Source organism: Apium graveolens, chromosome 7 (assembly GCF_009905375.1).
Source record: "Apium graveolens cultivar Ventura chromosome 7, ASM990537v1, whole genome shotgun sequence".
NCBI lineage: Eukaryota > Viridiplantae > Streptophyta > Magnoliopsida > Apiales > Apiaceae > Apium > Apium graveolens.
This window is the reverse complement of record NC_133653.1, coordinates 38,655,384-38,727,472: the sequence shown is the minus strand read 5'-3', so window position 1 is coordinate 38,727,472 and position 72,089 is coordinate 38,655,384. Positions and strand designations below refer to the sequence as shown.

The window sequence follows — 72,089 nt, the reverse complement described above, 5'->3', positions numbered from 1 at the left end:
ACCGTTACGAATTTTAAGGCGAATCTTTCGCGAGTACTTTACCAACTGCCTAATACACATTACATAATTGTTTTATATTCCAATTAGCCTTTTAAGGGCCTTAATCAAGGTTTCAAAGTAAAGCGCGGGGTAATGGTTCGCTCGCGAAACGCCGTTACTTAAAACGGTCGTTTCTTACAAACCGTACATCAGATCCAAGCGAACCACATACCAAAACGAAGCTTACGACATAATCTAGATAAACATGGCAAAATTCAGAATCTTACAGTGAATTCACGGGTCATGAATCTAAGCACAAAAACAATCTAAGGTAAATCGAGCATTACGACGGCTATATTTACGCGATTCCCAAAATAATTACCACTCTAAATCCTCATCAATTCACTCCCATCCTCCAACAATAAATAACACAACAAATACAACTTAAACCACTGAAAAATCATTCCACACTCCAAGATTTTACCAACTCATTTAATCACTACAAATTCACCATTCAAAATCAAAACAACTTCACAAAAATCACTACTAAGCGGGGATCTAACTATACATTTACCAATTCATCTAAAAACTCAAACAATCAAGCTTAGTACTAAAGGTAAAGAAGTTTTTATACCTTGATTTGTGAGTGAAAATTTTCTAGGGAGCCTTAAAACCTTGATCAATCCTTATACAAGCTTCGATCTCACAAACAATCAAGAAAACACAAAGTTAGATTTTGAAGTTTCTAAAAGTCATATTTAAAGAAATGTATAAATGAAGGTCTTTCCATGATTATTTGGACGGGACTTGTGAACAAGAGTTGTAGGCCATCTCAATACCTTTCCAACGAGTTATAAAACATAATATTTGAGTGAGTATTGAAGGTGATATGGAAGTTTGAAGTTGCTGGTATTATTTTAGCCGAGAGCAAAATGATGAAATGGAAAAAAATGGAAAAGCTTATTTGATTTCCTTGCATAAATATCTTCTCCCTTAATGACATCATCCATCTGCATCACTTTCTTGCCATGTGTCAATCCCTTGTGGTTTGATGATGTCATAATCCTTGGCTTCTTGTACAATCTTGTCTCTTGGTCGCTTATTTGTTTTACGGTTCGCTTAACTCTCGTTCTCGTTAATAGTTTGAGGGATCATATCCGGGATCTTATTACTTGGGCTTCCCTGAACCTTTATTAATATCTTATATTCCTTTAATGATCATCTGCTATAATTCTTAAATAAAAATCATCTTAATCATGTTACCTTATACTCAATTCTTTCGGTATCTGGTGGATTTTCGGGAAAAATCAAAGTGTCCGGATTCGAATTCTGATGACCTTTACATACACTCATTTACTTTATGGAATACTAATACGATCTCAAAATTTCCATAACAGTACTCCTATATAGCGTGGTCTGATAATTTTCCTTAATCAGCATCATCAGCAAAAAGTTCCTATTCATCAGTGTTTCAATAATTCAAAAAATTAGGGTTATTACAGTACGTCAAAAGGTTCTACTCGGTACGTTTAAACTAAAACCGGGTCATAACAGTATTTATCGATCAGATAATTCACCAAAATTCCCGTAATATCACATAATAATTATTTATTGATAAAAACTAATTACACGATATCTCCCGGATATTACAAGACAATTTCAATTTACCGATATCAATAAGATCGGCTTTCAAATAACTTTTTAAAAATAATACATTTAAGTAAATATTTTCAGAAATTAAAAAGGATCGATATAACACTTAACAATTAGCACCTTACCATTTAATAACACCAACTCGTCAAACAGGAATAAAATATCCACCATTTTATTCCTTCTAAATCATAAAAGCGCATATATATATTCAAATAATAATTATAATAATTCTAAAAATAAGAGATATTCCATTAGCGGTATCAAAATTCCTACCTTTGACAGATCTAACTACACACTATGGAAAATGAAAATGTTGTTGTTCATCATGATGGCCAATCCTTTATACATTTAGATCCTTAAGAATGGGCCTTTCACCCCATGGTAAGAGTTGAGGAATCTACAAATGGTGACATGGTCATTCTAGCACATTATGCTCCTAAAGATCCTTCAGAATATAATGAAACTGAAAAAGAAAAAATCTCTTTGGATAGTGGCTTGCAGCTGATCTTAATAGAGTCACTTGACAATGTAATGTACAATAACATTGTCAACTGTGACACAGCCAAACAGATCTGGGAGAAAATATAGATCTTATGTGAAGGAACAGAGGAGGTTAGATCAAACCAAAGGAGGATTCTGGTTTCTCAGTATGAGGGGTTTATGGCTAAATCAAAAGAAGGAATCACTGAAGTTTTTGAAAGGTAAATTGATAAATAACTTGGAGTTACATGATAAATATTATGAAGCTGGGGAGGTTAACCCAAAGTTCCTGCTAGCTCTTCCTGACCATCTTGAACAGAAAATATCAGCTATTAGAGAAGGAAGAGATTTAAGCAGAAGAACTTTGGAAGTTCTATATGGAATTTTAAAAACTAATAAACTTGAAATGCTGCAAAGAAAGTCATTGAAAGCACACCATGGTCATGTTGTTGATGGTTCAAGTGCTTTGATTGTGAATGATAGATAAGAAAGTGAAGATGAGCAAGATGATCAAGTTCCAGCTGTTCAAGATATGGAACAAAAGAACAAAGGACCTCAGAAGCAAGTTGTATTGGAACTGGAGGAAGATGATATTACACCCTTGATGAGCTAGATGAAATGGATCAATCTATGGCTTACTTGGCTAGAAAATTTTCCAACATAAGAGTCAAGAAGCCAAGGTTTTTCAAAAGCAAGGGACAATCTTCTAACAACAATAATTGGAAACCAAAAGCTCAGAACAATTCAGCTAGCAAAGGTGGATACAAAACAGGATCTATGGACAGATCAAAGATTATGTGCTTCAACTGTATTGAGTTGGGTCACTTTGCTACTGAATGCTGAAAGCCCAAAAAGGTGAAAAAGGATAAAGCTTACTTGGATCTGGAAGCAAAATATGAAGCTCTCTTGAAGAAATAGTCTAGTAAAGCCTATATTACAGAAGGAAAGAGTTGGGATGACACTGATAATGATGATGAGGATAAAGAAGTTGGAAACTCTGCACTTATGGCTTTTGAGCATGGTGAAGCATCCACTTCAAAATCAAAGGTACCAACTCTAACCACTATTGATTTAAATGCTAGTCAATATAAGGAGACTGTGGAAAAGATGAGTGTTGAGATGTTTCATATACACATTAGCTTAGTAGCAGCTACTGAGGAAGTCGGTAGGCTAACAAAAGTTAATGAGAAGCTTGAGAGTGAGAAGCAAAAGATGGAGCTTGAGACAGTCAAGCAAGAAAATGAATATCTGAAAAACAAGCTAACATGTGTAAGTGAGATTGAAGCTGTGTTAAGAGAAAATATTGAGAAGAATGAGGTGAAACTGAAATCATTCAGGAATGCATCTTTGTTGGTTGGTCAATACCATGAGAAGAACAAGCCATGTGCTAACATAGCTATTGGTCTTTATATGGTGCTTTGAATAACAACAAGAAAGCTATAGGTGATGAAGGAAAAGCAACAGAAAATGAATAGGTCCTGTCTATGCTGAGAAAGTTTGGTTCACCTATGTTCAAAGCATGTGAAGTAGATTTCAGTAAAGAAGAGTTGAGCATAAAGCAAGAAATTGCTGATGAAGACAATGAGAAGAAAAATGCAGAAACAACTCCAACTTCCAAAGCTGAAAAAAAGCCCATGGTCAACCAAGATTCCAAGACACCTGTCAAGGAAATCAAAACTGAAGATGCAAGAAAGAAGAAGAAGAATAGAAATGGAAAGATTGGAATAAACAAGAGCAACAATTTTGCTTATGTTGCAGATGCTCCAAGAAAATAATGTCAAAAATGTGGATTTGTTAATCACCTAACTCACCTTTGCAAAAAGGCTATTAGTAAGCCAGAAGTGGGAGCATGCAAGTACAATGAAGCAAAAACTGAAGATCCCTACTCACTATGTGACAAGTTTGATTGTATACCTTGCAACATGAAAGTGATGATAAGTTGCCATAAGCTAAAAGTTGATCTCAAGGAAATCAATATTGAGTCTTCAGCTAAAAAGGACAATGCACATCATTCAATGAATTATATTTTTTCTGAATCATCAAACTCTACCTCTATCAAATCTGTTAATAAGAAGATATTACCCAACAGTGCTTGGGTTGCTAAACACACTTAATCTTCATTGTGTGCAGGGCAAAGAGAAGAAAGTCATATGGATCATAGACAGTGGATGCTCAAGACATATGACAGGTGATATGACCCTGCTATCACAGTTTGAGGAGAAGGTTGGCCCATTAGTGACTTTTGGAAACAACAACAAAGGTTTCACAATGGGATATGACAAATTGATTTCTGGAAATATTATCACTGAAGGTGTAGTACTGGTAGCTGGTCTTGAAGTGAATCTTCTCAGTGTCAGCCAATTTATAAACAAAGGTTTCAAGGTTTTATTTAACAAAGAAGAATGCACTTTTATCAGCAAGAAAACTGGTGAAGTTGCTCTGAAAGCAGCAAGGAAAGGAAGCTTATTTATTGCAGACTTGGACTCAACAAATGAGGATGGAATTTGTGGCTTCTACACCAAGGCATCTGTAGAGCAAAGCAAGCAATAGCATAAGAAGCTGTCTCACTTGAATTTCAAGGCAATCAATACTCTTGTCAAAAAGGAGTTAGTGAGAGACATGCCTAATCTGGAGTTTGCTCAAGATGAAGTCTGTGATGCTTTTCAAAAAGGAAAAATGAAAAGATCAAGTCACAAAAGTAAATCTGTGAATTCTATAAGTGCACCTCTACAACTTATTCACATGGATTTATTTGGACCAGTTAATGTCCAGTCAATTTCAAGAAAAAGATATGCACTTGTGATGGTGGATGACTACTCAAGATATACATGGGTAGAATTTATGCACTCTAAAGATGGAACTCCACACATCATAATTGACCATATCAAGAAGATTGAGAAGCAGGTCGAAGATCAGAATTGTGTGAAAAGACTGAGGAGTGACAATGGAACATAATTCAGGAATGCAACCTTAACTGAATTATGCAAAGACAAGGGCTTTGTTCAAAAAATTTCAGCTGCTAGAACACCTCAGCAAAATGGGGTAGTTGAGGGAAAGAATAGAACACTAGTAAAGGCTGCTAGAATAATGCTGCAAGATGCAAAACTGCCAACTAGTTTTTGGAAAGAAGCTGTAAACACTGCATGCTATACTCAAAACAGATATCTCATTAACAAGAATCTTGGCAAGTCACCATACTCAATCTTGTCTAAAAGGAAGCCTAATGTGAAGCATCTTCATGTGTTTGGAAGCAAATACTATGTGTTAAAGGACAACTCTGAATATGTGGGAAAATTTGACTCTAAAGTTTTTGAGAAATTTTTTTTGGGATATTCATTGGAAAGAACTGCATACAAAGTCTATGTGATTGAACAAAAGAAGATCATGGAAAGCATAGATGTTATTTTTTATGATGACAAGTGTCCAGGCTTGGAATGCCTTGATGAAAATAAAGCTGAAGCCCTAAAGTTTGAAAATCTCAACATTGATAGTGATTCTAATGATGAAGTTGAAGTCAACACAAATCACAGAATAAATGAAGAGTCAACTGAACAAGTGAATCATGAGAATGGAAACTCATCTCATAGACCTGAATTTGATAGCACAAACTCAGGGGGAGAAAGAGAGGAAGTTTCTGCAAGTCATACCAATGGTGAAGAAAACACAGAAAACTCAAGTCAACAAACTCACACCAGAAAGTGGGATAGAAGTCACACTAGAGAAGCAATTATTGGTGATCCAACTACTGGAGTGAGGACTAGAAGTGCAACTGTAAATGAATGTCTTCATACATGTTTTCTGTCACAAGTTGAGCTAAAGAAAGCTGAGGAAGCCCTTCTTGATCTTGATTGGATATCTGCAATACAAGAAGAGCTAAATCAGTTTGAAAGGAATAAAGTTTGGAAATTGGTTCCTGCACCAAAGAACATAGGTATTATTGGAACAAAGTGGGTGTTCAGGAACAAGATGGATGAAAATGGAATTGTCACCGGAAACAAAGCAAGGTTGGTTGCAAAAGGCTACTCACAGGAGGACGAAATTGATTATGATGAAACTTTTGCTCCAGTTGCAAGGCTTGAAGCAATAATGATATTTCTTGCATTTGCTGAACATTCAAATTTCAAGGTATATCAAATGGTTGTGAAGAGTGCATTCCTCAATGGTGAGCTGCAAGAAAAGGTTTATGTGCAACAACCACCTGGCTTTAAAGATCCAGAATTTCCAAATTTTGTATACAAGATACTCAAGGCTCTCTATGGATTGAAAGAAGCACCTAGACTTTGGTTTGGTATGATACACTGTTAGAATTTTTAATTAAGCATGGATTCACTAGAGGTACTATTGACAAGACTCTCTTCTACAAGAAGCATAATGATGATATGATCCTAGTTCTAATCTATGTGGATGGTATTATCTTTGGTTCTATAAATGAAAAGCTTTGCCAAAAATTCTTTAAGCTTATGCAGAGTAAATATGAAATGAGTATGATGGGGGAATTAAGTTACTTTATTGGACTTCAAGTTAGTCAAAGAAGTGATGGAATCTTCATCAGCCAAACTAAGTATGTCAAAGATTTATTGAAAAAGTTTGGTATGATTGATTGTTCACCTGCATCTACACCTATGTCTACTGCTACAAAGTTGGATGAAGATAAAAAGGGCAAAAGTGTAGATATCTCAGGCTATAGAGGATTTATTGGATCTTTGCTATACTTAACTGCAAGTAGACTAGACATCATATTTTCAACATGTCTGTGTGCTAGATTTCAAGCAAATCCAAAAGAATCACATTTAATGGCTGTGAAGAGGATTTTAAGATACTTGAAGGGGACTCCAAACTTGGGATTATGGTATCCTAAGGGAACTGGTTTTGAAGCTGTTGGATACACAGATGCAGATTTTGCTGGATGCAGGGTTAACAGGAATATCACTAGTGGAAGCTGTCAGTTTCTTGGACAAAGAATTGTATCCTGGTATAGCAAGAAACAACAATCTGTATCAATTTCCACAGTTGAGGCTGAATACATAGCTGCTGGAAGTTGCTGTGCTCAAGTGCTTTGGATTAGAAATCAGCTAATAGATTATGGCCTAGTTTTACCAAAAATTCCAATTATGTGTGACAATACTAGTGTTATATCTATTTTGGCTAATCCAGTTAATCATTCTAGAACAAAGCACATTGATGTAAGGTACCATTTTATTAGAGAACATGTTGCAAATGGTACCATTGAGCTCATTTTTGTTCCAACAGAAAAATAATTAGATGACATTTTTACTAAACCTTTGGATGAAGCAACTTTCACTAGAATTATAAGTGAAATTGGTATGTTAAATTCTTCATCCTAAGGCAAGAACTCAGCTAATGTTTTGCAGCAGATTAATCTCTAATAAATCAAAATTCATTTGATTAATTGAAAATTAACTGAAATATGAATTATAAATATTTAAGAAATCTCTGCATATTTATTTTTCAAAATTCAAAATTTAGCTTGGAATTTTTCAATTCTAAGAAAACAGTCTAAATGTTGATTTACATTTTCAATATGTAAAATGAGCACAAGGCAGAATCAAAGTGATCAAGAGTATATAGCGAACTGAGTTCTCGATAAGTCTAATTGACTTATCGACAAGTCATTTTAAGACTTCTCGAGTGAGTTCTCGACAAAGTCAATTTTTTGACTTCTCGAGGGACTTCTCAATAAGCTTTATTATGACTTATCGATAAGTCATTGTAGGATTCTCTATAAGTGTTAACTCACAGAGTTCTCTACAAGTACAATATTAGACTTATAAATAACTCAGAACTGAAATAATTTAATTCAATAAATTATTTTGGTAAACTTCTCTTGATAAATTTATTCTATTTTTATTTGGATTTATTCAAATAAATTGGAAATAATTCAGTCCATTTTAAGACAAAATGAGTATTTATTTGACATCTCGATAAGTCAGTTTTAGTTCTCTAAAAGAGTAAATTAAAATGACTTCTCGATATGTAATTCTCTTTCCAAAATGACTTCTCGATAAATAAATTCCAGACGTTTATTTTTGAGTTCTGGACAAGTCATTTGCTTTTACTATAAATACTCAGACATCTCGACATACACATACTTACGCCTTCGAGAAATCTAAGTGATCTAGATTTTTAAATTCCAAACTGATTTTTCTCTCCTTTCAAGCTCCTTCTCTCTCATTTTTCTTACCCATTCCTTCTTACTCAACAACAATGGCACTCAACAATGTTAGAGCTGAAATCCCCAAACAAGGAACCAACTACCTTTCCTTCACTGATGTTAACCAAGCCCCTGATAGTTTCAAGGGGTTTGTTAAATTTTTGTCTGAATATTATCTTGTAGGTGCTTTAACTGCTAACCCAATCCTGTACTTGGATGTCCTGCATGAGTTTTGGACAACAGTTGTAGTAAGGACAGTTATGAATGACAACTCTGTGTCCATGGTTGTGACCTGTTTAATTGGAGGACAATAGTTAGAGTTCAATGAGCAATATGTGAATGCAGCTTTGGGTCTTCCAACTGCAAATCTAGTGGAGGTGCCAACACAGGATAAGCTAGCCGAGTTCATGGATTTTATCAACTATGGGGGAAGGATCAACCTAGCAAGTTTGAACAAAACTAACCTAAGGAAGGAATGGTCTTTTGTGTTTGATTTTATAGTGAGGGCCTTCACCTGCATAAAGACAAGATATGACAACATCTCAAGTGTGGTGCAGAAGCTAGTGTTCTCAATAGCCCACAACAGACACTTGAATGTTGGTCTATTGATCCTAGAAAAACTTGCTAGCAGGATAACAATGCCCATATCTGCAAGAGGTAAGGAAATTTTCTTTTCTAGATTTATTATATCTACTTTAAATCATAAAATATTAGACATACATTTGCTTAATGGTATAGATAGCACACAAGGCAATTGTAAGCAAGTGTCCAAAATTATATTTGGCTTACTTACTACAAAGAACAAGGTAAATGTAAGTCTGAAAATTACTCCATTTATGATGGAGAAGTTTAAGACTTACCCTTACCCCATGCCTGATATGAGATCAAATGCACAATCTAGTACAACTATGGTCCCTGAACCTGTAGAAGTACAAATACAGGACAACCAAGAGGGACCTTCCCAAGCTGAAACCATTTCTTCTATACCACTAGAAGCTAGGAAACCAACCACTTCATCCTCTTAAAAGGGTGAAGTGAGTGGAAAAAGAGAAAGCGGGCAAACCTGAAAATCATGAATAAGAGTGGTGAGGAACAAACACCAACATAGTCACCCTTGGTCTAGAAAATCAAAGAAGGCTAAAAACTTAGAGCTGACCACTCAAGACACCTCTGCATCCTCCCAATAGGATGTAGTTATAACATAGGGATTTAAACAGACTCTAGGGGCATCCTCTTAACAGGGTGTCTGTATTGAAAAGAGCATTAGCCCAAATACACCTTGTATTGAGTCTGCATAAGCATCATTTGAAAAAATTCAAGTGTATGAAAGGAGAAATAAGGAAGGCAGACACAAGGAGAGCACATTCCTTGAAGCTCCCTCATCTATCCAGGGGGAGATGCCAACACTCACATCTTATCAACAAATTCTTATCTCTAAAATTTCTTCTTCCTATATAGCACCTGAATCTAATTCTCAAGTGCAATCCCACTCAAGTGACTTGGTTCAAGAAATCTTGCTCACCAGCAGACACCAAATTTAGACGGTGAGAGGCTACTAGTTGGGTTTGACCTTGATGATACCATCACAAACATGGGGGATTCATCAGTTTTTACTGAAGAAGTCATGGTGATTACAGATGCACCTTCATGTGTAAATCAGCCTTCACATGCTGTTAGGTTTGAGGGTAGTACTCCTAAGGGGGAGCTATCTAAATCCTCTCCAATTCAATTAGAGGTTCCTGTTATAGGAACAACTCCCCTCAAAACCCTAGCTGAAATTGCACTAACAATTGAAGCTAGGAGTACAATTGCCAATGACCTTGCTATGAGAGAGGCAAGAAAATCAAATTCATATGACAGTGCTTTGCAAGAAGCACAAGGGTTTGATGCTGGTGCACATGACAGTAACCCAGCCAAATCCCCTCCAATTCAATTGGAGGTACCTACCATAAGTGAAGAACAATACCCTGTCATAACCACAGAGCAATCTATAAGTCAAACTGTGACTCCTGTCACAGGTGGTTCCGTTACACTATCACCCTCACACCCAACCAATCAACCTTCTACTTCTCAACCTCAACAACCACACCTCATCTGTAAACAACTGGATCTCAACCTACAAATGTAGATGATCTTCTTGTTGAGCAAATTTCTAGACTAGCAAATATTTCACAGCATCTTTACTTTAGATATGAGCAACCAGGATTATCAAGCCATTCTGCTAACATACAATAATGAAGTTGAAAAAAAAGCAGAAAATTGTTAATAAAGCTGAGCAAGATAGAAATGTAGATTCTTGGTTGTCTAAGGACTTTGCTTTGGAGATGGATCAGGTCTTGGCTAGATTTAGAGATGAATGTCACCATTCTGGGGAGCAATGTCAAGATTCCGACTCCACAAGATGTCTATGATGCAATCAATGAAGTATACAAAGCTCAACTCAAGGCTTTTCACCTATTTGGTAAAGCTCTGGAATTAAAGATGATTGGTCATGAGGACAAGATCAGAAAGCTGGTGAGAGAGAAGATGGATGAGATCATACCTTCTCAAGTCTTGATCACTTCTAAATTTCAACATTTTGCTTACCAAATGGCAAGATTTGATCAGACTTCTGTTGAAAAAGATGTCAAGAATCTCAGACAGTCCTTCATTGCTCTGCATGAGGTGGTTCAACAATAAATAACAAGCTCAAATGACACAAAGCTCAAGTTAAATTAACTCCACCAAAGCAGATATGAGCCTTCTGCACTGCTAATGGAGGGTATCAAACAGGCTATGAAGACACCTTTGGACGTTCTATTCCTTCAAGCTCTTAACAACCTGTCTCTACATCTACAAATATCCAAATTCAAGCTCTTCAAGGCCAAGTTTCAACTTTGCAGTCCTCCAATGATCAACTCACATCTTAAGTGGAAGCTCTCACTACACTAGTGCAGAGTTAACAGGCAGACATTCAAGCCTTGGTGAACTCCCACAAGCACTTACAAATGCAAAATTCTGTTGCTTTGGGAGCCATCATGAGAAAGCTCAAAATTCCATTGCCTGACTTCTTGAGTATGTGAGGCTAGAACTACCAACTCCCCTCAGCATGCCTATTCCCAAGACTAAGGGGAGATAGAAGCTAGGATTCAACAATCCAGGGATGCTGTTAAGTCAAAGGAGCCTAGAAAATTGATATCAATAACTCAGCATGGCCAAAGTTCTTCACAAGCTCAACAATTCCAAGATGTGGGAAAAGACAGACTCAACAAGGCTGCAGAAGGACCAAATAGAGATCAAGAATTCAGTGAACTTCTTGCAGTCCTGAGGATGTCTCTTCAAAAGAACTACATCACATATAAAAGAGCATTGGCCAATACCATCAACTCCATTAGGGCAGTGGTTGTGAATGTTGATAACTATTTACAAAAAAGGATTAATGTAAATATTAATGATGGTGGTGTGGACAGATGTCTTCAGGTGTCTCTTTCAAATCTCAGAACTCTAAGAGCAACTGAGCTAGATGTAGTGACTAACAATGTACATGTAGTCATCACAGAGGACACCCAATTGCTTCATGAACTCAAAAAGGCTCAAATAGATGCTTTTCCTGAAGCTTATCTATATCCAAGCAAGGGGTAGCCTATATTTGCTTTCAGACCAAGAAATGCAAGATCTTTAATGTTCTTAAGAACCGTGTTAGAGGGAACATGAGGCTGATTATGACACTTCAATCTAATCTAAAACACAAAAAGAACAAGAAAATTGAAGATGAAGAAATGATCAGAATCCTTGAAAGGTATCTTGTAAATGCTGATAATATGTTGCCAAACTCACATTTTAACTTAAAAGTTGACAAGGATGATGATGAGCAAAAGCATGATGAGCAAAAACCTTCTGGCCCAAATCCAAGTCAATCTTCAAGAGCAACTGGCAGCAATGACAAAAAGCAAGATGAGAAGAAAGGTGATGACAAGAAGAAAGGGGATAAAAGGAGAAGAAAGAAAAGGCAAGATGACTCAGAACCACAAAAACAAACCCTAAAAATCCAAATTAACCAAGCTCAACCCTCTAAGCCCACAAACTCAAATATTAAACCACCTCAAACCTCAAAGACTAAACACTTGTACAAATAAACTGCTAATACCTTTCTAAAAATACCAATCACCTCAAGCCAAACATTTCTCAAGAAAATCTCAAACCTACCTTCTGTTAAGCCATCAACCAAAATTCACTACAAGTCTGTTGGGAGAAAACCAAAGAAAATGCAAGTTACTGAGAGGGCCATCTGGAACTGTTATAATAAAAGTGACTTCCTACCTCTAAACTGGTGCATCTCAGATGAAGACTACTTTCAACAATTAGCTGAAGAAGTGGTCAGAGTTTGGGTTGTAACACTAAGGGAAGTAAGAATCTACTATCAGGATATATCCTTCACATTTCTTGGTAGCAACTTAATGGACACTTTTTCACCCACATAGATCAAAAGAGTGATAAGCTTACTGAAGGATAAGGATACTGCAACTAAGGCATAGAGGTCTGTTTTGGTTGAATGGTTTATAGAATGGGAAGAAAGAAGAGCAAGAAACAAGGCTGAAAGTAAGGAGTGGAAAAGAAAGTATGTTGAGAAGATAGAAATGCACATTCAAAAATCTGAAGATCTCAAGGCAAAAGGGATGAGTAGAGTTACTAAAGATGGACAATTTATGAATGTCAAAGCTGGAAGATTCTCAAGGTTTAGGATTGATTTATTAAGTGGATACTTATTACATGACAAACTCAAACTTGTAGAAACTTTAAGGGGGACACCACTCATAGAGGAACTGGAAATTTTTGTAAACTTAAAGGACCTTATTAGAGAAGAAACATGAGACGAGACATTTGTTTGATGTATGTATTTGTCAAAATTAAGAAATCACCTATTGTATAAATGTTATATTTCTGTCTATTTTATGTAAAGTTTATTTGTCCATTGTAGCTTGGGGTTAGTCTTGTTACCAGGCATGAATTTGTGATAAGCAATCTTCTCATAAATTGGGGAGATGGTTGTGCACGATATTCCTGTACTATAACAAAACTAAGTCAAATTGACAGCCCTAAGTAAGTTGTATAATAATCTAAGTTTGCATTTTATATTGTAACACTTCAGTCTGTAAAAGAGTAAATATATTATACTGGAGTATTTTTCTGTAAACAGTCTCAAGCCTAAGAATAAGCTCTGGAAGAAGATCATGAAGATCATGCCTCAAAGACAAAGTGAAGAAGCTTGGAGTTGAATAAATTTGTTTTGGGAAAAAACATTCTAAGTCAAGAAATCTACAAGTCACAGATTAAGTCTTATAGAGAAGTCATTTGAGAACTCTAGAATGACTTATCGAGAAGTCAAGAAACAGCTTGTAGAGAAGTCTCAGAGATATCGATAAGCCAAAATAAAGACATGAAGATTAGAGATATTGATAAGTTAATTCTACATGCAAAGACATGGAGACCTCGACAAGCTATGTTTATTTGAGAACTCAAAGATCTCGATAAGTCAAGATCATACTCGAGAACTCAGAGATCTCGACAAGACAATTTTACATTCGAGAACTCAGAGACTTCGATAAGTCACAACAACTATAGAGTAATAAGAGATCTCGGTAAGCCATTATACTTATCGAGATGTCGAGTTCTCTATATGACAAACTAGAGATCTCGATGTAAAACTCTAGTACAGAATGCAGACCAGTTAAATATCCAAGATTATCAATCAACAAACAAATCAATCACTGATTTGAAAAGTTTACAAAAGCAGCTTGAAGAGTACAAGATTAAAGGCCAAGATTAACTGACAAAGAAAAGTCACAGACATGCACGATTTGCAAAGATCACTAAGCCAAAAATAAAAAAAATTAGTTAACTTAAAGTAGGGTTTAGTACATGCTATTGCATGTTGTATAAAACATGTGTTTACTGTTCTATAAAGTAAACACTGGATGCTTTATTTTAGGAGTAACAAAATAGATCTAGAAAATCTTGTAACTCTCAAGAGAGAAGCTGAGTTCTTTATCAACAAAGAACCCATAATTTTGTAGCAAGACATACTTGATTTTAATATAAAATTAAGTGAGTTTTGAAAGATAGTGTATTCATGTGCATGTTTCATTATTCTTGTTAAAATATATTATCTATACAGTTAGATTACTTTGTTCACCATGTATAACAGTTCAAAAAGCTTAAAAATAATCCAAAACACATTCACCCCCCACCATGTTGTATTCATAAACCTAAAAAGTGGTATCAGAGCACAATCTGAAAATAAATAGATTAAAGATCGTGGAAGAATGAATACACAGAAGCTTAGTGATATCAAAATTCCTACCGTTGACAGATCTAACTACACACTATGGAAAAAGAAAATATTGTTGTTCATCAGGATTGCCAATCCTTTATACATTCAGATCCTTAAGAATGGGCCTTTTACCCCCATGATAAGAGTTGAAGAATCTACAGATGGTGACATGATCATTCCAGCACATTATGCTCCTAAAGATCCTTCAGAATATAATGAAACTGAAAAAGAAAAAGTCTTTCTGGATAGTGGCTTGCAGCTGATCTTAATAGAGTCACTTGACAATGTAATGTAAAACAACATTGTCAAATGTGACACAACCAAACAGATTTGGGAGAAAATAGAGATCTTATGTAAAGGAACAAAGGAGGTTAGGTCAAACCAAATGAGGATTCTGGTTTCTCAGGATGAGGGGTTTATGGCTAAACCAAAAGAAGGAATCACTAAAGTTTTTGAAAGGTTCAATAAATTGATAAATGACTTGCAGCTACATGATATATATTATGAAGCTGAGGAGGTTAACCTAAAGTTCCTACTAGCTCTTCCTGCCCATCTTGAACAAAAAATATCAGCTATTAGAGAAGGAAGAGATTTAAGCAGAATAACTTTAGAACGTTATGTTCTCTTACTCGTGAGTGTTCTGGCCTTCACGGAACTTGTTTTAGCTGAAAAGCTAATCCTGTTTTAAACTTTATAAGTTTTTCTAATCATGGTGATTAATGTAATCAGCCCTTAGCTAAGACTAATGACTTATGTTTAGTCTCAACCAGGCTATTTTTGGAAGACTGATATGATAAGCGGTATCCTGCATCGCTTTTTTTATTTATTATGTCATCATTTCCTATTTTTTCGATCATTTTTCTCCACCATTTCCTGTGTTCTTTCGAGAGGTACTTGCTAGCGTGAACCAGTCAGAGTTATGACCTGTTGCAGAAGGTAGATTTTTTCCTATAAAAGAAAATGAGAAGTGTTCATTTTGTATTCACACTTTCATTTCTCAACTTCTCAAATTCTCAAACTTTTTACAAGCTCCTAATCCTTCTCAAGCTTTTCAAAGATGTCTCAAGGTCAAGGTCCTAACAAGTCCTTTTTCTTCCAGAAGGAAGCTATACACAAGAAGGCTACTCTTTGCTCTCTGCAAGGTATAGCTCTCATTTCTCCTTTCTCTATTAACCGTTGTTCTAACAGTCTAAAGTGCATGCTGGATGAGAGGGTGGACGAGTACCCAAGTACTGTTCATTTTGATGCGTTCCACCACAAGAGTATGCTCCGTGAAAAGGATGTCGTAGAGATTCAATCGACTTACTCTTGGCCCGATTGTTTAGAGATTCGTAAGGCTAATCCTAGTGAGAGGGCTTGCAATCTCAACCCCCGGAGATTATTTGTGTACAAGGAAGCTCTGAAGTCTGGGCTAAGGTTTCCCCTACACCCCTTTATTCCGAGGCTTCTAGCCAAGCTCAAGATTCATACGTGTCAGCTTTACCCCAACGGGTGGGCTTTTATCATTCTCTTCATAGTGAGGTGCCATGACTTGGGTATCCCCTTAAGTGTAACGATATTTCGAAGCATCTTCATGATGAAAGCTTCTCCTCTGAATAGACCTGGTTGGATCGTGATATAACATAGAGCTCATGTTCCTCATATAGTGAACACAAGTTCTCTTCATGACTCAAACCATAAATGGAATAAGAAGTTTGTGGTCTTAGAATGGAAGGGTGGAGACTGGGGAGCGTATTTTAGACGTGACTTTAGCAGTCTAGTTGACAGTTCTTATTACATCCTTAACCTTTCAGATGCTGAGCTTCATGCCCGTGACCTTCTTATTGATGACGAAGGGAGAACCCCCTATTGGGAGTTCGTAACAGAAACCAAGCTCGTCGAGGCTGGCATTAGCAGCCTTTCTATAGAGGGTATTTATTTTTATTCTACTTCAATTTTGTACAAGTTCATTCTTATATATGTCTTCTGTTCCGCTTGTTGCAGATGTTGGGGCTCTTGATGCTAAGGCCAATAAGAGCGATGTGGTCATGGGAAGGATGGCTCGGGACGCAACCCAGCAGGCCAATCGCGTCCCTAAGATTCATGCTTTCCTTGAAGTGTCTGATTTAGCCAGAAGAGGACCAAAGAATTCGATAAAAGTGCACGATTCCCTTGGGAACCTTCTTGGGGTATCTCCAATAATGACTAGGTGTTCGGTAGTCCGGGTCTAGCCCTCGAGTGGTCGAAGAACTGTGTTACTCCTCCCGACCTTCTGTTTGTCTCCTCTGGGGAGAAACTTCTTGAGGCCGAGATGTTGGGGGCTCATGCCTTGTACTAGATACGCTTTTAACTCGTGTAAAATTTCATTTAAGTGCACTTCTTTTGGGAACTTGTAGAAATTTTGTAGGAATCACCCATTCGGGGAGCCCTGCTCGGCCAAAGGGCTTTGTTTTATGCCGGTCGGCCAAGGCTGGTCGGCCTAGGCCTCGTGCTTGGGGACTCAGCCCTTCAGGCTTAAAATTTTTGTAAATTTTTTCCATGTTCTCCTTGTCAGGCGAACGCTTACTTCACTGGGTCCTCCACTCAGAGCCTAAAGATGATGACTTTGCAGCGTTGCAGACCTCAATAAACAAGATGAAGGTCTCTTTAGATGAGTGGGAGTTCAAAGCCCGTGAAGCAGAGGGCAAGATTGCTGCCTTGAAGAGGAAGTTTTCTAGAGTGGAAGAAAAGAGGAAGAAGGAATACAATGACCTCATGGAATTGTACCACAAATCCTCGTCATTCACCAAGATGATGGACGAGCATGATGATGAGATGCACCCCGTTAACCTTGCTCTTAGTTGGAAGAGGGGAGTCAACGGTACTCAAGGCTTATGTCCGGATGTCGTCGACCCGAGTCTCCTATCTTACCCTTGGTCATTACCTGTTATGGACCCATCCGGGCAGGCCTCCGGGTCTGTGCCTGAGACTCCCCACATATGGCCTTGTTAGATATATTTGATAATGTCATGTCTAATACGATTTATGTTTAGTTTTCAGATCTTTCTTAAACAGGACAAATCAGTACTTAACTGAAATCAGCACTTATACTGAAGTCAGATCTTATGGGATTAGTACTTAAGGTTCAGGAGATATTTATCAGGAGATAATATCAGGACTTAAAGGAAACTTTCAGATAAGGAAGGTGGTTGATTGAAAGGAAAGAAGATCAAGACAAACGTAAGAAGAGATATGCATGAAGAAGGAATTCTGTGAAGAATGGAATACTTGGAAGAAAAGATAACTGATTGATATATTTTAGGAAGCATAATTATATTCCATATCAATTAGCGATTATCTTGTAACTGTGTAGTATATAAACACAGACATAGGGTTTATACTAAAAGTGTTATCATTATCGAGAATATTATTCATTATAACCCTAGCAGCTCTCGTGAAATTTGTTCATCACTGAGAGAGGACAGTTCCATATTGTAACAGAGTTTATTGCATTGAATAAAGTCTGTTTTCTGTTACTTGTGTTATTTGAATTCGATTGGATTGTGCTATACACTGTATTCAACCCCCTTCTACAGTGTGTGTGACCTAACAAGTGGTATCAGAGCCTATCTGTTAACACACAAACAGTTTAAGATCCAAAAACAATCATGTCTGAAGCAGAAACTCCAACCAAGCCCACCAAAACTGAAGAACCACCAAAGACTCAAATCCATAGTCGATATGAGGCTATTAGAGTTCCAATACTGAAGCCATCTGAATATCCTATATGGAAGGTGAGGATGACTATATTTCTGGAAGCTACTGATCCAAAATATCTTGACAGAATCCATGAAGGACCTCACAAGCCAACAAAACTCGTTGTTGTAGTTGCAGGTGAAGCAGCAAAGTCTGTACCAAAGAAGAAGAGTGATTACACTGCTGAAGATATCGCATCAATTGCTAAGGATGTTAAGGTACGACACTTGCTGCATAGTGCCATTGATAATGTAATGTCAAACAGGGTAATTAACTGCAAGACTGCAAAGGAGATATGGGATGCCTAGGAGACAAGGTGCCAGGGAACTGATTCGATTAAGAAGAACAGGAAGACAATACTCACTCAAGAGTATGAACACTTTGACTCAAAGCCTAATGAGTCATTGACTGATTTATATGACAGATTTGTCAAACTCTTGAATGATTTGTCACTAGTTGATAAGGAGTATGATATTAAAGATTCAAACCTTAAATTCCTGTTAGCTCTTCCTGAAAGTTGGGATTTGAAGGCAACAATTATAAGAGACAACTATAATCTTGAAGAAATAACTCTTGATAAAATTTATGGGATGCTCAAGACTCATGAACTTGAGATGGAACAAAGAAGCAAGAGGAAAGGAGGAAAGTCAAGGACAGTTGCTCTTAAGGCTAAAGAAGAATCCCCCAAAGCAGCTACCTCAAGGAAAGGCAAAGGAAAAGCGTTCTTCACAAAGTCTAATACTGAGTGATCAAGTTCTGATAGTGATGATGACTCAGAAACTGAAAGCTTACCTGAGATAGATGTTGATGAAGAGATGATGAAGCCGTGTGCTCTTATGGTGAAAGGAATCACAAGGATTGCATACAGAAAGTTCAGGAAGGGAAAGAGGTTTTCCAGGAATGGTGCAAGTTGTGATAAGAAGAATTTCAGAAAATATGAAGGCAAAGGAGGGAAGTCTGACAGAGGAGATTACACAAATGTCAAATGCTATAACTGTGGTGAGAAAGGCCACATATCTCCTGATTGCAAGAAAGTGAAGAGTGACAAAGGCAAGGCTCTTGTCACAAAGAAGAAAAGCTGGACAGACACTTCAGATTCTGAAAGTGAGGAGAACTATGCCTTGATTACAAATGCTGATAGCAGTCTTGAAGCTGCTGAGTTAAAGGTACCTCAAACTACTTATGCCTTTCATACTGATGATATTAATGAGTTGAGAAGATATATGTTCATTAATTATAGAGATCAAACTTTAACATGTGAAAGATTAACTTCTGAAAATCTTGCTTGTAAAAAGAGGAATGATTATTTAGAAAAAGAGTTAGTCATGTTCCATCAAACTCAGAAAGATAGAGATGATGTTTTCTATGTTAGGGATGAAGTACTTAAAATGAATGAATCTCTAAAAACTAAGTTAAAAAAGGAAAGAGAGATTATCAGGACTTGGACTAACTATGGCAGAACAACTCAGAATTTGTTAAGTAGTGGAAACTGGAAAGAGGGCTTAGGTTATGGAGATGATAAGAATGATAAAGGAACTGTAGATATTAAGCCTATAGTTGTTAAACAAAAGCCAAAGTTAAAACCTGTTAAGTTTGTAGCTGTAAAGTCTGAAACTGAGAAATCAGAAGTTAAAGAGGAATTAACTTCTGACAAACTAAAACAGGAAAAGACAACTGAAGTAAACGTAGGCTTAATGACAAAGAAGCAGCTTAAGCATAAGCTGAAAGATGTAAAGAATATAAACAAGGTAAAGTCTCCTAGGAAAAATAGGAATGGAAAGGAAGGTATAAATAAAAGCAATGATTATAAGCCTGTCCCTAATACTCCTAGAAAAACATGTCATAACTGTGAAAGTTCTAACCATCTGGCTTCTTTTTGTAGGAAGAATAAGAACATAAACTCCTTACCTTCAAAGAAAGGAGTTAAGAGACAGTCTGTTAGATATAGGCCACAAAATTCTTGTTTTCATTGCGGTAGTTTATGGCATTCCATTTATACTTGTAAGGAATATCATAGTTTGTACTATGATTATTATCAAATAAAACCTTCTTTAAAGAAAGTTAGCATTGTTCCTTCTAGTGTAAGTTCTGATACAAAGTCTGATAGTATAAATGCTGATAAGAAAAATGTTAACATAAACTCTGATGCTAAATCCGCTGCAAATATTAACAAACTTAATAAGGCCACAGGATCCAAGCAAGTCTGGGTCCTTAAAACTAATCATTAGTGGTCTTTGTGATTGTCGGGCAACAAAAAAAACACCCTAGTTCTGGACAGTGGATGTTCAGGACATATGACTGGAAATAAAGCCCTGCTATCAGACTTTGTGGAGAAGGCTGGCCCAAGTGTTTCTTATGGAGATGGCAACATTGGAAAAACATTGGGATATGGCAATATCAATCTTGGGAATGTCATCATTAAAGAAGTAGCTCTGGTCTCAGGACTTAAACACAATCTGCTGAGTGTTAGTCAAATCTGTGACAGAGGTTATCATGTGGATTTCTTTGAAGAACAATGTGAAGTTGTAAGCAAATCTACAGGCAAAGTTGTTCTGAAAGGATACAGACATGGTAACATTTATGAAGCCAAGCTTTCAACAAGTACTGATGGGTCTGCAATCTGTCTGGTGAGTAGAGCATCAATTGAAGAAAGCTGGAATTGGCACAAGAAACTCTCTCATTTTAATTTCAATAATATAAATGAACTGGTCAAGAACGATCTTGTGAGAGGACTGCCAAAATCAGTATTTGATCCTGATGGCCTTTGTGATTCATGTCAGAAGGCTAAACAAAGAAAATCCTCATTCAAGAGCAAGACTGAATCATCAATTCTTGAGCCTTATCACCTACTTCATGTAGATCTATTTGGTCCAGTGAATGTCATGTCTATTACAAAGAAGAAATATGCTATGGTCATAGTGGATGAGTTCACCAGATACACATGGGTGTAATTCTTGCACACAAAAAGTGAAACTGCATCTATCTTGATTGATCATGTAAAGCAACTAGATAAATTGGTCAAAGATTCTGTGAAGATCATAAGAAGTGATAATGGCATTGAGTTCAAGAATTTGACAATGGAAGAGTTCTGCAAAGACCATGGAATCAAGCAGGAATTTTCTGCTCCTGGAACTCCACAGCAAAATGGAGTTGTTGAAAGAAAGAATAGAACTCTTATCGAAGCTGCACGGACAATGCTTGATGAAGCAAAGCTACCAACCTATTTCTGGGCTGAAGCTGTGCAGACTGCTTATTTTACTCAGAATGCAACACTCATCAACAAGCAAGGAAAGACACCATATGAGATGGTGAAAAAAAAGAAGCCAAATCTGAAGTATTTTCATGTATTTGGATGCAAGTGTTTTGTTCTTAAGACTCATCCTGAACAGCTATCCAAATTTGATTTAAAAGCTGATGAAGGAATTTTTGTTGGATATCCACTTTCCACAAAAGCCTTCAGAGTCTACAATTTAAGAACAAGGGTTGTCATGGAATCTATCAATGTCTTATTTGATGATAAGAAGATTACTGGACTTGAAGATTTCAATGATCATGATCAGCTGAGATTTGAAAATGAAGACTTAAATTCTGATACTGAAAATCCTGACAGTCTAAATCCTGATACTGCAAACTCTGATGGATTAAACTCTGATATTATTGAAACTGTGGTAACTACGCCAAAGGAAGATGCACATGTGCAGGGGGAGCATACTAAAGATAAAACCACATCTCAGGAAGCATCAGAACATACAACTGGCTCCTCAAGTTTTGATTCATCAAGTTCTGATAAGCCAAGTTCTGATAATTCTGAAAACTCAAATTCTGAAGGATCCAACTCAGAGAGCATAGTTTCAGGGGGTGCATCAGAAAATGTTGATGAAGATAGCATGGATCATGGGGGAGCATCCAGTTCTAGAGAAAACCTTCCATCTGCAAGGAAGTGGACTAAATCACATACACCTGACTTAATTATTGGAAATCCTGATGCAAGTGTCAGAACTAGAACAGCTACTTCAAGTGAATGTCTCTATAATTATTTTCTTTCTCAGACTGAACCAAAGAAAGTGGAAGAAGCTCTTCAAGATGCTGATTGGGTGCAAGCAATACAGGAAGAGTTAAATGAATTTGAAAGAAACAAAGTCTGGACCCTAGTGCCAAGACCAAAGAACAGATCTGTTGTTGGTACAAAGTGGGTGTTCAGAAACAAAACTGATAGTGATGGCATAATTATAAGGAATAAAGCAAGGTTGGTTGCAAAAGGATATTCTCAACAGGATGGAATTGATTATGATGAAACATTTGCACCAGTTGCCAGATTAGAAGCCATAAGAATATTTTTGGCTTATGCTGCTCACAAAAAGTTTACTGTCTTTCAAATGGATGTGAAAAGTGCTTTTCTCAAACAAGTTCTGACGTTCTGACGGACCGGGCATTTTGATAATGGTGGTGCTACTGGTACTCCAAGCATTATTTTTGAAGTGAATGATGTTGAGCATGTGGTAACTCCTGGAGCAGTTCGTAAAGCTCTCCACTTACCAGAAGGCTGCACTTTTTCAATAGCGGAGGAACCTGTTCTACAGCAGCTTATGGCCAATTTGGGTTATGAGAAGAGTTTGTCCAAGCTTGGATAATTGAAAAGGGCATATATCAGGAAGGAATGGAGCTTTTTCTTCGACTGCATCACTAAGGCATTCGCCAATAAGTGTTCCAACTTTGATGCCATTCCAATTATGAGTCAACACATCGGGTATGCTATTATTCACCAAACTCATTTTGATTTTGCAAGTGCTGCGCTAGGTTTTATAGGGGATAGGATGACAGAAGATAGGAATGTAGTGTACTTTGCTAGATTCTGTCAGCTTATATATAACTTCTGTTGTGCTGATGAACCCCAACCAACCACTGACTTAATTCTACCCTTTAAGCTTGCAAAATGGGCTTTTAATGACTTGGTAAATGCTGACCTTAAGAAAAAGGTGGTTAGACCCTTACAGATACCTCAGTCTGTAAAACAGATCCTGGTAAATGCTGATCCTCACACCTACAGATTTGTTTACCCTGATGTTCAACCCACCAGTACATCCTAGACACCACAACAATCATCAGAACATAACACACATATACCTCAACCTACTCAACCCTCTATCAGAACATATTTCAAACCTTCACAGATATCTCAATCTTCATCATCAGCACATATTGTGAGGCCTTCATCTTCAAAGCCCAAGAGGACAAAGACTGTACCTTAGACACAACAGAAGAGAAGAAGGATTGTTCTGAGAGATGAGTTAGACAGTGAGGAACAGGTTCCTGTGTCGGAACCTGTTGTCAAAGAAGCTGAGAAGGTCTCTTCTCAGAAGGATATTGGAATTGGGGGTTCTAAGCTTCTCAAAAGGCTTAGAAGGATGTATTCTGCTGAAACTCCCAAGGAATCTCCACCTTCAAAGAGATACAAGAAACAGAGAGCACAAAGGTACAGGGCTGAGTCAGTTTCAGAGGATGAGGAAGCAGCAGCTAAGGAAGGAGATCAGGAATCTCTGATCTCAAAAGAGCCAGAATTTGCTGAAGCTACTGCATCTACACCTCCATTGTCACCAACTCAGGAAACTACTCAAGATTAAGTATCTACACCACCTGTGTCTTCTGTAAATGAAACAGTATCTACTGCAGACCCAGGCACAAGTGCTGAAATTGATATTCACAACCTAATTGTGCCTGAGGTTCTCTATTTAGAAGCTCCACCAGCTCACATCAATCCATCAACAACACCAATTCCTGATGCTAATGAAACTCCAGAATTGTCTACAACACCTTCTCCGCATCTAGACATTGAAGATCAGACTATAGGTCAGCATCAGAATATGGCTGTTGATCAGAACTTGGAAGCATATCAGCACTTAGAGGATGATGTTAAAGCCTCCATAGCCTCTCGTACTGTTCTTTTATCAGAGGATGTTGACTCTGTAAGTTCTGATGCTGCAAATGCTGATGATACTGGTGATGCTGCTACAAATGCAGATGCTGATGAAGTTGGTCCTTTTGGCCATTCACCTCTATAAGCTCCTTCAAAAGCTGAACTAGTTAAAAAGTTTGTTAGAGGAGATGCACCAGTACCTTGGAGTGAAACTCCTAGAGGACAGGAGTGGACTAAGAAATGGAACTCAGTCAGTTTTATTCCTTCTGAAAAGATTCTTGCCGTTCACTTGGCAAAAGCTGATGAGATGTTAGTTAATGATGATTTCAAAACACAGCTGAGAGTTACTGCTTTGAGTACTAGACATCTTCAAGGTCAACACTCAATAACTCATGCCGAGGTGCATAAAATTCAAGAAGCTTTACTCAAGCAAGAAACAACTATGGAACTTGAAAAGAAAAGCTTTTTCAAACCTACCTTTGACAGAGTTGCCTACATTGAGAAAACCCAAGAGAAGCAACAATCTCAGATTGATAAAATTTTGAAAAATCAAGCTTCTTAGCAATCTCAACTCAATGAGATCCAATCCTCAGTGGAATTGCTTCTCTCTCTCTTCTTTTACCTGCTGATGCCAAAAAGGGGGAGAAAGTAATTAAGTCCAAATGCAAACCTGATAAGACACTGAAGAAAAAGGATGATGGTAATGACCCGGGAAACTCTGGAATGGGTAGAGGTCGTGGTCAAGGTGGAGGTCTCTCATCAAGAAGAGCTGGAACTATAAGTCATAGAACAAGTTCTAATACTGGGAGAAGAATAACTTCTGATACTGGTAAAAGGATAAGTTCTGATGAACTTTTGGATCTTGATGAAGAAATTTCAAGACAGTTATTTCTGAAAGAAAATCCAGGAATGGACTTTGAGAGTCTAATGGAAGAAGAAGCTAGACTTAAGTCAGAAAAAGTCAACTCCAAATCTGAAGCTTCTGTTGGTAAAAAGAAACTTTCTACGGCTAAAGGTATTGTGATAAAAGAAAGGACAAATCCTGTGGCAATCAAGGCCAAATCACAATTACAGATAGATCCAAGGTCCAAGGGCAAAGAAAAAGTTGGTGAACCTATAAAGGTTTATGTGCCTCCTATGGATGAAGAAATTTCTGTTGAAGATACTGATCTTACTCTAACTTCAAGGAAGATTTCTAAGACAACCTCTAACATGGCTCAAGTTGTTCAGAGTCAAGATATAGTTAGTTTTGATATAACCATGAAGCAAGCAACCTCTGACATAGCTCAAGTTGACTTGATATCAGAAGATAAATTAAAGGAAACCTCTGACATTGCTCATTTTAAATCCTCAAGATTACTCCTACCAGGATTCACTAAAGCCAAACAGACTCAACCTTTGAAGACTGCAGCAAGTGGTTTTGAAGCAAGAGTGGTTACTGGAAAGGAAGCAAGAGATAAATCTGGATTGGGTAGTGCTGATGAAAGAAGAGTGCAGAACACAACCAATGATCCAACTTCCTTAAGTGAACCAGGTGTTGGAGCAACTCCTGAAAGATTGAATCAACTAGAATCTGTACAGATGGTCTATCATACCTTCTTGAAAGAATACATCTTGTTATATTTCATGACAGATGGTAGGGTTTACCATATAAGGGAAAATGCTATACCACTGAAGTATTTTGAAGAACTAGAACATGTTTTATTCTTACTTCAAGTGAATGACAGAATAACAGAAAGTGCTGCAAACTATTTGAAGACACAAATTCAGAGACATAAAAGGCTTTATTATGTAAAGTCTGATAGCACATACTGTCCAAAGTACAGAGATCACAAGGGTGATATTGTTGATATGAAGCCTAATACTGCACAGATCATAACATATCTTGGTATTAAGGGACTTGAATTCAATCTAGAGTCTGACAAAGCCTATGTCATAATACTAGATCAGGAGTTGAGAAAAGAAAAAAAGTAATGATCTCAGATATGCTATCTTCCAAACTGGTTAAGATACTGCAGAACTCAAAGATGCTAAAAGGAGGATGATTGATGAACTCAGATATGCTGAGAGATGTTTGTTAAAGAACTATCTCAGAACAACTCCTGACATCAAAGAGATCAGAAAGTGAAGCCAAGTCAAGATCTACAACTGCTCAAATTCTGATATGGATACAGACTGAAGTTGTTATCAGAAGTTAAAGTTGGTAAAGCTTTAAGGACTGTAAGTTGTAGTTATCTAGTCAATTTCTCATGCATTTGTACTTAATGTTTTTGTTATTCCTAGTGGACTAACAATGAGATTTACAGAAGGGGGGTTGAATGTAAATCTCAAAACTTTTTCAAGTTTTGAGCAGTTTTAAAGGCTTTGTGTTCAAGATAAACAAGTGTGTGAATTGCTTTAAGCTAATACAGACAGATATATATTCAAGCACTAATGTAAAGAACACAACAGACCTTAAAAACTTTTCTGGTGGATTGTTGTTCCACCAGAGATGGTATTTCAGAAAATCTGTGATTCTAGATGTTGATCACAGCTGCATCCTAGTACAAACTAGATAATTTTTCTCTCAAGATTTTTCTAAACAGCACTGGAAAAATTCTTATCTAATTACTAGCTGCTACTTGGTTTATATATCACCAAGTGTACAAGTGAAGACAAAGATAAAAATACAATATTAAAATAAGTTCTCCACTTATTTCTTCTCCATATCACTCAAGTACTTTGTTGACTATTGCCTCTTTGTACTAGAGTAGAACGGCTGCTTTTTCTGATGTTCCTGAAATTAGGCTTCCACATTTCAGTTATCTCTGTCAACCCATGTGCCTCTGTCTGCTGTTACAACTACCACTTATCAACTGCTATTTAACAGAACATCCGTTGAAGCCTTCATCCGTTGATGGCTTTATCCGTTAATGTGTTAGCAGTTGAAGCTCTATCCGTTGAAGCTTTAGAGACATCCGTTGAAGCTTTGTTTCTCATCCGTTGAAGGTCTTTAAGATATCCGTTGATACCACTTCATTTATACAAAATTACAAGGCATGAAATATTTACAATTGGCCTTCCTATTTGCATATCTTCTAGTAGTCAACATGACTTATATTTTCTCTCAACTTCTAAGAATTATATCTTAAATACAGAGACTGAAATGTGCTACAACACTAGAATTATTTCTAAGTAAAGTTGCACCATCAACGGATAGCCAAAGTGGTCTTATCCGTTGAGGCTACAAACACTAAACTTCTACTTAAGTGTTTTGTTAAACATATCATCAAACTAATGCACATATATTCCTAACAATCTCCCCCTATTTATGTCTATAAGAATTGTAGACATAAATTCAGGGTTAACTTGATGATAACAAAACACTTAACAAATATATGAATTCAAACTAAGTAGAAATTTAGAAGTGCTGCAAAAGTGTATGTACTAGGAGGTAATTGAAGATTTACATAATTTCCAAGGGTGCTCCTCTAGTCTGAGCAAATCATCTTTTTCTTCTTTGTTCCCTTATTTTCTTTCCTAGCCCTTCGTTATTTTCCTCAATTTGGAGTTGGAGTTGTCTGTAGAATTCAGCTTCATCTTCATCACTGATATCCAACTTAGATTGTATTTCCTTGAGAGTTTCATTGCTGGCAATCTTGAGTTGGTCTTCAAGTCTGAAAAATCTTCTGACTCCTTTATCATCTCTAAATTCCATCAACCAATGAGGTGATTTGTGGATTGTAATTCCCCTTTCTTGAATGAGTAAAGTTCTGGGCAAAACATTGGGCTCCCTCCAAGTTTTCCTTATGTTGGCAATCTTGTTAAGAATTTCAGTCTTGGCAGTCCTGGTAAAGCCAGAATCCTTTTGTATGGCTGAAAAGACTCTGATCAAGGTAGAGTAGCCTTCATTCAGAATCCTGTAGAGAGGCCATGTTATTTCCCCAGCTCCTTTGTATCTGAACACCAATCTCTCTGGTAGCTGTCTGTAGGCAGCTATTCCCCTTACATCCTCCAGCTCATCCAGATAGAGGTCAATGTCTGAAATTTCTTTTATGTCACAGATGTGAACATAATCATCTTTAGAAATGGGTGGCTTAGGCTTAGGTTTTTGTTTTTGAGTGAATTTCTTAGAGGTTAGGGGAGGTGTAGATTAGGATTTTCTTTTCTGTTTCTTTGATAGTGGAAGAGTGGTTAAAAAGGTAGGCAATTTAATGGTGTCCCAATCAATAGGTTCCTCTTTTGGGATGATTAGTTCACCATGGATGTTTATAGTGGGATCAGCAACACAAGGTTCAGGTATGGAAGGTAGTGGTTTAGATATTGATTTAGTTTCTTCAGTGTTATCTTCACTCCTTCTATGTGCCTTGGCCTTTCTTCTGTTTCCCTTCTGCCATTCCTCTCTTTCCTCCATACTCTCACCAAATATACTCCCAAAAACCTCATCTAGGTTTGCAATCTTGTCTTCACCCCTGACTTCAATTCCTTTCTCTCCTTCAGCTTGACTTGACTTTAGCTGTTGTTCAAGCTTTGCTTGTGCTCTTTTGTCAGCCTTGAGTTTTTCAGCTTCTTTCTTCAACCTTTTGGTTTCTTCCCTTTTGGCCTTTGGAAATTTGGGATGTCCTTGCATCACACAGATACTCTTTCCCTCTCTAAAGATAATGGCCATTTTCATTCTTTCAACTATGTCCTTGGTCTCCTTGTGCTTTTTGATGTTGGCACCCAAAACTTTGTCTTCATCAGACTTTGGAAGAGGAAAGTCCACTTCTTTCATCTGAGCAAAGTCTAGGGGGTTCTTTGTGGAGTCCTTGCTGGATCTAGTGTTGGGCTTGAGAACTATAGGTTTTAGATTCTTGAAAGAAGTCTCTCCAACCTTATTCCTCCTTTCTGGCTTGTGCTCCATAATGATTGGTTCAACCTTTGTGCTATGTTTCACAGATATTGATTTATCTTGTGTTGAGCCAAACATTTGTTGCACCCTTTCATCAATTCTCCTCCTTTGCTCTTTCACTTGAATTTCAACTGCTGCTAGCTGGATTAGGTCAATTCCATCAGGCTTTCCTTTGATTTGCATAATTGGAGAAGTAGTGATGGCAGGAACTAGCACTTTAGATATCTGGATTTTTGTAGATGGCTCTCCTTCCCCTTCCCTTTTTCTCTCCCCCTTTTTGTTATCATCAAGGAGAGGGGTCAAGCCTTGTGCCTTTGCCAGCTGCATAAGTAGACTTGTTTGAGATTGTTGGTTGTGAAGAATGTTGGCCACAGAATTTTCAATAACTTGGACTCTGTCTTCTAACTTAGCCAGCCTCTTTTCAGTATTTGAATCCTTTTTCAATCTCAACAATAAGTCCTTCATTGTACCATAGGGCATGACTGAATCCAATTTTTCAGAATTGTAGGATTTCAAGTCAGCAATATCCTTCTTGAGTTCATCCACACTCTGATTCTGGCTTACTTGCTGCAACTTCATGAGATGCAGTGAGTCCAGGTGAGCTGTAAGGATTGCCTTGGTACCAGCATGTGAAGTTTTCTGAATGGCCTGTTAGATAGTACTGATTTGTTTGACTAAGGAGACATTGAATTGCCCTGGTGTAGACTCCTTTGTCAAGGCCCATTCAGGTAAATTTGGAATAGAACTAGGGCTTTCATCTCCCCCTAAGTTCATGCTTCCATCAAAAGAAACAGAGTCATCATCATCAGAATTTACTCCAAATTCCTCAGATGACTCACCAGCTGTAGAAGGCATCTTGTTAATAGCAGCTTTATCCCTTTGAAGAGATTCTGTTGTATGTACTAGATGTAGTGTCTTTTCTGCCTCCTCATTGCCCTGAGCAGCCAACAACTGATAGGCTGACACAGGATGAGTAAAAGTGTCAGCATCCAAGGAAATGTTATCAATTACAGCTTTGTAATGTTGCTGAAATTGTCTTTCCTTTTCAGCATCATCCACAATCATTGACTCATTAGCAATGGCTGGATCCACCCTTATATCTGCTGTACCTGCCTTTCTCTCTTTTTCTCTATATTCTTGCATCAGGGGCTCCCCCTGGCTCACACTCCTCACTTCCTCACCTTCACCTACTAAGGTGGTACTCCTCTCACTTACTTTTGCCATGCTGGAAGAAATAGCATGCATATTTGAGCTCTCAATCTCTCCTTTTGCCTGGGTGCAACCCAGCCTCTTACTCAAATTGTCACTCCTTTCCCTCAGTCCTAAAAGTGATTGTACAGTAATCATGTCTTCCACACTTGGAATTGTTTCAGTTGTGTGTGTAGAGACTATCAACGGATATGAAATAGCCGTTGAAGGTGACACTGATGGTATCAACGGATAACTGCTGTTAAGCTTATCCGTTGAAGAACAACCACTTGTCAACGGATGAGTGATATCCGTTGAAGAAGGAAAAGAAGTAGAAATTGAAAGTGATATAATTGTTGAATCTGTGTGGATTGATTTGAGTTTTGGTGACACAGATCCTTCAATTACATCTGAAAGAATTTGCGGGTGATCCAACAAATCATCTAAAAGATGATGATCACCTGTATTTGAGTGGGGCTCCTCCCTGAGTTGTAAAGAGGGAGAATCAGGAATTGATGGGAATAACATATCCACATCCAGAGATGGTGATGAAGTGTGTGGTGATTGATGTGTGTTAATTGTGAGAGAATGGGGCTGTGACTCCACATTTGTTGGAGCCACATCAAACTGAGTTTGAGAAGGCATAGATACAGATGGATGTATCTGTGTAGTGTGTGCACCCTGTGTAGAAGATTGAGTTCTAGCCCTCTTTCTTCTAATAAAAGCTTTTGTTGGCGAGTGTTTGGCTTCAGTGTCCCTCCCTCGTTTGTTCTGTGTTCCTGGTTGGGAACTATTTTCAATAGTTACATCCTTTTGGGAGGATGCAGCTAGGGATATGCTAGTTACCTTTTCAACCACCACAGCTTTTTGAGAAACTGTGGCTTGGCTAGCTTGGGAAACACTTATCTCTCCTTCCTTATCCTGGGGGTTTCTTTGATGTTCACCCCTCCCCTCACCACTCACACCCTGTTCACTCCCCTCAGGGTTAAGGGTAGGTGTTACAACTATTGTCTTTTGAGAAACAACAGAGGTGGTTTTCTTTGTCTTTGATTTTGAAAGTTTAGTTTTGGTGACCTTGGTAGGAATCTGTTGGGGCATTGTCACAGATTCCATGGGCACACTAGAAGATAAAGAAATAGAGGGGTTGGAAGAAGTAGGAGTTGTAGAGACAATTATCTCACTTACCTGATGTGCATCCATGATTGGTAAATATACCAATGGTACACTGCTGTTGAGATCCATTCTCTATAAATCTGCAAGAACTCTTTTCTCTTGTGCCCAGCACTTGAGTTTGTTATTCTCATTGGTTATGACCAAACCTTCAGCAACATGGTTAGCCAATAACATAAAGAATCTAGCATAATAGATGTTATTAGGTCTATTAGCTTTGTTACCTAATCTAGTACCCAATTCTAGCATAACATAATTGCTAAAGTTAAAATACCTATCAGAAACAAGCATATAGAGCATATTAACAAGAGATGAAGTTATGGCATCAAAATTACTAATTTTCCCAGAGAAAACCTTGATAAAGGCATCCCCAAGAAAACTCCATTCTTTCCTAAAGCCTTTTCTTTTAATACTCCCTAAACTAGCAGAGTTAAGAGAATAACCTATGGAATCTAACATGCTGGATACATCATTATCAGTGTGTGGTGTCATGGCATTGTTCTCAGGTAATTTAAAACATGCTAGTAAATCATCACAGTTAACACAGTGATTTTTACCTTTGAGAGTGAAAGAGATGGTCATATCTATGGAGTTGAACTCAGCAGTTGTCCAAATCTCCTCAACTACTTCACAGTAAATCGTTGGGGCTTCCAGCATTGCATAGCTAAGTTTACAGTTTTTGATGAAGTCCATCATTTTGTGATAATCTGAGTGGGCTTCATTCTTTGCTACCAAAGCTATAAAATTGTTCTTCTCATAGATGAACCCAAATTGAGACATAATTTTTACTACTGGTGCCATTGTTGTAAGTAGAAGTTGCAGAGAATAACTTGAAGGATTTGCAGAGAGAAAATGGTAAAAGCTTTGAAATTTCAAGAAAGCGTAAAGTAAAAATGAAAAATCAGAAGGGCTTTTATACTTTCTCAAATTAAAAAGCATAAATAAAAGATTAAACAATAAATATATGTAAGTGAGTTTCAGCCGTTTAAGAATAAACTGTAAGTATTCTAAAAACTACCTTTAAAACAAATACATACAGCTGTATGTATGAGTATCAACGGTTAAGAAAATAGAATAAACGGCTGTAAGACACCTGAATCGACTGATGTGACATTTCAACGGATAAAGTAAACTGTCATCCGTTGAAAGGTACTTCAGTTTTATCCGTTGACGAATAAAAATTCCAGAAATGTATATGTCTTTCAACGGATAATGAACATCCGTTGACAGAACAATTTTGACTTTCAACGGATAGGAAATATCCGTTGATGGAATAATCTTTGTTAAGAAGTCAAATTTGTTCTATCAACTAATACATTTCAGGCTTCAATTCAAATTGCAATAAGGACATAAATTTTATGAGTAATTAAGCATACCTAGCTCACTTACCAATCTTGTGAATGTTGATTCATCAAGTGGCTTGGTAAATATGTCTGCAATTTGTTGTTCACTTGGAACAAAATGTAGTTCCACTGTACCATTCATGACCTGCTCCCTGATGAAGTGGTACTTGATATCAATGTGCTTGGTCCTTGAGTGCTGCACAGGATTCTCTGTTATAGCTATGGCACTTGTGTTGTCACAAAAGATAGGAATTTTGTCAACATGAAGTCCATAATCAAGGAGTTGATTCCTCATCCATAACACTTGAGAGCAGCAACTTCCAGCAGCAATGTATTCAACCTCAGCTGTAGAAGTAGAGACTGAATTTTGCTTTTTGCTAAACCATGATACAAGCTTGTTTCCCAGGAATTGGCAGGAGCCTGTTGTACTTTTCCTGTCTATTTTGCAACCTACATAGTCTGCATCTGAATAACCAATTAGATCAAAGCCAGATTCTCTAGGATACCAAATACCTAAATTTGGTGTACCCTTGAGATATCTGAAAATCCTCTTGATAGCAATTAAGTGAGACTCCCTAGGATCAGCTTGAAATCTAGCACACAGACATGTAGCAAACATTATATCTGGTCTGCTAGCAGTTAAATATAAAAGTGAACCAACCATGCCTCTATAACTTGTAATGTCCACAGACCTTTCAGTCTTATTTAATTCAAGTTTGGTGACAGTGGCCATGGGAGTTTTTGCAGATGAACATTCCATTAAGTCAAACTTCTTTAAAAGATCATGAATATATTTAGTTTGACTAATGAAAATTCCATCACTAACTTGTTTAACTTGTAAACCAAGAAAATAGGTTAGTTCTCCCATCAGGCTCATTTCATAATTACTTTGCATTAGCTTAGCAAACTTTTTGCAAAGTTTATTATCTTTAGAACCAAATATTATGTCATCTACATAAATTTGAACAAGTATACTAGAGCCATTAACATTCCTAAAGAAGAGAGTTTTATCAACAGTACCTCTAGTGAAGTGATTCTCCAAAAGGAATTTTGATAGGGTTTCATACCAGGCTCTAGGTGCTTGCTTCAGTCCATAGAGTGCTTTCAACAGATAATATACATAGTCTGGAAAATTTGGATCTTCAAACCCTGGAGGTTGACTTACATAGACTTCTTCCTCCAATTTCCCATTTAGAAATGCACTCTTGACATCCATTTGATAGACTTTGAAATTGGCATGGGCTGCATAGGCTAGAAAAATTCTGATGGCTTCAAGTCTTGCAACAGGAGCATATGTTTCATCAAAATCTATTCCCTCTTGTTGAGAATAGCCTTTAGCAACCAATCTGGCTTTATTCCTTATGACAATGCCATTTTCATCCATCTTGTTTCTGAATACCCATTTTGTGTCAATAGGACTCTTGTTCTTTGGTTTGGGTACCAGCTTCCAAACTTTGTTTCTCTCAAATTAGTTCAGCTCTTCCTGCATAGCTAATATCCAATCTGGATCCAATAAAGCTTCTTCCACTTTCTTAGGTTCCTCCTGAGATAGAAAACTACTATACAGACATTCATCTTGAGTAGCTTTTCTTGTTTGCACTTTAGATGATGCATCACCAATGATCAGTTCAAATGGATGATTTTTGGTCCATTTCCTTTGAGGTGGAAGATGTGCTCTAGATGAGGTGGCCTCAGTATTGTCATGATGTGAGACAGAGTGTTGATTAGTTGAAACTCCCCCTGAGTTGTTGGTTCTTTGCAGGGAATTTGGAGTTCTATCAACTGATGATGTAAATTGATTATCCGTTGATGAACTATGATCAACGGATGCTTCATTTTGTACTTCAACGGATGATGCACTATGTCTTTCAACGGATACTGCATTGCCTCTATCAACGGGTGCAGAATTTTGTGCATTATCCAAGGGCATATTTTGAATCCCTTTTGAAGTGTCATCTCCATCAATCTCCTCTTCACTATCATCACAATATATCTCAATGTTGTCAAATTTGAGTCTCTCATTGTGTCCCTCATCTGTTAGTCCATCAATCTTTTTATCATCAAACACAACATGCACAGATTCCATAACAATGTTGGTTCTTAGATTGTAGACCCTATAAGATTTTCCAGCTGAGTAACCAACAAATATCCCTTCATCAGCCTTTGCATCAAACTTCCCTTTATGGTCAGATTGATTGCTCAGTATAAAGCATTTACATCCAAAGACATGAAGAAAGTTTAGAGTTGGTTTTCTTCTCTTGAACAACTGATAAGGAGTCATGCCTTTAGCTTGATTGATCAAAGAAATATTCTGAGTGTAGCAGGCACAATTAACAGCTTCAGCCCAGAAATATGTTGGTAACTTTGATTCTTCAAGCATTGTTCTGGCAGCCTCAATCAAAGATCTGTTCTTTCTTTCAACTACCCCATTTTGCTGAGGTGTTCTTGGAGCTGAGAACTCATGCATGATTCCATTTTCTTCACGGAACAGCCTTATTGACAAATTCTTGAACTCAGTTCCATTGTCACTCCTGATATTCCTAACCTTCAAGTCAGGATGATTATTGGCTTGCCTGATGTGATTGATAATGATTTCACTTGCTTCATCCTTTGATCCAAGAAAATAGACCCATGAAAACTTTGAGAAATCATCTACAATCACTAAGCAATATCTTTTTCTTGCAATTGACAATACATTGACTGGTCCAAACAAATCCATATGCAGCAGCTGTAATGGTTCATCAATTGTTGTTTCAAGCTTCTTTTTGAATGATGCTTTCCTTTGTTTGCCTTTCTGACAAGCATCACACAAACCATCCCTTGAGAATTCAACTAGAGGAATTCCTCTAACTAAGTCCTTTTTGACTAGATCATTCATTGTCTTGAAATTCAAATGGGATAGCTTCTTGTGCCATAGCCAACTCTCAACTGAACTTGCTTTGCTGAAGAGACAAGTAATAGATTCTGCATCTGTAGAGTTGAAGTCAGCTAAGTACACATTCCCTTTTCTAACTCCAGTTAGAACCACTTTGTTGTCTTTCTTGCTGGTGACAACACAGGCTTCTGAATTGAAGGAAATTGTATTCCCTCTATCACATAGTTGACTGATGCTCAGTAAGTTGTTCTTGAGACCATCAACTAATGCAACTTCATCAATGATGACATTCCCTGTTGAAATCAAGCCATATCTCATAGTAAACCCTTTGCTGTCATCTCCAAAGGTTATGCTAGGGCCAGCTCTCTCCTTAAACTCAGTGAGCAGGGAGAAATCTCCTGTCATGTGTCTTGAACAACCACTGTCCAAGTACCATAGATTTCTTCTTTTTCCCTGCACACCATAAAATCAATCAAGTTGATTTTGGTACCCAAGTTTCCTTGGGTCCATTCTTGTTAGCCTTTCTCCCAGACTTCATTCCTCCTGCATCTTTAGACTTAGGTAACTTTGAGTCAACCTTGATCTTAGATGTAGTTGGTTGAGGTGTAGGGTTAGTCACAGAATCATTTAGCACATTTGGAATTTGATAAGGCATGGTTTGTGCAAGCATGTTATTCCACATTGGCATACTGTATGGCATTTGAGGCATACTAAATGCAGCAAGATAAGGATTGTTAAAATATGGCATGTTTGCAAAATGTGCATAAGGATTCTGTTGAGACATAACAGGCATAGCATGCAGAGGTGATGCAGACATATTAGGCATGGAGGAGGGCACAGGTATGGGAGTTTTCTTAATAGATTTGCAATTAGCAGATAGATGATTAACACTACTACAATGCACACAGCTTTTTCTAGGAGCATACTTATCAGGTGTGTAATTGTTATGTTTATTAACCCCTACCTTCCCATTTCTATTAGATTTCCTTTTAGTTTCCTTTTTATCCTCAACCACTTTGAGCCTATTCTTTAACTGTTCTAAGGTCATGTGTCCTATATTCACCTTACTGAAATCTTTGGATGTGCTTGCTTCTTCTTTGACAAAGTTCTTGGAAGTTGATCCAAACTTTTTGTTGAGTTCCTTTAGACTTTCACTTCTAGAAACATCTGCCTGTTTTAATTGAGGAACCTTCAACGGATGCTCCTTTTCTTCCTTCAACGGATAACTTTCATCATCCGTTGATTCCACATCCGTTGACAGCCCATCAATTAATTCCAGTTTCTTTTTGTTTTTATCCCAGGCAGTCTCACGGAATGATTCAATTCCTTGGACCTTGGAAATTTGAGCACTAACATCCCTAGATGTCTTCCAGGCTTTAATCACCTCTTGCTCTCTCTCTAATTGATTGGAAAGTATTTCTACTTTCTTGACAGATTCAGCTAGTTCATTTTCAACAAATATACAATGTAGCTTAGTTTTTTCTAGGTCAATCAACTTATCTTCTAACACAGCATTTCTATTACTTAAAAACATATTGTTCTCTTTAATCCTACTATTTTCTTTAGCAAGAGATTTAAGAGACACACGCAAATGATACAATTCAGTAGACATGTCATTAAAAGCATCATTGCACTCTTCTTTAGTAAGCTGTGTTAAATCAGTAGTGATTACCTGGTTGCTTGATGAACTAACTTCATTTTCCTCAGAATCAGCCATGAGAGCCAAGTTGACATATTCCACATCTTCAACCTCTTCTTCTCCATCAGCTGCCCAGTCTTTTTCTTGAGTAATGAAAGCCCTCTCCTTTTGCTTGAGCAGATCAAAATATTTCTTTTTGTAATCTACTTGGTCAAATTTCTTCTTTTCAGAAGTTGGCTTTCTGCACTCACTTGCAAAGTGTCCACTTATACCACAATTGAAACACTTGAACTTGGATTTGTCCACCATGTTCTTATGAGGCTTAGTGGCTCTAGTGTTTTTCCTAAATTTCATCTTTGCAAATCTCCTGGACAGAAATGCAAGATGCTCATCAATACCATCAGAGTCATCTTGGCTGGAGTTGTCTTCATTCTCAACAACTTGCTCCTTACCCTTGCTTGATTCTGATTTGCTTGTGCCATCTTTGGAGTTTGATGTAGATCGCACAGTTTCTTGTCTGCATTCTTTCTCATTTTCAGCTACCAAGGCAACTGAACCTCCTTTCTTTCTTCCCTTCTCCAATACCTCATCCTGTTCCAGCTCTAGTTCATAAGTCTTCAAGATTCCATATAATCTTTCAAGAGTGAAGTCCTTATAATCTTGAGAATTTCTCAAGGAGACAGTCATGGGTTTCCATTCCTTTGGCAAGGATCTTAAAAATTTAAGATTTGAATCCTTCACCTGGTACACTCTACCATACAGCTTCAGTCCATTCAACAGCTTTTGGAATCTATTGAATGTGTCATTTAAAGATTCATTTTCTTCAAAATGAAAATACTCATACTGTTGAATGAGAAGCTGCATTTTGTTTTCTTTTACTTGTTCTGTACCTTCACACAGTAGCTGAACTGTGTCCCAAACCTCTTTGGCAGTTGTGCAATTTATCACATTATCAAACATATCCTTGTCAAGACCATTAAACAAAATGTTCATAGCCTTCTTATCCTTGTGGACTTCTTCTGTGTCTTCCATTGTCCATTCTGCTCTAGGTTTTGGAATGGATTGACCAACAGCAATTGTGGCCGTAGTAACTGTGGCTACTTTGTGGGGAATGTGAGGACCATTCTCAATGCAGTTTACATAACCTTCATCTTGGGAGAGTAGATGAAGGTGCATTTTCACCTTCCAATGGTGATAACTGTCTTTGTCAAGAACTGGGATTTTTACTCCAATATCCTTCTTACTCATCTTTGTTAGTTTCCAAGATCTTTAAACTCTTTGTGTGTCAAGAGCTTGCTCTGATACCAATTGTTATTCCTAGTGGACTAACAATGAGATTTACAGAAGGGGGGTTGAATGTAAATCTCAAAACTTTTTCAAGTTTTGAGCAGTTTTAAAGGCTTTGTGTTCAAGATAAACAAGTGTGTGAATTGCTTTAAGCTAATACAGACAGATATATATTCAAGCACTAATGTAAAGAACACAACAGACCTTAAAAACTTTTCTGGTGGATTGTTGTTCCACCAGAGATGGTATTTCAGAAAATCTGTGATTCTAGATGTTGATCACAGCTGCATCCTAGTACAAACTAGATAATTTTTCTCTCAAGATTTTTCTAAACAGCACTGGAAAAATTCTTATCTAATTACTAGCTGCTACTTGGTTTATATATCACCAAGTGTACAAGTGAAGACAAAGATAAAAATACAATATTAAAATAAGTTCTCCACTTGTTTCTTCTCCATATCACTCAATTACTTTGTTGACTATTGCCTCTTTGTACTAGAGTAGAACGGCTGCTTTTTCTGATGTTCCTGAAATTAGGCTTCCACATTTCAGTTATCTCTGTCAACCCATGTGCCTCTGTCTACTGTTACAACTACCACTTATCAACTGCTATTTAACATAACATCCGTTGAAGCCTTCATCCGTTGATGGCTTTATCCGTTGATGTGTTAGCAGTTGAAGCTCTATCCGTTGAAGCTTTAGAGACATCCGTTGAAGCTTTGTTTCTCATCCGTTGAAGGTCTTTAAGATATCCGTTGATACCACTTCATTTATACAAAATTACAAGGCATGAAATATTTACAATTGGCCTTCCTATTTGCATATCTTCTAGTAGTCAACATGACTTATATTTTCTCTCAACTTCTAAGAATTATATCTTAAATACAGAGACTGAAATGTGCTACAACACTAGACTTATTTCTAAGTAAAGCTGCACCATCAACGGATAGCCAAAGTGATCTTATCCGTTGAGGCTACAAACACTAAACTTCTACTTAAGTGTTTTGTTAAACATATCATCAAACTAATGCACATATATTCCTAACAGTTTTTGACGTCATCAAATATCTGTTAAACTTGTATATTATGCTAATTTACAAGCTGGGGGAGATTGTTAGATATATTTGATAATGTCATGTCTAATATGATTTATGTTTAGTTTTCAGATCTTGCTTAAACAGGACAAATCAGTACTTAACTGAAATTAGCACTTATACTGAAGTCAGAACTTAAGTGATCACTACTTAAGGTTCAGGAGATATTTATCAGGAGATAATATCAGGACTTAAAGGAAACTTTCGGATAAGGAAGGCGGCTGATTGAAAGGAAAGAACATCAAGACAAACGTAAGAAAAGATATGCATGAAGAAGGAATTCTGTGAAGAATGGAATACTTGGAAGAAAAGATAACTGATTGATATATTTTAGGAAGCAGAATTATATTCCATATCAATTAGCGATTATCTTGTAACTGTGTAGTATATAAACACAGATATAGGGTTTACACTAAAAGTTTTATCATTATAGAGAATATTATTCATTATAACCCTAGTAGCTCTCATGATATTTATTCATCACTGAGAGATGACAGTTCCATATTGTAACAGAGTTTATTGTATTGAATAAAGTCTGTTTTCTGTTACTTGTGTTATTTGAATTCGATTTGATTATGCTATACACTGTATTCAACCCCCTTCTACAGTGTGTGTGACCTAACAGGCCTCAATCCAGTTCCAGCCATGGGGGTTCCGGTTCTAAGGTCAAGGCCCCTTCGGGTAGCCCCAGCTCTAAGCAGCTCTTTACGGGAAAGTTAGAGAGCCGATTGCAGGGAGCAATGGAGCAGCAGCTCCTCCTCCGAGTCAAATTCGGACGAGGAAGATGAGGAGGAGAGTGGAGCAGCAGCTCCTCCTCCGAGTCAAGTTCGGACGAGGAAGATGAGGAGGAGGAGGGGGAGTAAGAAGGCCAGGGAGCGGGGAATGGTGAGGAAGAGGAGGACTCTTCCGAGGAGTGACTGTGATAGCCTTGCATGGCTTTGATCGCCACATGTGGCTTTGTTTTTAGAACTTGTTTATTCGAACTATATTAGTTTGTAACTTACTGGTCCTTCAGGACTTCACTCGTGATCTTCGGGATCTTTATTTATGTACTTCATTTGATTTCATTTCATACTTGTCTTTTATTTTTGGCATTTGGTCCTTCGGGACTTGCATTCTTTAGATGCTTGTACTTAAATAAATTGGTAGATAAGATGATAGAAATAAACTTGCATAAGATGGTTTTATCGATCTTATTTATAAATTTAATAATAAGTACTAGGAACACATCACAAACTTCCTAAACATAATAAACCTTCAGGTTTGAAGCGTGCCAAGTGCGGGGCACTTCATCATTATTCAGGGTATCCAACTTGTAGGATCCTCGTCTTAATGTCTTTCTGACCTTATAAGGCCTTCCCAGTTAGGGGATAGCTTTCCTCTCTCCCCGACTCCCGATGCCTCAATATTCCTTAAAATCAAATCTCCTTGCTGAAAGAACCTTTCTTTAACCCTTCTATTGTAATAGAGGGAGTCTCTTCGTTGATGCTCTGCATTGCTGGAGTTGGCCTCATCTCTAACCTCGTCAATAAGATCAAGAGCGAGCCTCATGCCTTCTTCATTGGTCTCTGGCTCATAAGCTTCGATTCTAGGGGATCCATGAGTGATTTCGAGGGGCACCACGGCCTCATCTCCATAAGCCAGCATAAACGGGGTAGCTTCAGTAGTCAGTTTGCAGGTGGTACGATATTCCCACAGTATAGGAAGCAACTCATCTTCCCAAGTGTTCCTTGAGCGTTTAACCCTTTTCTTAAGTCCATCAAGGATGATTCTGTTAGCAATTTCCGCCTGCCCGTTTGTTTATGGGTGAGCAACTGAGGTGAAGTAAAGTTCTATGCTATTATCATCGTAGTACTATCTGAATTCTGTGTTATTAAATTGTCGCCCATTATCCGTGACAAGGATGCGTGGGATCCCAAATCGGCATATCACATTCTTCCAGAAGAATTGGGAAATTTTCTTGGTGGTTATCTTGGCTAGTGTCTTAGCCTCAATCCACTTTGTGAAGTAGTCTATGGCTACTACAATGAACTTTATATGTCCCGATGCTACAGGAAATGGTCCAAGTATATCAATTCCCCATATTAAAAAAGGGATGGGTGTGCTGATAGATGTAAGCCTCTCAGGGGGTTGTCGTACTATTGGGGCGTGCCTCTGGCACCTGTCACATTTATTCACATAAGCCTTTGCATCGGCTAGCATAGTTGGCTAGTAGAATCCCAATCGGGTTATCTTGTGAGCGAGGGCCCTGCCCCGCAAGTGTTGTCCACAAATCCCTTCATGGGCTTCTTTAAGCGCCTCCTTTACTTCAAGAGATCTCAAGCACTTCAGGTATAGAATAACAAATGACCTTTTGTAGAGGAGGCCTACAATCAATGAATATCTAAATGCTCTCATCGACAGCTTGTGTGCCTCCTGGGCATCGTCGGGGAGCCACTCAGTCTGTAAGTGGGTCTTGATCGGGTCTATCCAACAGCTTGTCACACCAACCGGTGCTATCAAATTTAAGAAATAAATAGTAGGAGTCTTCAGGACCTGGAAGTAGATACTTCTCGTATAGTTCTCGATTTCAGACGAGGCAAACTGGGACAAGGAATCCGCCGTAGTGTTCTCCTCTCTCGGAACATGTTCTGTGTACCATTCATCAAACTGAGTCAGTATTCCCTTTACGACTCTCAGGTACTTGGCCATAATATCATCTTTGGCCTCAAACTCTCCATTAACCTGAGCAACCACAAGTCATGAGTCTCCATAGACCTTCAGGTTTTTGGCCCTCACGGCTCTAGCCAAGCCTAATCCGGCTATCAATGCTTCATATCCAACTTCAAAGCATACTCAATCATAAACCCATCGGGGCTTTGCAAGACTAGACATACAACACTAGATTTTGTTTTGGACGCTCCGTCAAAATGGAGAATCCAATACTCTTTCAGAGTTGTTTCTTTATCCTCCTCTTTATCTCCTCATTTTGGGGTTAATATCTCTTTCCCCCCGACTTCTTGGTCGTTAATGGTGCATTCGACCACGAAGTCTGCTAAAACTTGATCCTTGATGGCCGTTCGAGGCTTGTACTTGATGTCAAATTCTTCTAACTCAATTGCCCACTTGATGAGACTTCCACTGGCCTTCGGTCTATGAAGAATGTTCCTCAAGGGTTAGTCCATCAGGACTTCGATCTTGTATGCCTGGAATTATGGTCTCAACTTCCTTAAGGCTGTAATGAGAGCAAGCGCGAACTTCTCTATGGTAGAGTACTTCAACTCTGCTCCATGGAGCACCTTGCTTACATAGTATACATTCTGGAGTTTTTATTCTTCCTTTATGAGGACTGCACTCACGGATTGCTTAGATACCGCTATGTACAAATAAACCTCTGGACTTGGTTTGGCCAGCAATGGGGCCTCAGTCATGTACTTCTTTAGTTGTTCAAAGGTCTTTTGGCTCTCAGCTGCCATTCGAAGTTCTTCACCTTCTTAAGGGTTCAGAAAAAGGGCAAGCATTTGTCTCTAGACTTGGAAATGAACCTCCCTAGAGCTGCGATTCTTCCTATCAGCTTCTGAATGTCCTTGATGGAGCGTGGCGGCTCCATGTCCAGGATGGATTTAATCTTGTCGGGGTTGGCCTCTATTCCCCTCTTAGAGACCATGTGACTTGAAATTTTTCCAGATCCAACATCAAAAGCACACTTTGTGGGGTTTAACATCATCTTGTGGTGCCTCAGCACTTCAAATGCCTCTCTGAGGTGGCTAATATGATCGGCCTCTCTTAGGCTTTTGACTAACATATCATCAATATAGACCTCCATGGTCTTCCCAGTTAGATAGGCAAATATCTTATTTACCAACCTTTGGTAAGTAGCTCATACATTCTTAAGTCCAAAAGCCATAACAAGGTAACAAAAGACTCCAAAGTCAGTTATGAAAGATATCTTTGGGGTGTCATCCTTATGTATTTTAATCTGATTGTAACCACTAAAGCCATCCATAAAACTTAGTATCTCATGTCCAACAGTGGCGTCGATCAGGGTATCAATCCTTGGTAGGGGTAACAGTCTTTGGGACAAGCATCATTCAAGTCAATGAAGTCGATGCACATCCTCCACTTCCCATTGGCCTTCTTAACCATTACGGGGTTGGCCAACCATTCAGGGAATTGCACTTCCTCAATGAATCCAGCTTCTAGGAGCTTTTCGACCTCCTGTTTAATGGCTTCCAGCCTATCCGGGGTATAAGTTCTATTCTTCTGCTTTACAGCCTTCCGAGTTGGATTGACATTCAACCTATGAGATATAAGGTTCGGGTCAATCCCAGGCATATCAGCTGATGTCCAAGCAAACACATCGCTGTTCTTTTGTAGGTAAGTTGTCAATTGGCCCTTCAAGGGCTTGTCCAGTAATCCCTTCATGGTATTGGACCATCTAGGTCTATGATTGGAGGAAGACCCCTCTGTCTTGGAGCAAGTGGGGGTCTTGGGGTCAGGTGCGCCTCCAGGTCGCGCTTCAGCCTTTGGATCTCAGCTTCATGAGCCCCGATCCTCTCCTGGACATATTGGGGAGTCGTCCCTTGAGTGCTCTTGGGCCGCTAGTTGGTACTAGGCATCGGCTTTTTACCAGCACGCCTCTTCCTGACCTCTTCATCAGATGATTCAAAGTCTCTATCAGAATAGGGTCCAGAGAATTCTTGATCCTCTGGAATAGGAGCCAAGCCACGTATGTATTGGGGCGTCCGCCCTTGTGCTTCACTCCGATTAGAGTGCCCACTTCCTCCAGCCTCGGGGTATAGAGGCATCCCATAAGGGTGGTTCGTTGTCACGATCATCGAGTACTCATACCCAACGGGTTGAGAGTTTACAGGTGAATGTAGTTGCTGAAATTGGGAATTCATTCTTTGAGGAGCTGGGGGATTCGTCCCTTGTGGCTGAGCCTCAGTTGCCCCTACCAGGGTTCCTCCTTGGGTGGAGGCATAGGTTGAGTGTGGTGGTACTTTCACCACTGATGTGATTGTTCACGACGGGACAAGAATGTCTGTTCGATTATTATTTCTGCTCTATGTGTTCACCATGGTTGTTGTAGCCTTCCCACATACGGCACCAAATATTTTGGAATAAAAACTAGAGTGCGTTAGTAATTAATGCCAAGGTTTGTGAGCTTCGAGCTTTAATTGATGCTCTCACGTTCAGGACTATCGCTCCTTGCAAGATTCCTACGTATCTCTGTGTGGTAGAGAATCAAGCCAAAAACGTAGATCTAGGTTGAGGGGTAGAGCCCTTTATATAGAGGTGAGTCTAGGGTTAGACTTGTATTGGGACACTTGGTGGACAAGTCTTCAACTTAGATGGCGATTAGGAGTCCTTTAAGGGAAGGAACTCCAGAACTTTCTGTGTAGGACTTTGAGTCCGTTTAGGACACATGTTTCTGCTCTTCCAGCCGTATTGGGCCTAGTCCGCGAACAACTTGTGTGCGTGGACCTTGACAACCTCTGCTGGTGGGCCTTCTCTACATGGGCCGTCTTGAGTTTGCTACGAGCTCGGAGTAGACATGTTTGTGCTGGACTTCAGACAAGAAGCCCAAGTGTAATTAATGAGACATTTAATGTATTTTTAAGATGTATTTTCTATCCATATCAAGGGGTTAAGGTGATACGATGTTAAGATATACTGGGTTGAGTGCTCAAGTCAATATGTTTATATATATATTTTTGTATTCTATTATAATTGATAAATTTAAAATAATAAATTTAATCTTTGTTTCAATATATTCTGGTTTAGTGACTAATTTTTTGGAGTATTGTGGTACGGGGTTTGATCGCCCGTGCTATGAAAGTAACATCGAAGTATATAATATTAAGTGAGTAGATTTAAGTCCTCAAGAGTACACACATTAACTATACATTACTAAAGCAGAAACCTCACACATAAATAATTTATATGTGCTTTAATTATTATCTTTATAATTTATAAAATTATTATAAACTTGACTAATATTTCAGAAAAATATTCAAAACTTTAAATAAATAACAAAATTGAAAAAATATATAAATAATTTATAAAATATCTCGTGCATTGCACAAATACAAAACTAGTAACATTTTAAGAAAAACATAAAAATTAATGGATATTATATATTAGTTTTTTTTTGTTTTTAAATTATAGTTTTGACTATTTAAAAAAACACTTATATTTCCATGCGATAATCCTTTAAATATACATTACTACCTAATTATTATGAGAAATAAACCTTTTTTTGTTAATGATAGTTGAGTTTCCCGTTGGGTTTCTCTATGAATTTATTAATATTGATTATCCAATTGATATTTTCATAAATTTTCATTTAAAAAATTCAATCAAATTTTAACGTTTCTCGGTCTTTCATCTAAACCTACATTTATTGTGTGCTCAACTATAATTAAATAAAAACTTAAACATAATTTTATCAACCATCTATATTATACTGACCAACTATTATAAATAAATAGTATATCGTGTATTCTGCTGTTAGGTCCCAATGTGTTTGTAGAAGGGGGGGTTGAATACAAACAGTACCGAATAATCGAATTAAATGCGGAATAAAAAATGTGAAACAAAATTCAAGTTAAATAAAAATATTATTAAACTTGAAAGGTGTTACAACAACTGTATCGATTACAAGGAATTAATCTCAAATTAATTATCACAAATCTAGAACAAATTCGACATGAACTTTTTCTATTTTTGTAATAATTAGAATCAAGTGCTAAATGCAATTTGAGATTAAGTTCTAGGGATTTTGATCCGCTAGATTGTTACACAAGAACAAGATAATGATTTCTAGTGGTTTGGATTTAACTTTACTAGCTAGAAATTGTGATCTTGAAGTTTACAGATGAAGGATGAAATATTTTGCTTCTTTTTCTTCTCTGCTGTGTTCTTGTTTTGACTTGTGTTTTTTTGGATAATGAATGTGTTCTGCTTCTGCTTCTTTTAATCAAACAACAGACTTGAATGAACTGGAGTGACAATCGGTGAGACAATCCAATTGTACTAGCAAGACAATCTGTTGAACTGGAGAGACTTTCGGTATGACAATTGTTTGTACTAGCAAGACAATCTGATTGAACTAGCAAGACAATTCTCTTCCAGTGTAACTTTCGGTATGACAATCCAGATTGTCATGCTAGTTCATTTTCAATTGTCTTGCTGATTTTAATCCAAAAACAATTCTGAAAAATCTTAATATTAATTCAGAATTAATTAATCAATTAATTTAATTAATAAATAAATTAATCTTTGCAGATATAATTTATTTTCTTAATTAAATTATATGACTTAATTAATTAATAGAGAATTAATACTATTCTTGAACTGCAACCATTCTTCTGCAAATCTTTAGAAAATCACTGAAAATTATGAATCAATTCCACCACTTCAATGTTGACACTCGATGTACTATCTGGTTCATGAGTGACTAACTTCCGTGACGTTTCTTCATGTCTTGACTTTGATACTTTGATTTTCTTCAGATTAAATCCTTGTAATTAATGATACTCTGACGAGATCTCTGTCACTTGATTAAATCCACACTCTTGATTTATATCACTGAGGCATGATCAATTTCTTGAACTTCTTCTAGTGAATTAATTCCTCAAGTCTGTAGATGAACCTTGTTTCTGAATCCTTTGACAGATATTACTCTGTGAGATCTCTTTTGACGGTAGATCCACTATTTACTTATTACATTCTTATTTGAGTTGAGTTGAATCCTCGAATATACAAATAGGCTATGACATATGACTTACAATCTCCCCCTATTTGTTTGTTAGATAATAACACACAAATACCTAGAGGATAACTCAACTAACAAATAAGAAAAAGATATAAAAAGAAATGCAAAGTAAATAGTAGAAAAGTTCTGGACTAGATTTAACATTTTTAAGATTCCAAGTAGATGTTCCTCTAGACTGAACATATCTTTAAGTAGTTCCATCTTCATTTGTACAACCATATTTCCTGTTGAGAAGCCCATATCTCTCTTGCTTCTCCCCCTATGAGAATCAACTGATTTAAAGAAGATCACCTTCATTTACCACCTCTCCCGTATAATAGGATCCGCAGATAAAAGCCAATGGTACAACCCTTTTGAAAACAGCTTCTTCCCTTACTAGAAAATCACCTTGTGTTTACCACCTCTCCCGTACAATAGGATCCGTAGTTACAAATAACAATAGTGTGGTGTAGTGTACATATGATCTTTTTCTTCCTCCCTGCTATTTCTCCCCCTTAGTTGAGGAATCCTCCAAACTATTACTTAAGCTTTTATCTCCCCCTTAATGGTATCATTTTATCTCCCCCTTAAAGAAGGAATGTATGCCGTCGTCTGAAGGAGTTCTCATATTTCACTTGGTTGGAAAAGAAATAACAAGTAGTTTCTCTTTCTTCCTCACTGTGAGTGTGTGATTCTGTTTTAGTGTACCTCACATGTGTTTCACTCTTCTCTCCACTCGTGTTTACACTCATTCTCACAAGTGTATCACTCTTCTCTCATAGCTCCATAATCCAGCTGTACCTGCAAGGAAAATCACCTTAGCCATCCTTAAGGAGGTCACATGTGGTGCAATGGGAGTTCACAAATCCCCATCCTTGTTAAACTCGTCAGATGAATCTGAGTCATAATCTACAAGTTGCTAGATTCCCTTTTAGGGTTCCAGATTTGAATTCTGGGAAGGTAAACAATGATCCAACGAATTTAGCATAAAGATCAAAGTTCCCTTCTAATGTCTGTGAAGACATTTCCTTGTGACTCATCAAGTAATATCTGAATCATTGTCAACAAGTTTCCGATCTGCACCTATGTCAGATCCACTATCCGCAGATGCATCTAGGGGATTTAAGCCTGGGGAGGTAGACACTGACCACTGACATATGGCTTTTGGATCAGTATCCTCTCCTAAGACCTGTAAAGGCAATTGGTCCATTAACGAACCTTGAACAATCGAATCTGACCTTAAAATGGTCGAAACTCTTGTTTCCGTCAACTCATCCTTTGTGTGTGTAACCTCTCCTTGTGCATCAAGAATTGTTTATGTTTGAAGTGGTGACACTACATCGGATGCCTTGGCCGACAAGCAAAATTCAATAGACGCACCCTGTTGAGAGAATGAATCTAGTAACTGTTTTTGTGCCTTTTCAGCCATTACATCTTTTTGAGAAGATGTATGGGGGCTAGCAGTTGTCTCGGTTTAAATACTACTCATCTATGTAGGAGACAGAGCTACTGGGTTGACTACAGAACCTTCCTTATGTTGTGCACTAAGGCACTATCTCCCTCACGCTCATTCATACTACATTTAGTGGTAAGAGAGTGTTGGGGTTGGTTTTGTTTTTGTGTTTGTCTTTACAGTCTGGGATAGACGTTGCGGGTTTTCAACCTCATGACTGTCAATGAAAGAAAGTCATTGGAGACTGAACCTATAACACAGAACATATGGTAAAAGAGAGAAAATGATTTACAATAGTGATTTCAAAAGATTTTACATGAAATAAGAAATCACTAATGTAGAAAAAAGTTTGATTTTGTTTTTCAATATGAATGAGTTTTTGATAAAACATTGATCACTTAGGGTAAAGTCTAAGTAATTCTCATTCATATCAAAAGCTTACAAATATCTGCAACATAATGTTAACAACATATCATTGACCGATACTTGTCAAGTACTTTAGATACTAATTGTTATGTTGCATAAAATTTAAAATAAAATAAAATAAAAATAAAAATAAATACAAATAATAATACAATACAAATAATAATAATAAAAACAAATATCAATGAATTAAATACCAAATATCTATCAACAAGATATCAGCATTCAATTTCATATATAATACAATATTTATAATTACAGAAAATACAAATAAAAACTTATATAAATATAGCAAAAATATAGAAACTATTTACAAGTTCAATGATAACATTACCAGCTTGCAAACAGCCATATCCCTCGGATAAACCTTTGCTGTTATCTCCAAAGGGAACCAGGGGGCCAGCTTTCTCAATCCACATTTGATAGCAGGGCTCTATCTCCGGTCATATATCTTGATGATCCACTGTCAAGAATCCACACTACCGGTTACACCTATTTAATGCCCTGCACTACAAATGGATTAGACCTTCTTCGGAACCCAAACTTGGTTGGGCCCGGCATACTTGTAGAACTGTCCTTTGTCAGGCAAAACAACATTTTTAATTTTAATTGCCTCAACTTTCTCAATGACTGAACATTTGACCTTGTAAACAGCCTTAACAAATTTCTGTTTAAGCTTAGGCACAAATGTCTCCTTTCTAGCCTTAGAAGGACTAGCAGTCTTAGACCTATCATGCTTCTTGTTATTCACATGCTGACGAGGAGTAGTCTTATCATTAGAAATATGATTACCATTAAAATAAGCATACATCATATTAAAAGCACAAGACATACAATTAGAAACACCACATGCTTCATGAGAGTGATTAATAGTAGGCAATTTATGCATGGCAGACATGGCATTTTTGTTATCCAACTCATGTGTGTCTGAGTTAGTCTCAGTTGCTTTCACAACTTTGACTGGAACTTTCGACACACTTGACTTGGAAACAACCTTCTCATTAACATGATCTTCAGCACGTATTTCTTCCTGAATAACAGAAGAGGTCGCATCAAATGGTTCAGCAATTGATGGTTTATAGAGGGGTTCATCAACACCCTTAAGCACATGTGGTACTTCCCTCCCTTTAGCACAGACACGAGGAGGGGAGTTTATGCCTAATTCTCCAATAGCAACATTGTAATCATAACCTATTCCAGATGTTTGATTAACAGATTGCTTACTGTAGAACTCTTTAGCCTTCGAACAAGAATTGAAGTAGGCTCTAACCTTAGTCTCAAGACCGGTGATCTTGTCTTTGAGAATAGTTTCGAGTTTTCTATAACAGTCAACTCTATTCTCTAGAAAAGATACTTGTTCTTTTAATTTGTCTTGATTAATGTGCACAAGTCTTAATTCATTGACCTCTTTCTCAAGGTCTGTGATCTGTAAACTTAACAGTTCATTATCACGACGTGCACAATCTAAGTTACCTCTTAGATGATAAACCATTTCAGCATCAGAAAGTTTTACCTCTATTCTTGACGATGAAGCTTTTCCCTTTGCCAGATAAGCCCTTTCAGAGTTCTTTCTTACTTGCTTTGGCTTCCTACATTCTGTGGCAAAGTATCCCAACTCATTGCAGTTATAGCATCTGACGGTGCTCCGATCAACCATCCATGTTTTGTATCCACCACTGCTGGTGTTAGAGGATGAAGATCCACCTTTCTGAAATTTGTTGTAGTTGGACTTGTACTTAAACTTGGGATTCCTCTTGAATCTGACATGGGAGAATCTCTTGACAATTTGGGCCATTGACTCGTCTTCCAATTGCTCCAACTCTTCCAAGGAATAAAAATCATCACTTGATTGATTTGTAGTAGGAGGATCATATTCTGCTACTAACATATTTTCCTCAGCCTTGGAACACTGTACCATTCTCTCCAATTGTTGAGATTGTTGTTGTTGTTGACCTTCAGCTACAAGTGCAGTAGATGTGCTGACCATTCTATCCTTCCCGTAGACTTCCTTCTGTTGAATCTGTTCCAACTCATAGGTTTTTAACACTCCATAGAGCCTGTCCAAAGAAATCTCACTCAGATCTCTAGCTTCTCTAATGGCAGTGATTCTATGTTCAAGATGAGTTGGCAGTGTTAAAAGGAACTTTTTGTTGACCTCCCTGATTGAATAATATTTCCCATTTATGTTCAGGTTGTTGATCAACGCATTGTACCTCTCAAACACTTCAGTAATTCCTTCTCCTGGATTTGATTTAAAATATTCATACTCAGAGGTTAGGATCTCCAACTTGTTCTCCCTAACTTCCTCTGTGCCTTCATTGATCACCTCAATAGTTTCCCACATGTGTTTGGAATCTTTACAGTTCATCACATGTCTGTTCATCAAGGGATCAAGGGAATCAATTAAAATTAATTGAAGGCTGGCATCCAAGGAGGCTTCTTCCTTTTCATCAGGAGTAAAATCTTCAGGATCTTTAGGATAGGTTCTGGCTTTGGTGATCACAACATCATCTACTATCACCTCTGGTTCAATAACCATCGGAGTTTTTATCCCCTTCTTTAACAAGTTTGAATATTTGGGATTTGCCACTTGTAAAAACAAGAGCATCTTCTTCTTCCACATAATATAATTCTCTTTATCAAATTGTGGAATTTTAACGGTTCCAACTTTTTGTGAAGTCATTATGAATTTTTGAATGAATAAAAATTCAAGGAGTTGAAAAATCACAAAGTCTAGGATCTTGATTTGTTCGTTAATCAGAAGGCTCTGATACCAATTGTTAGGTCCCAATGTGTTTGTAGAAGGGGGGGTTGAATACAAACAGTACCGAATAATCGAATTAAATGCGGAATAAAAAATGTGAAACAAAATTCAAGTTAAATAAAAATATTATTAAACTTGAAAGGTGTTACAACAACTGTATCGATTACAAGGAATTAATCTCAAATTAATTATCACAAATCTAGAATAAATTCGACATGAACTTTTTCTATTTTTGTAATAATTAGAATCAAGTGCTAAACGCAATTTGAGATTAAGTTCTAGGGATTTTGATCCGCTAGATTGTTACACAAGCACAAGATAATGATTTCTAGTGGTTTGGATTTAACTTTACTAGCTAGAAATTGTGATCTTGAAGTTTACAGATGAAGGATGAAATATTTTGCTTCTTTTTCTTCTCTGCTGTGTTCTTGTTTTGACTTGTGTTTTTTTGGATAATGAATGTGTTCTGCTTCTGCTTCTTTTAATCAAACAACAGACTTGAATGAACTGGAGTGACAATCGGTGAGACAATCCAATTGTACTAGCAAGACAATCTGTTGAACTGGAGAGACTTTCGGTATGACAATTGTTTGTACTAGCAAGACAATCTGATTGAACTAGCAAGATAATTCTCTTCCAGTGTAACTTTCGGTATGACAATTGAAATGACTTGGCATGACAATCGGTATGACAATCCAGATTGTCATGCTAGTTCATTTTCAATTGTCTTGCTGATTTTAATCCAAAAACAATTCTGAAAAATCTTAATATTAATTCAGAATTAATTAATCAATTAATTTAATTAATAAATAAATTAATCTTTGCAGATATAATTTATTTTCTTAATTAAATTATATGACTTAATTAATTAATAGAGAATTAATACTATTCTTGAACTGCAACCATTCTTCTGCAAATCTTCTGAAAATCACTGAAAATTATGAATCAATTCCACCACTTCAATGTTGACACTCGATGTACTGTCTGGTTCATGAGTGACTAACTTCCGTGACGTTTCTTCATGTCTTGACTTTGATACTTTGATTTTCTTCAGATTAAATCCTTGTAATTAATGATACTCTGACGAGATCTCTGTCACTTGATTAAATCCACACTCTTGATTTATATCACTGAGGCATGATCAATTTCTTGAACTTCTTCCAGTGAATTAATTCCTCAAGTCTGTAGATGAACCTTGTTTCTGAATCCTTTGACAGATATTACTCTGTGAGATCTCTTTTGACGGTAGATCCACTATTTACTTATTACATTCTTATTTGAGTTGAGTTGAATCCTCGAATATACAAATAGGCTATGACATATGACTTACATCTGCATAAAACAATATTTGAGGAGGATATAATGTAACACACCAATATATCACGTATGAAATAATGTTCAAAATTAATATAATGTACGCAGTATTATACTCCCTTTCGTAATAATAAAGAGGTCGTTTATAAAAAAAACTATTCTTGTGTTTGTATATGTATATCATAAATATGAAGTTAAGAGTTGTCCTACATCTTTTCTGAAAGGGGCAGACCGCTAGAATATAAGCACAACCAAATAATTTCATTAGTATTAGATCTTTTGGAATGTGTCCAAAAATAAATTCGCGCGGACTCGGTCTAAAACGGACAATATCATAAATTTGGAGTTAGACCTGTTCACGTGGGCTTACAGAATGGGCCTTGGAAACGACAGATGAGCTAACCCAGTATGCGCTCAGGGAAAAGGCAGACAGACATTTCTGTATGGGCCTAGGGGGAGCAGATAGCCAAATGAGCTAACCCAGTATGGGCTCATGGAAAAGACAGACGGGCCTTCCAGTATGGGCCTAGGGGGAGCAGATAACCAGATGGACTTCCAGCATGGCTCAAGGAGGAGCCAAATCACATTGAATGAGGCAGATTCGGCAGATGTCGAGCCCGATTTTTGAAGGGGAGATTGTTAGGAGTTGTTCCCCATCATTTGTGGGAGGGGCAGATTGCTAGAATACAAGTACAACCAGATAACTCCATTAGTATGAGGCCTTTTGGGATGTGCCCGAAAATAAATTCGTGTGGGTGGGCTCGGCGCAGAGCGGACAATATCATACTAATGTGAAGTTAGCAAGCCCAGTAAGGGGTATTAGAGTTTTATATTATAACGGTCCATAACAAACTCACGTGGGATTCAATAATGGGCTTTGGAAACGACAGATGGGCTAACCCTGTATGGACTTAATGGGGAGCCAAATAACACAATTAGGAGGTAGATCTGACATGTGTCAAGCCCGATGTGTGAAAGGGGAGGTTGTTGATAGTTGTCCTACATCGTTTGTGGAAGGGGAAGTTTGTTAGAATATAAGCAACCATATAACTCCAATTAATATGAGGTCTTTTGGGATATGCCCAAAAATAAATCCATACGGGTCTGGCCTAATGCAGACAATATCATACTAATATGAAGTTAGGTCCGCTCAGCAAGCCCAACAAGTGGTATCAGATCTATGGTTGAGATGGTCAGAGTTGAATGTTAAATTCGAGTCGAGTCGAGTTTGTGCTTATTAAATTCGAGTTCGAGCTTTTTTTAATCGAGTCGAGTCAAGCCAAAAAAAATCGAGCCTGAAAATTATGTCCTAGCTCGACCCGGATAATAAACGAGTCAAGTTCGAGCTACTTGCGAGTTTTTGAGCTTTTCGAGTTTTTTAATTTTTAATCGAGTTTTCGAGTTTTCGAGTTTTTAAACGAGTTTTCGAGCTTATTCCATTTGCACCGTATTTTTGTAAAAAAAAATTATAACTTAGGTATTTTTGAAAAAACCCTAAAATTAATTTTGTTAACGAAAATGAAGTTATTAAGTTATTATTTCATTTTAAAATTTAGATAACACTTAACGTATATTTAAACTAATTAGAGTTGAATTTTTTAAAACTAAATAAATTAAGCTCATATTTTTTAACATTTAACTATAAAAGTAATTAAATATATTTTAACAAAATAATTAAATTCAAAATTTTTACCAAATATAATAAAACGTAATAATGTCGATATATTATGAAAAACTAGTAAATTAGTCTTTAAAACTAATTTTATTAGACAATTGAATGACACATATATTAGTAAACACATAAATATTTATAAATAAAGGTAATCGAGCTCCAGTTCGAGCCGAGTCGAGTTCGAGTTTATCGAGTCGATCTCGAGTCGAGCTCAAAAAAACTCGACTCGACTCGAGTTTTTTATCAAGCCAGAAAATGTGTTCGAGCTCGATAACGAGTTCGAGTCGAGTTAAGTTCAATTTATCGAGTCGAGTTCGAGCCGGCTCGGTTCGAATTACACCCCTACCTAGGAAGAGGCACATGGGCTACCCAGTCTGGGCCCAAGGAAAATGCAGGTAGACCTTCCATTATGGGCCTAGGGGGAGCCGATAGCCAGATGGATTTCGAGTATGGGACAAGGGAAGTCAGATCACACAATCAGGAGGCAAATCTGACAGGTGTCGAGCCCGATGTGTGAAGGGGAGATTGTTGGGAGTCGTCCCACATCGTTTGTGGGAGGGACAATTTGTTAAAATATAAGCAGTCAAATAACTCCAATGAGTATGAGGCCTTCTGGGATACGCCCAAAATAATGAATTTGGCCCAAAACAGACAATATCATATTAATGTGAAGTTAGGTCTGCCCAGCAAGTCCTGCAAGCCCAACACCTAATATTATAATATTATATATATAATATAATAACAGTATAATGGATTAAATTGTAACTCACTTTCATTTTCCATATTGCACCTTTATTCGTTGAACTCTATTTTATTTAATATTTACAGATAATTACATATTACACTCCATTTATCATCTTGGACCCAATTTTGATAAATCTAGGTTGCACCCCTCAATTTAAATGTTCCCAGTCGATATGTATACCTAATCATAATTTTAATGAACTAGGCGAGGGCAAAATTGGGATTTCAACGAAAAATTTAGTTAAAATAAATTTATATTTTTCATATAATATTATATAGCCCAAGTTTGAGTTAGAAAGTTCAACTTAATTTACCCAAAGTTCGGTCCAAATTATATTTGAATAATAGGTGGTGGGTACAATATGCAATTACCTATAATATGTATTACTAAACTTTTTTTCTTAAATCAAATAAATTCCTGTAAGAAAAAATCAAAACATATTTTATCTATCAGATGGTAAAAGTATGATTAATAAAAAAATGTAATATGACTGGAAACAATGCTACATGAATTTTACAATACATAATAACGAAAAATAAGTATAATAACAAAAGAAAAGTGTGGGAATAAATATACTGCAATATGTTTTCCTTAAATTTCAAAATAAAACATAGATTATTCCATAAGTTATTCAACTTTAATTCATGTCTACATGAACTTCTTTTCAGTTCTTGCAGTTGGTATCGCTAAACCCTGTATCACTAGACTTACTGTAACACCTCAATCCTATATTAAGAATAGTTAGGACTCTTATCTATACTATATTTTTTTATTAGCGAAATATGATTTCGTTTGGTCGGTCGGTTAACATCTTCCGAAAATCTATATTAACACCTTCCAAAATAAAATTTAAACAAATATAATTTAGTTAAAAAAATTAAATCATGTATATGATATAACTACAAATTTTATAAATTATTATCTAACTTGATTTCTAATCGCACCAAACTTCTTTCTTTTCTCTTAGGGAAATAAAAACCTTCCAATTTTCTATAATTCAAATTATAATATAACAAAATAATTAATAAATCAAGAAAAAAATAAAAAAACAATATTCTAAAAAAAAAATACCAAAGCATCTACATCTATACTATACTATTATAAGCGAAACATGGTTTCGTTTGATCGGTCGATTAACACATTCCTAAAATGTATGTTAACAACTTCCAAAATAAAGTTTAAAATTAAATCATGTATCTGATATAACTACAAATTCTATGAATTATTATCCAACTTGATTTCTAATCGCACCCAACATTCAAATTATAATATAACAAAATAATTAATAAATCAAGAAAAAAAACAAAAAAAAAATAATATTCTAAAAAACAATACCAAATCATCCACATACACCATTACTATTCAAAACTCCCACTTTTCAATAATCTCTGCACATGCGCGAAGCAATCCAAAGTAGGAGGATATTTTAAGATTTTAACTATCTAAATTTTGAATCATTAAATAATATAATAGATACAAGATAATACATAAATATTTTAACTTCATTAATCTCAATAATATATAATTATTATCTTTTATAAATTATTAAAAAAATTAAATCATGTATCTGATATAACTACAAATTTTATGAATTACTATCCAACTTGATTTTTAATCGCACCCAACTTCTTTCTTATCTCTTGTGTAGGGAAATAAAAACCTTCCAATATTTTTTTATAATTCAAATTATAATATAACAAAATAATTAATAAATCAAGAAAAAAACAAAAAAACAATATTATAAAAAACAATATCAAATCATCCACATACACCATTACTATTCAAAACTTCCACTTTTCATAGTTTATGCACCTGCCCGAAGCAACCCAAAGTAGAAGGATATTTTAAGATTTTAACTATCCAAATTTTGAATCATTCAGTAATATAATATATTTATATTATGCTATTATAAGCGAAATATAATTTCGCTTGGTCGGTCAGTTAACACCTACCTAAAATGTATGTTAACACCTTCCAAAATAAAGTTTAAAATTAAATCATGTATCTGATATAACTACAAACTCTATGAATTATTATCCAACTTGATTTTTAATCGCACTCAACTTCTTTCTTATCTCTTTTCTGGGGAAATAAAAACATTCCAATTTTTTTTTATAATTCAAATTATAATATACAAAGTAATTAATAAATCAAGAAAAAAACAAAAAAAAAACAATATTCTAAAACAATACCAAATCATCCACATACACCATTACTATTCAAAACTCCCACTTTTCAATAATCTATGCACCTGCGCGAAGCAACCCAAAGTAGGAGGACATTTATAAAGCAAGGTATTAGTACCAAGTACATCAACAAATTATGATCTTTTCGGCGGCCTATGTGCACTTGTGGATTAAGCAACTTTCCTGTATTTGAGTTTGTAGATTTCAGTTTATTTCGGTCGTAATCGAGACTTTACCCGATTTTTGAAAAATGTTTGGGAATTGACTGAGGTTGTCACAACCTTAATCTAATTTATTAATTTGATTTTAATAATTTTTACCTAATTAATGTTTGGTTTAAATTTTGAATTTGGTCAATTTGAATTTATTTAGGGTTAGGTTGGTTTGAGTTGGCTAGAATAAGTTTACACTATAATGAGTGCGAGTTAAGAACTTGTAATTTTGTACTTTCACAAGTTTTTTCGGAACAAGTTAAGCTCATAGTCGACCTTATTTGTAAATATATTAGTTCTTGAAACTTTCAAGTATAAAATCTTTTATATTAGTAAAACTTGGTAAAATTAGAAAACCATTAATAAAAAATTGTAAGGTTCTAAGAATGATTTGTATCCATCAAGGATTCACCATGATGCATCATCAACTGCTCCCCATGATTTATATACAGACTTGCATAAAAAAAGGATGCATCATCAAGTGCTCCCCATGATTTATATACAGACTTGCATAAAAAAAAGTAAATATAGAAGAGGCATATAAGCCAAAACACAATTTAGGAATGAAAGTTATAAAGAAAGGAAGGTTCGAACCCTGGTTTTCCATCAGAACCAAAACACCAACAACCAGCCAGGCTACAATCACAATTGATGAATTGTGCATACTACCAAGTTATATTTGGAAATTTAGGGGGGTCCCTAGATCCGCCTCCGTATATAATTGAGCTCAAACTGAAAATCGCTTCAATCACTTATTACGAATCATAAGATGATATGTGATATAGTACTAACCGAAAAAATGACAACTATTTTTTTTTAGAAAAAATAAATAAAATGTGTAGGTTGGGTTAAGGAGTGGGTTACACGCAAAATTATAATTCAATCCAGTTAAGTCCGTTCAAATTTTTTTAATCAAAATAAAGTTCAATGCAAATTTTTGGGGTCGATTTGATCGGGTTTCGTAATCCATTGACATCCGTAGCTGTCATGTCTCCTCCGGACATGATCAAATCATAGCAATCTATCTTTTCTTATTTTTTAGTAATAAACGGAACTTGTAATTAACTTTGAAAAAATTAATTAACAATCTATTTCACATGATATAATCCCAAATCAAACATAACATCCTCATCTTTAATATGTTCAATTGTTGTTCTTGAATCTTCTTTAACGCATAACACTCAATAGTCAATGCCACACAATAAAGTTAGTAGAATTGTTTTTCTAAAAAATATTTTCTTTTAAATTTAATTTTCCTTTCTTATCACATATTCCTTCCGTCACAATAAATTTTTAACATTTAAAATGGAGAGTTTAACACGCACTTTAAGGTTTATATCTAATATAGTTTCATAACTTATTTTTTAAGATTTTTTAATAAAAATTTGAATATTTAGTTTTTATTCAAACGAAAAAAGTTTTTAAAAATAATTTATGTAACACTAGTAGATAAGAGTCTTAAAATACGTATCGAACACTCTATTTCAAATGTTAAGAATTTATTGAAACGGAGGGAATAATACTTTAAAGATTGCCCTCCACTTGAATCTTAAATCAACTTATATATTAGATCCAACACAGTGAGTAACATCGTCATCTATTATTTTCTTATTCGACAATTAAGTATCTAAGTTTTAATAAAACTTAATGAGTTAAAGTTCATCTAGAAAATATTAAAAATAGAAATTGATATTTTGTTGAATAAACCAAGAAAAAAGCTGTAAATTCTTATTATTCATCATTTGATATCCGCGAAAAGGAGAAAAAACCTTTCTTAGAAAATATTTGTGAAAAGGTAATAAAAAATTCTTAGATCTGTGTTCTTGAAATATTGATCCGACACCCTGCTAAGAAAGATAGAACGAGCCATATGGGCAAGATCATTATCCCAAAATTTGTTAAAATCCAAAATACATGATAGGCATGATCCTATGCTAGGTCTTCCCCGCTCACCAATATCTCGACATCCTAATTTCAATCTCTCTCTCAATTTTATAATATGACTAATAAACTTAATGACATCATAAATCATAACTACAGACTCCATATATTGCTTTACATTATTTTGTGCAAGTGTAAGACTCAACTTGCCAGAAAGTGAAGAACAAGTCTTGGAGCAGAGGCAGCCAGCAACATAACATTACACCACAAAACTCGTTTTCAACTTTGCCCACGCAAACAAAATAACAAACAATATCCTCTTTTAATTATTTTATTCTCCCATACCCTCTTATAATTTTTATTTATTTATTTTCTCTCCCACCCTTATTATTTTATTTTCCGGTGAAAAAATTGAGAAAAATGGTGTCGCCGGAGAATAACCCAAATTGGATGTTTGATTGTGGATTGCTTGATGATGTTCCTGTTCCTAATGGTCATCTTCCTTCTCTTGACCCTGCTTTTCAATGGCCCACCAATGCATTTTCTCATTCTACTGTTTTAAGGTTTGGTTATTTATCTTGTTTTTCATTTTCAAGATTTTATTTTTGGTTTTCAAGATTTGATTTTTTGTGGGTTTTTGTGAATTTGATTGTTGTTTGTGGTTAAAGATTGGATCTTTTTTTGTCGGTATTTGTTTGTTTAGTGTTTGATGGATTTTTGGATGTGTGATGTATGTGTAAAATGTGCAAGAAGGAGGATAAAGATATTGGATAATGAGATTATTAGATTTAGATCATATGTGATGAACTGCATAAGCATTTATCTAAAGAAATGGGATTAAGTATTGGAGGGATTTAATTATATGTGATCAAAACTGTGTTTAGTGATTTGAGTGAATTAGTCATTTCTTTAGAGTGTTTGTTATACATTTTTGTATCGATAATTACAAATTGTATTAGGATGAACGCGGAAATGAGTACTGCCCTGACTTAGGCCTTGAGTTTGGCATTTTTTTTGGATTTTAGATGCCGGAGTTTGGGGGAGGTGGGTTGTCCTATATGCTCTCTAGGTTGGAGGGAATTTAAAGTGGTGAGATTAGAATCGAATTTGAACTGTTTTGAGGGTATTGAATTATAATTGTTATACTTCCTCCATTGTATTCGTATGAATTTACAGTAGAACTCATTTCCCACCCATCTAGGAAAACAACTGAAAATTTGCAGTGTATAATTTTTTTCTTCTTTTTGTCCCCTTGTGTTCTTGTACAATTTTTGTTTCCATCAGTGTCCATGCCATTCCTTCCTACCAAATGGAACAATAGTGTGCGAAAAAGAGGAAATTTTTCAAAGGATTAACTAACACCAGTTTGTGTTTCTTCGATTTTGAGAATTTTAGGTGGTCAGCTTACCCTGAAGAGGGATATCGTGATATTCTGAGAAAGACAGATTTATGATTCGTTACCATTTATAGTTTTTTTTCCTAGTAATTTTCAGCTTTTGTGATTGAGAGTTTGCATTAATGAAATTATCATGGGCTAATGTAGCAAAATTGCTTGCAAATTTAGCTGAAAGTCGTTAAAGGTTCTCCATTACTGGACCTCATATTGTAATTAGTTGAGAGGGAAATCAAGTTGGCAGAATGAGGCAGATTTAAGTGGCATGGGTTTGAGCCAGACATTGGGGGTGAAAACTATTTCACAAAGTAATAAGTGATGTTTATTATATCTTGATTATAGTGATTATATATTATCTTTTTATGGACGGAGTTAGTCATGTGGTGATGGAGATGGAAGAAGAAGATACGGTGGAGTTTGTGGAAAATGTGTATTGCATACTAGATTGCTGCTAGTGCTAGGTCATGACCAACAGGTTCAGAAAAATGGCAGGCAGTGGATAAACTTTTTAGTGTCCATGCCTTATTGGCAGTGTCAGTTGGTATTTTGGGCATATCTTAGGCAGACGCTATTGGATGTTTAAGATTCCAACTTTTAATTTAACTGGAGCATGATTATCTGTTATTCTAAAATCAAAACATGTCAAATTTAACAAGTAGAAAGTATGATGTAAGAATTTGTTGTGTAATTAACATTGCTACCCAGTGCTGGTGTTTCTGTTTATAATCACCGAACAAATATATTATACACATGATAATTTGTATGTATTTACAGTTAGGAAACATTATGTGTCTAAGAGAACACCATTGATAAGGTTGGCACCCAGGCTGAAGCCTAGACACCTTTTTAAAACACTGAACCTGGTAATAATGACTAAAGAGTTGCAGCCAGACGCAAAGAACAATTTTGCTTTTTTTTTCTTTTCAAGTTCTCTATACGTTCCCTGTTATTTTAATCACTGTCTTGAAAAGTTAGAGTCTGGGGAGCATTTTACAATTATACAGCTTATATGGGCTACTTCTAATTTTTGTTATTTTGTTGTATAAAATAAATATTTTGTTATATTTATATTTACTTTAATTCTAGAGATAAATATAAATTAGAATAGTTAAGTCATATGTGTGTTTTAATTGCAATTGCTTTTTTAAATAATTAGACCCTTTGAAAATTGAAATAGCTTTTTAAAATAAGTAGGGGTAGAGATTTGTATAAATCAAAATATTTATATGTGTTTTAGTTGGAATAGATTTTTTTAATAATTAGGCCCGTTAAAAAATAGGTTTTTATATTAAGTAGACCATACAGATGTTTTTTAAATTTGAATGATTTTGGACCTAAAAGATTATTATGTATGTGCGCTCTAAATACTCTTCACTTATAATTCTCAGTGCAGAATTTGTTGATTCATTTGGAAACTCAGATGGAATTAAGGAGGCTGGCTCCAGGAAGAGGTGTGTATCTACTTCTACGTATTCACCAATCAACACCTCCTCGCATCCTTGCTTTTGATATAGAAATACAATTTTTAGGATTTTTTTTTCAAATTATTACTACATTTTTTAGAACAAATTTGTACCTTTGGATAAAGTAATTTGGTTCTTAGCTATACTCTGCCTTCAGCTTTGTACTAACTTTCCTTAAATAATTATACAATTTCTCTACAGGGTGAAGTCGGGATCATGCAGTGCATCAGACTCCAAAGCATGCAGAGAGAAAATGAGGAGAGACCGATTAAATGATAGGCAAGCACTCTGTCCATACTGTATTCTCAGTTCCAATGATCTTCTCTGTTTCGATTGTATCACTGTTCAAGTTCAACTAACCTTTGTAATTAGTTTAGGTTCCAAGAATTAAGTTCTATTCTGGAGCCCGGAAGACCGCCCAAAATGGACAAGTGCGTTATATTGAGCGATGCTGTACGAATGGTAAATCAGTTGAGGGATGAAGCTAAGAAACTGAAGGAGTCACATGAAGATTTACAGGATAAGATAAATGAACTAAAGGTATGCTAGTTTACACTCTGCTTCACCTCTATATGATAATAAAAGTCCTCCCTCTTGTAGAAATAAGCTGGATGTGTTGATTTTTTTTTGAAAATAACAATTGCAAGCACATCATATTTGTACCCTGACTGTAGCTGAACTCACTTGTGTAGGCTGAGAAGAATGAACTTAGAGACGAGAAGCAGAAACTGAAGGTAGAGAAAGAGAAACTTGAACAGCATCTAAAAGGCTTGCACCCTCAGCCAGGCTTCTTACCTTCTCCAGTCCCTTCTCCATATCCAGGCCCTGGCCAATTTTTTGGAGGCAAGATGGTGCCGTTTATGGGTTATCCTGGAGTTCCCATGTGGCAATTCACACCCCCTGCTGCAGTGGACACAACACAGGATCATGTACTCCATTCTCCAGTTGCCTAAGTTTTCAAACCCCCCCCCCCCCCCAAATGAACCTGAAATCAACCAAGAGACAGGATGTACTTTCTTTTATTTTTGGTTAACTAGCTTGTTGACTTTTTTCCATGTTATTCCTTGTGTTTAGTTTCTTCTTGTTAGACCAGTGAGAGGTACTGATAACTAATTGCTTTTATAGAAATTATGATTAGCGAAAGCGAAAATTTATTTTTATTCCTGTATTGCAATTGATTTTCCTGGAGTATGTTTAAACTTTTCATTCCTGTATTGCAATTGATTTTCCTGGAGTATGTTCAAACAAACAACATTTTTAGATATAAAACATGGGTCCTATCTCTGGCAATCGGGGGCCAGTTAAGCCTTATCTAACGCACTGCTCCAGGGATGACGCCGGATCTATATTTTAAGGACCCAGATTTTAGTATTTTTTTGTGTTTCGCGGATAGTTATAGCGGAAATGATTTTTTTCTTCCCGCGGAAAATATCTGAAAAAAGGAGAAAACCCTTTCTTCTATAAATATCCGCGAAACGCAAAATAAAAAGCTTGAATCTGGCCCTTTGAAATATAGATTTAAGGGTGCTGAAGCAGTGTTATAGAGTGTTTTAAATCTAAGAATTTTGGAGCGGTGTGTTAGATCCGATTGAGAGGGGTTAAGACCCATAAAACATTGCAGCTTAGCTTCAAAAGGCCGACTAGTCTGAGTTTCCAAAGTGAAATTCGTCTCTCCATCTCTATATAAGATAAAAACATTGGTAAACATTATAATGCTTCCTCGTTACTCAGTAATGATGCAATGGGGCTACAAATTTGCAAGGCGTTTCCTTTAACAGGGTGGTTTAAACCCCATATATCTCCCACTTTTGTAATCCTTCCAGACATTAATAGCTCCAAAGCTGGTCATAAGCACTGTGCTTAAAATCATCACAATACCCACTGAAAACACAATCAAAGAGGCTCTCCCATGTTCCCTAATTATTTTCTGCACTACCAATAATCCGATTAGTGAGGCGACAAAGCAGATAATGGCGTAGATGAGGGCGCTATCTGTGTGCTCCATGCCCAACATCAAGTATTGAACAGCTGACATTATTGATGAGAAAAACACAATGAATGAACAAGTAGCTGCTGTGACCTGTACATGAGTGACAGAAAAGTGGCGTAAGAGAGGTGAAGTTGGGTGAGGTTTGTGCTAAGAACAGAAATACAGCTCACTTGAGGTGATATTCCAATTTGGAGAAGAATTGGACTAATAAGCATTCCACCTCCTATGCCATATGTTCCCCCAAGAACCCCTGCCAGCGTGGCTATGACTGGAAATTTAAGCTTGTTCGTTGATTCACATGTAGTTTTAGGATCCGTGTCCTTCATCAAACGTTTGAATGTTAACATCTGTTACTTTTAAAAGTGAGGTAAATTTAAAGGGATATATGTAGACTGTATGTACTATGTAGTAAAGCCGAAGCACCTGCTGGTAGGCATTCTGATTTTGGTTGCAGCTTTCTTTTCTGCGCAGAATCCAAATGGTAAAGATGATGGCTATAGGAATTTGAGTTGTTGATATAATCCAATATTCTATGCCACAAGGCTTTATACCTATTACACTCTGTATATCACAAAGTTTATAAGGAGCTCAGCCAGCCAAAAATGACTTCTGAAGATAGCAGAACATGCTAATTTTAAGGTTTGAAAAAAAATCCAGAAAGAAATGACAGACATACCTGTCGATATCGATCTCCATGAAGAAGATTCACAAAAAAGAAAGAAAACCAGATCATAATCAAGATACCAATCTTCATCAATGGAATAGCAGCCATTTCACCATTTTCTTGCTTCTCCAAAAGAGGCTCAAAAGCACGCTCAAGATTTCCTTCACTCTCACTATTACTTCTCTCGCTATCACACTCTTTTAATCTTGCATCTTCAGATTCTAAATTCCAAAACATTACCCCTGCATTACATGTCTTAAAGCTAGACCAAGCAAGAAATACATCAAACATAATAGTAATAAGCCACTCCGGGATGACACGGTTCAAAATAACTCCAATACTCACCCCTAGTAACATGCATGGCTCTGATAATAGAGCTATATCATAGTCAATCAATCCCTTCTTTCCCTCGGCATTTGAACTCTTGAATATAATGTTGTACAAAACATTAGCCATTGAACCTCCTGTGACCATAAAAGCAGATAAACTCGAGGCTGTTTTAAGGTCAAAACCAGCAACTATACTCAGTATTGGTATAAATAGCCCCCCACCACCAATTCCACCTGCACTAGATATCGAGGCAGCTACAAAACACAAAACTCCTGATATTACTGAAGAAAATGTGAACATAATTTGGGTATTTTGTGATTGTTGCAGATCAAGAATCCAGCGGAAACTCATGTCGAAAAATTGATCAGAAGTGAAGCTTTCTGGAAAGAGTTGTAATTGTTGTGCTAGAGAATTATGGCTGAAAATGAAGATTAAAATCAGAATGAAGATCAGACAAGGAAGGGAAAGGGAAGTTTTCTTTTGGGGACTCATGCTTGCATGTGTTGGCTGCTACTTTTTGGAACTAATGCTAGAGCTTATGTAAGGACAATATGGAATTTAGTGCTGCATGGAACTCAAGTGCAACTCAACAAACTGTGATATAAGAAAGAAAATAAAAGCTTATGTTAGCAGAGTCATCATCTGTTATAGATATACTCTGTAGTTTTATTTATCTATATTTATTGCGTTTTGGTTGTTTTGCTGGTTTTGAAATAGTCAGAAGCTATCACACTTTTATATTCATCTTCTTTTTTCATTTTTCTTATCAAAACTTTCTAACAAAAATCGACAGTAGGCAGTGTTGGTTTTACTGAGCAGCCCTAACTCGTTAATATAATATTGTCCATTTTGGGTCGAATCCGTACGGATTTGTATTTGGACACGTTCAAAAGACCTCATACTAATGGAATTATCTGGTTGCTTATATTCTACCAATCTGTCCCTCCCACAAACGATGTGATACAAGTCCTAACAATCTCCTCCTTTACACATCGAACGCTCACCTGCCGAATCTGTCTCCTTTAGTGTGATCTGGCTCCCCCTGTCTCGTTTAGTGTGATCTGGCTCCCACTTGACCCATACTGAATTCTTTCTGACTATTTGCTCCCCTAGACCCATACTGAAAGGCCCACCTGCCCTTTTCTTGAGCTCGTACAGGATAGTCCATCTGCCTCCTGCTAGGTCCGTTCTGTGAGTCTGTCTTGAATTATTATGGACCGTTTATAACCTGAAACTCTGATATCACTTGTTGGGCTTGTTAGGCAGACCCATACTGGAAGGCCCACCTGCCTTTTTCTTGAGCTCGTACAGGATAGTCCATCTGCCTCCTGCTAGGTCCGTTCTGTGAGCCTGTCTTGAATTGTTATGGACCGTTTATAACCTGAAGCTCTGATACCACTTGTTGGGCTTGTTAGGCAGACCTAACTCCACATTAGTATGATATTGTCCGCTTTGGGTCGAACCCGCACGGGTTTATATTTTGGTAACTCCCAAAAAACCTCGTACTAATAAAGTTGTCTGACTGCTTATATGCTAGCAATATGCCCTATCGGGCTCGATACCTATCTTGTTGGGCCTGCACGAATTTATTTTTAGGCACATCCCAAAACCAAAATGTCTCATTCTAATGAAGTTATTTGACTGCTTATATACTAGTAAACTGTCAATCCCACATACGATATGGGACAACTGCTAACAGGTAAATTAGTAGCGATGAGTGCACATTCCACTATATGGGAAGTGTACTTGATGTTGGTCTTCAGATTCAGAATATTTACGAATTTTACAAAATTTTTAATAAAAATATATGGGGTATTTTTGTAATTATAAAATTTGATTAAAAAATAAAACTTTATCATTAAAAATATACAACTTACTCATATAAATCCCATAAAAACATATTTAGAGGTATTTTTCTCTTTTAAAAATGTTTAACGGGAAAATTAAACAAAATAATTATTGCATTATGCCATATGTGATATAGGTATTTAGTAGTGCAGTAGAGGCCTAGAGGGGCCATTAAATTGGTTACGGTTTTCAAATCAGATCGAATATCTAAATTTTTAATTTATGGATAAAGGCATAAACTCTTGAAAAAAATTGGAACATGAGGCCATGATGCCAAACTTTCCTGTCTGGAGATCAATTTGATGAGCCCCTGTATTATATGAACATAAAATGACAGATTTTGAATTTAGAATCAAGAGTGATACCTATCAAGAAGACAAGAACCTATTATGAATGTACAGCTTCAATGTATCAATAATCATCCATCTTATTGGTCTCCAATCAATTAAAAACACTAATCTTGCTCCTTATAATATTGTTGTTACTCTAATTTTACAATAATTAATTAGTGGCAAATACTCATTAAGGACAGTACAAATATTCATGAATATCAGTTTTGTTAGGTATATTAGGTCTGCATTACTTGATTACAACAGTACCACTCACTTAGATTTCAGCTTTACCTTTTCTTGTTATTTGGTGAAATTTTATGTACTAGCGTTGCAGAAACGAAGGTCTGAAAACTAGCCACACTTCTTAGAAGGGCTGTGAAGATGGCGTTGATGCCAATTTCGTTAACTGCATGAAACCAAAATTTCATAGCGTTTTGGGAAAATATTGCGCTATGTCATGAACAACTGAGCTTGATAGGATTAATTTTAACAAGAATTTGGGATTGGGAATCAAGTAATATTTAGGTTCATACTCCTATTATCTAGCATCATATTTCTAATTTAGTGGTTAGCGTGTTATCTACTTGTACCAACTTGGGGGAAAATGGCAATGCAATTAGGAATATGATTGGACTTCATGTTATTCTTAAGACATCTCTATTAGACATGTATCTAAATTGTGGCTATCTGGAAAGATGTTGAAGTAGAAGTGGATTGACTCAGACGCCTGGGTTCAGCTTTGTTGAGGTGAAGAAGATGTAAAAATTTGTTTCACAAGATATGACTTGGCCACAATGTAATGGTAATATGCTGAACCAGATGGAGTGGTAGTTGAAATTTGAAGGATATTCTGCACTCTGCAGACATATTAAGTAGACATAGTCAGAAGTTGGCAATTGCTTTTTGTTAATAAGACCAGTAAGACACTTAAATTGTGTAACAATTGTCACACATACACCAAGTTAATATCCAGAATCTATGATTTAAAATTTGGAAGCTGACACAGAGTCTTGTACTTCCAATATTACAAACAGATTGTCTACAATTTATTCTCTGAAATCCGAAGCTTTCAAACTAGAAAAAAACCTAATCGACGAGGACTTCAGAAAAGAGCTTATTTGAATTAGGTGCTAGTGGATCACCCTTCTCCAAAGCAAAACCTTTGACAGCTTTCTCTCACTAAGCATGGCCAAAACATTAGTGAGCTTCTAGATCACATGGGATCGGTGACAATTGAATCGCTTACAATCTTCCAGCAACAGGTACTCCAGAAAATAGAATTCCTTTGGTCCTGCCATCATCATAGTAGCAAACAGAAGTTGAATTTGTGATTCATGTTCTATCTAGATTTCAGTTTAGTATAATGCAAATGACATCAACAAGTGCTAGTGATTACTTGGTGCTATCACATATATATGCAGAAGCTGAGAGATGGAAAAATGTAGCTAGTAGTGGTAAATGAACTTTTTAATATTCACCTTTGTTGCATTCAAAGTACTTTTCAGGTCCATATCTCATTTAAAGTAGACATTTTTGCTCACGAAGCAATATATGAAAATCATCGGAATAACAATGATCAGGGGGATTTGAACTTGGTGAAAGGCATACAGGAACCTCAACAGTTGAATTTTCTTCTTTGTTTTTCATCGTCATCTTTTTAAAACTACTCTAATAGTTAAAAAAAGAGAGCAGAGAATTGAATATCTAGACCGTGTCTTGAACCATTGAATTTACAAGCCAAGACCAGTGTATTGAAGGTTTCTAAGAGTATCCTCGAAAGCCTCCAAGCTAGAAAAGTCCCTACTTCAAAGGTCATGCTACCCGAGTTTAAAGGTAGTAGTACTTGCAAACAATTTGACTTCACAAGATAGCAAGATAATTCTTCTCTTAAGCTACATCATACAGATCTCTCGCTAGCCTGGCTAAAACATTTTGTGAGCTTCAAACTCTTTTTAGATTTGGAAAAAGAGGAGAGGGAAATAGATAGTGGGTTATCTTTGGCTATCAGAGACAAGCTAGATAAATTTGAAACAAGTTTGGTTAATATTCGCTTTTTGGTACTAATATACAGCAAGAGCTCCATCTATTATAGCACAATCATTGGCTTTGTTCTAAGGTGACGGTGAAAATTTAATCAAATCCACTTGCACCAGGAAATCCATCAAACAAGGCTCATTTCATCATCTTAGTAAAACTGATAACTTGTGTCTGTGGTTGCGGTTGATCTAAATTGAGTATAGTAAAGAATAGATAGTTAAAAATTAGCGAAGTGTAAATAGCATACTATCTCTAGTTCTTAGCTATGCCTTGACGATTTCTACTTGACTTGGTGAACCTGATTGCACTATCCACTTTTTAAGCAGTCAATAATGGTGGGAATAATGCTCCGCTTCCCGGCTCTCCAATCAACTCAATCACATACTTTTGTCAAGATATCCAACAGGTGGTAAAATTTTGGTAAGAGGTTACATACTTTTGATTTACTGAAGGCAGAAGGCAAGTAAACTACAACTCAGAAAAATCCAGATGAAGGGGACTGTGAATGTGTTTTAATGCAATTACCTATATAACCAGATAATGATGCAAATACGACAAATCAACATATCATTTACCGCTAAGAAAGAGACAAAAGTCTTTTAAATCTAAAGCAACAATATGCAAGGTTTATCAGAACTCTCCGACATTAAGCGATATTGCATTGTGTCGATGCATATGCAACATGTTCTTCAGCTTATTTTGACGTCTAGACCACATATGAACTAGTTAAAATAATGAAGCACATACAGGCACCAAACTATTTGGATCAAAAAGTTTTCTGTGAAAAAATCCGAATCAAACACATATACACCAAGTAGACGAAAAAAATGTAAAAATCAAACTAGTTAGTTACCACAGAAACAGCTAAGTTGAGAATCGTTAAAGTTGAAATGGATACACACCAAATCCAAGTCGTGATCGTCAACAGGCTGATCATTACTACCTACTACGTAATTACCTAGATGAGGACTCTCAAGAATCTAGTAGCTTCCTCTAATTAAAACCTTTCCAGGAGCAGAATGTTGATTAGTAAATTAAGATATTGAACCATAAATTACAACCTTACACAGTCACTTCTCCGGTAATTTTCAATCTCTGTTTACTAAATAGTGAATATCAAAAACAAATAATGAAATAAGCTGCAGTTGATGTCATTTATGGCCCAATAATGCTTTTGATGTGGAGTGTGACCATGCGAATACAAATAGCTTTATACAGACTGATGCAAAAAGGAACAAAAACTATGCATAATTAAAATTCATCCTTGTCACTCTAACGCAGATTACTGCCTGCGCTGCACAAGTTTGTCTCTTGCAATATGTAACAACCTAATCGCAACACTAATGTCAATGCGTTTTGCTGGAGTCTGTTCGGAACATAATATCCCCACCTCAAATATTGATGTCAGGCATATCTCTATTTCCCTGCTATATGATAGATATACATTCGAACCATGTTCTTCTTGATCTAGTACAATCCGTGGATCAAGAATGTCCATCACTCTTTGTGGGAGTGCCTTCCTCACGTAGTCATGAAGATCCTTGCCATTGTTCATTAATACAATGCTTTCTGTAGGCCGCTTCCCGGAAAACATTTCTAGTAGAAGAATTCCATAACTATACACATCTCCCTCTGTAGATACCTCCCCACATATTCCGTATTCTACACAAAAAATAGTTTATAAAATTGGCAAAAAATAACTTTAATATATGATACTCCTCTATGATAAAAAAATTCCAACACTTCAAATCTTCAAAAAAAATATGATAAACATTTAACGAGGTAGTTAAAGAAGTACTTAAAATTGATAAAAGAAACAATATGAAAAATCACCTGGAGGAACATATCCAATTGTACCACGTATACCAGTTGAACTCAATTGTGCTTGATTGATGTCACCTGTAGCAGTAAAACAGAACCTCGCCAGACCAAAATCCCCAATACGGGCAATAAAAT

At 36.5% G+C, this 72,089-nt stretch overlaps 5 protein-coding genes across 5 annotated transcripts in view; 1 reads left to right on the top strand and 4 right to left on the bottom strand.

Moving 5' to 3' along the window:
• Positions 1–41,017: 41,017 nt before the first annotated feature.
• LOC141673511 (uncharacterized) lies at positions 41,018–43,143 on the bottom strand. Its single transcript, XM_074480259.1, has 5 exons — positions 43,027–43,143; positions 42,327–42,412; positions 41,621–41,849; positions 41,210–41,476; positions 41,018–41,119 (listed from the first exon to the last, which is right to left on the bottom strand). The coding sequence occupies exons 1-5, from the start codon at positions 43,141–43,143 to the stop codon at positions 41,018–41,020; spliced, it is 801 nt and encodes a 266-aa protein (XP_074336360.1).
• A 565-nt stretch (positions 43,144–43,708) lies between these two features.
• On the bottom strand, positions 43,709–44,092 carry LOC141673509 (uncharacterized). The gene has a single exon (XM_074480258.1). The coding sequence runs from the start codon at positions 44,090–44,092 to the stop codon at positions 43,709–43,711; it is 384 nt and encodes a 127-aa protein (XP_074336359.1).
• Positions 44,093–60,258: 16,166 nt separating this feature from the next.
• Positions 60,259–64,092, top strand: LOC141671597 (transcription factor bHLH115-like). The gene is made up of 5 exons (XM_074477881.1): positions 60,259–60,639; positions 62,858–62,920; positions 63,134–63,211; positions 63,310–63,472; positions 63,625–64,092. Exons 1-5 carry the CDS (start codon positions 60,497–60,499, stop codon positions 63,883–63,885), a joined length of 708 nt encoding a protein of 235 aa, XP_074333982.1. The 5' UTR covers positions 60,259–60,496; the 3' UTR covers positions 63,886–64,092.
• A 462-nt stretch (positions 64,093–64,554) lies between these two features.
• On the bottom strand, positions 64,555–66,502 carry LOC141671596 (sulfite exporter TauE/SafE family protein 5-like). Its single transcript, XM_074477880.1, has 4 exons — positions 65,599–66,502; positions 65,346–65,483; positions 65,093–65,242; positions 64,555–65,012 (listed from the first exon to the last, which is right to left on the bottom strand). The coding sequence occupies exons 1-4, from the start codon at positions 66,406–66,408 to the stop codon at positions 64,704–64,706; spliced, it is 1,407 nt and encodes a 468-aa protein (XP_074333981.1). The 5' UTR covers positions 66,409–66,502; the 3' UTR covers positions 64,555–64,703.
• Positions 66,503–71,097: 4,595 nt separating this feature from the next.
• Positions 71,098–72,089, bottom strand: part of LOC141673546 (uncharacterized) — a 3,738-nt gene continuing 2,746 nt past the window's right edge. The window contains exons 1-2 of the mRNA XM_074480296.1: positions 71,967–72,089; positions 71,098–71,795 (exon numbers count right to left, since the gene is read on the bottom strand). The exon at positions 71,967–72,089 is cut by the window's right edge and continues 2,746 nt beyond it. Coding sequence (XP_074336397.1) covers positions 71,416–71,795; positions 71,967–72,089 — 503 coding nt within the window. The 3' untranslated portion in view covers positions 71,098–71,415. The remainder of the gene's footprint in view (positions 71,796–71,966) is intronic.

Bases quoted from the DNA above. Each gene is read 5' to 3' on its own strand.
- LOC141673511 (XM_074480259.1), bottom strand. From the start codon at position 43,143: ATGGCAGCTGAGAGCCAAAAGACCTTTGAACAACTAAAGAAGTACATG. The intron at 41,850-42,326 runs GTACACAGAACA...TAAATGTGACAG, and splicing joins CTGACTCAGTTTGATGAATG to GTGCCAGAGGCACGCCCCAA. The intron at 41,120-41,209 runs GTTAGAGATGAG...AGGTTCTTTCAG, and splicing joins CTCTTGATCTTATTGACGAG to CAAGGAGATTTGATTTTAAG.
- LOC141673509 (XM_074480258.1), bottom strand. From the start codon at position 44,092: ATGAAGGGATTACTGGACAAGCCCTTGAAGGGCCAATTGACAACTTAC.
- LOC141671597 (XM_074477881.1), top strand. From the start codon at position 60,497: ATGGTGTCGCCGGAGAATAACCCAAATTGGATGTTTGATTGTGGATTG. The intron at 62,921-63,133 runs GTGTGTATCTAC...ATTTCTCTACAG, and splicing joins GAGGCTGGCTCCAGGAAGAG to GGTGAAGTCGGGATCATGCA. The intron at 63,212-63,309 runs GCAAGCACTCTG...TAATTAGTTTAG, and splicing joins AGAGACCGATTAAATGATAG to GTTCCAAGAATTAAGTTCTA.
- LOC141671596 (XM_074477880.1), bottom strand. From the start codon at position 66,408: ATGAGTCCCCAAAAGAAAACTTCCCTTTCCCTTCCTTGTCTGATCTTC. The intron at 65,484-65,598 runs GTATGTCTGTCA...TGTGATATACAG, and splicing joins ATGGAGATCGATATCGACAG to AGTGTAATAGGTATAAAGCC. The intron at 65,013-65,092 runs GTGAGCTGTATT...ACTCATGTACAG, and splicing joins AAATTGGAATATCACCTCAA to GTCACAGCAGCTACTTGTTC.